The 72,089-nt window shown below is 47.3% G+C and overlaps 1 protein-coding gene across 2 annotated transcripts; it reads right to left on the bottom strand.

Moving 5' to 3' along the window:
- Positions 1-32,195: 32,195 nt before the first annotated feature.
- On the bottom strand, positions 32,196-65,909 carry LOC142573097 (uncharacterized). 2 transcript variants are annotated; one of them, XM_075682618.1, is made up of 7 exons: positions 65,114-65,909; positions 64,569-64,752; positions 60,013-60,048; positions 59,906-59,941; positions 45,071-45,127; positions 35,128-35,232; positions 32,197-33,903 (listed from the first exon to the last, which is right to left on the bottom strand). In XM_075682618.1, exons 1-7 carry the CDS (start codon positions 65,259-65,261, stop codon positions 33,627-33,629), a joined length of 843 nt encoding a protein of 280 aa, XP_075538733.1. In that variant the 5' UTR covers positions 65,262-65,909; the 3' UTR covers positions 32,197-33,626. The 2 variants fall into 2 exon arrangements, with proteins under 2 accessions (XP_075538734.1, XP_075538733.1); XM_075682619.1 differs by lacking the exon at positions 45,071-45,127 and having other exon boundaries at positions 32,196-33,903.
- Between the last annotated feature and the right edge of the window lie 6,180 nt (positions 65,910-72,089).

The following is a 72,089-nucleotide window of genomic DNA, read 5'->3' as shown; positions in this document are numbered from 1 at the left end:
ATATTTCAAAGTGCTGCCACAATGCAGAGACAGGAGATTGGTTGGTAAGTGTGACATTGAGGTCAGGTCCTTATGTGCATCGCTTTGTACACTGTAAAATAATTTACAACCTTAAATGTGAAAAAGGGCACAAATGTATCTATAACTCACACCCATAAGGTGTCAGTTATGAACACATTTACATCCTTTTTCACTTTTAAGGGTGTAAACTATTCATAGCGTATTGAAGGTAGGGTAGAAGGAAAAAAGTAAGGACAATGGACAACGACGGGGACGCATGAACCGGCTAAGCACATGTCGGACGGTCTACAAACATAACGTGCCACTTCGAAAGCCGTTACTCTTAAATGATCATGTAAGACATTGATAGCCTGAAGCCTAGAGTTCGTATTCACGAGAACGTTTTTACGCTAGAACTATTCGCAAGAGCAGGTGCCAGCCAATCAATATGTTCGACATACCATTAGCGAAGGTGGGTGGGCAATGGCAAACACCACTTACAGAAAAAAAGAAGCATTATGAATGCGATAGGTTTGGTGACTCATCGGCTTTTGTGAGCACCCAATTCGAGAAACCTAGAAGAATCTACAAGTCCCTATCTTCCAAGCATTGGTGCTGGTTAAGACGGTAAGGGTGAAATGCCGTCAACTAGAATCCTCCAAACTGATGACTTGGAAATTGATACCTGGGCGGCCACATCCCTCAAGATAACATGAGGGTTTGCAGCCATAAATGCTAGAACATCCGTGCGTAGGCTAGGACTCCAGGATGGAGTCCTCCTCCGCTATTTCTTGAAGCTGCTGGTTTGTTTCAGGTTTTCATAATTTCTGATGATAGTCGATGCATTTGGTCTGGCACCACACTTCCATAAGTGATATATATTTGTGGCCGTCCTCTTGTTGCGATTTGCAGCTCCCAAAGCAAGGAGCATGTTTACCTTCTGCTCATTACAGAGACATGAAACAAACTGAGAGACAGAGAAACAAAATGTACCTTTAAACCTTTGCTATGACTTCGTCAATTCGCTTTTGTGGTGATAGGTATTGTGGCAAAAAAGAAAGAAAAATAGCATCCGTGCACTTTACCTACACTAAGACAACAGCTATCACGCCTTGTTTTCAAATAACACCGAATTCGACATTGTTATGTCAGACGAAGCGCGGCAGATAAGGAACTAGCTCGATCACGATGTCTTTCTTTATTTCTTTATTTCGTTCTCGCTAACTCGGAAGGAGTCTATTCGAAGGCGCTGCTTTATGATGCAGGTAGCAGCGCACTCACCCGTTATTTTACACATTTCGCTGGGCTTATTTATCAGTTGGAAAAAACTTGTACCCAATTAATGCGCCGCTGAAAATACCGCAGTTTGATGTGCTTTGGTTGTGCCTACAACTGCCCACTGACACTTCATTAATTAGTATAGCGCGTCTCGAGTTAGATAATTAATTACAATTATCTAATTAAATATCACCATCGAAAGAATTACTGGCAGCTACTCCACTGTACTGGAAACAATATGCACTAGGTTTCGTCGGAGTAGCGCATTGCTCTTTCTTTAATATCTTGGCACATAATAACAAATTTGGAAACCCTGTATATGTTTATGACCTCTTCATGCATGCGATGATGTTTCCATCGCTAATTCGCGGGATCGAATCCCGGCCATGGTGGCCGCATTTCGATGGGGGCGAAACACGAAAACACTCGTGGGGTACTTAGATTCAGGTGCACGTTAAAGAACCCCTGGTGGTCTAAATTTCCGGAGCCCTCCACTACGGCGTGTTTCATAATCAGAAAGCGGTTTTTGCACGTAAAACCCCATAATTTATATTTTAATTTATTTTCCATCACTAATGAAAGTCGTAAATTATTAGAAGTGCTTTTTTTCGTGAGTCTTCAGTATTGCTTACTGAAAAGAGCAGCAACACTAAGACTCATATAATTCACATGCGCATTTCACATGCCGTTCATAAAAGACACTGCCGAAGGGGTTACGGAAGTCTACAGGGTTTTTTTTTTTTTTCAGGGTCAAAAACGTACGCGAAGCAATTTGAAGCGAGGTGAACATACAACAACACATTCATTCTCTAGGCTTAGACTATCCATACCCTTAGATATAATTGTTAATTTTCTACCTCCTTCTCTTTCAAAAATATAATAAATTTTATGCTGTGCATATATTTAAATATATTGTATGTGTGCAGGCTGTTTACTGTGAAAGCTTAAAACAACGTTGAAAAGAGAAAACAGACATGACGCAGCCGCCGCTGAGGCTTCTAATGAGCTTGACCTCCTATTGTCAGGATTTGCAGAAATAATGCGAATGTATGAATTAAAAGCAGTGAACATGCGCGCCAACAATGAAGCAGCAAGTTATTAGCCACAATAAAATTTTAAGTGAAAAGGTTTAGGCAACTCGAAATAAACTTGAGATGATGTGGGTCAGAAAACTCTGGCAACGACAGCTTATTGAGGGGTGGGGGGGGGGGGGGGGCGAGGAAGGCTTCGGCATTGCCGGCGGGGGGGAGGATGGGACTCTGCTCCGGAAATCTCCGGAGGGGGCTCTGTCCCCGGAGCCCCCCCTCCCATAGTCGGCGCCTATAAAACACAGTATAGCAATCGATACTTTTTTAGGTAATTGCAGCCCCGAAGGTACAATTTTTCGACGTTGTCTTTAGCTGGCCAGGATCCGTGTACGACAGTCGAATGTTCTACAACAGCGTGCGCGCGTTCTTTACGAGGCCAAACGAGTGCCTGGGCTCCTACTTGGCGATGCTACCTATGCAGGCATGCCTTTCCTGATGACCACGCTGGCTGAGTCCGAACGACCGAACAGCCCCGGAAGCTGCGCGTAATGTAATTACGCGCAGTTTCTTGTGTTTGACATTTTAGTTAAAGTAAGCCTAATATATAATTAAGCTTTCTTATGTCATTGTGCAAAATTTGGTTTTGTATTAATAGCCGCATGTATTTGATGCAATCAGTTTTTGCTGCACTCTATATAACCCACATCGCAATACAGTTTATTAGCTGCAGCAGCTTTCTTTGACGATTGCTCTGCTTATGATCCCAAGGTATAACTTTTGTCTCCAAGTAGCTATCATTAGTGCAAACTATGATATTGCTTTGCACAGGCATCAAGCGGCTCACGTCCGCACCCGGAACACTGTGGAGAGGACTTTGCGAAAGCGTCGCTGCCAGTGTTTATGCATGGCGCTTCAAGTCATGGCGGAGCGTTCTGCGGTCGTTACTACAGCCTATGCAGCCCTGCATACCCTGACAGTCCTGAGGCAGGACCACGAACCTTCATCTGTGGTGATCCTACAACACTTAAAGCAGCAGCAGCTTGATGTGGCGAATAGAACCGACACACTGCATGGATCGCAATGCCGAATGCGGCTTATCGCTCGAGCATTTCACTAAGCGCCATAAATGTGAATTTACACCTTGTTCCATCTAGATTGCAAATAAATGAGTACAGCTTGTGTACTGCGATTATGTACAAGAGAAGCAGGACCGTCATCGAAGTTCATGCACAATTACTGCTCTGGACGCTCACCTAGTATTTCCTTGGCATACATATTTTTGTACGTTTTGTGACTATCATTGCCGTGAAATATAATCAAATATTTTTTTTTCTGCCAGATATCTTTCTGCAAGTTGCTGGTTCGCCTCTAAATCAAGAAGCAGCACCTGGCGCTCCATGTCATCGCGCCACTTTTGCTGCTCCAGCGGCTGTTCCCGCAACCTGTCTTCAATTCTGTGTAGCTCCTGCTTCCGCTGTTCGTCCATCATGTGACGTTGTCGTTGCTGAAAGAGCTGTTGCCGACACAAGCGCAACCCTACAGAATGCAGTTCGCGCTCATCATCTTTCTGAAGCGCCTTCAGTCGGGCAGCTCCTTCTGGTGCGAGTTCCCGCTCTGATGCTGCTATGCGGCCGCGCGCTGGCCGCTATCTTGTACACGTTCGAAAAGCCGACGTTCGATTTCGCCTCACGTGATTGGACTAGATTGGCCTAGGCGACGATATCGGCGCAGCCTGGACAATCGCGCGAGGCGAAATCTAACGTCGGCTTTTCGAACGTGTAGAAGATAGCGGCCCCTTGTCTCAATTGCTGAAGTGTGTCAATGCCCCATCTGAACCTTCTCAACTTTCTTCTCCGGCAGGTGTTGGTCCTGTCCGTGGCGTGTCCCTTTCTTGAGATGATGGTGCTGGCACAGCTAGCTAGCGCAGGTGAAAAGGTGCTTGCAAAGGTGTCAGCCGTGGATGGCAACACGATATGGGGACTTGCCAGCACAGTAACTTCCCTAGAGCGGCAATGGTGCCTCAACTGGAATACCTACACACATAAAAGAAACAATCGCATTAGTGACTAAAAAGACAGTGCACTTGAAAGCTGATATTTATAAGCAATGACGATTCCACTGTTAGAACTTCTTACGAGTACAAATACACATACAACGACGCACATTATTAAGACCGCCACAACAGATCAGTCACACACGGAAATTGAAGGAGCTAATGACTGCAAACTGCAACCCAGGCGAGCAAGTAAAAAAAGTCTTATTCGTATGGTGTCTGCTGAGTGTATCAATCACAGAAATAAATAGAAAAAGCGTATTTCAGCCTAAACTTAGTGCTAACGTAACAGTAGGCCATAAAGGTTTACTACCGTATAGCGGAACCTGAGTATCCTGTAATTTGAAATAACAGTCGCTGCAACTTTTATTTATTTAATTTTATTTATAGACACTGTGATCTTTCACAAGATCTTAGCAGGGTAAGAACATACAGTTCAAGCAATCATGTCGACGCTTGAATTGAGCATGGCAAAAGAACAGAATGCATGAAAAAGGAGCAAATAAACTATGTGTGGTTGAGTCATGAATGCAGGTGTGCCTGAAAACGGGATAAAGAATTTATTGTAACGACTTCATCAGGAAGTTTATTCCAATCAACTATTCTTCTTGTAAAATAAGAGTATTTGAAGCAGTTGTTCTGCGGTGGTAACGCGATTACTGCTAGAGAGTGTTTATGACAAGTAGTATAACCAGGTAAAACTGTTCAGATGTTTGAGGTATCAATATGGTAGCGCCCATTCATTAGCTGAAAAAAGAATTTTAATCGAGAAACAGGATTTTGTTCTGTAATCGAAGAGAAGTTGTTACGTTTAAGGAGATCTGTTATAGAAGTTCGACCGTAAGAATTGTAGATAAATCGGACAGCTTCGTTTTGAATTTTCTAATTTTTCAATATCTGTTTTTGTGTAGGGGTCCTAAATGATTATTGCATATTCTAAAGTAGGACGAACTATTGCATTATATGCCAGGAGGCGGACAGCTGGTGTGGATAATTTTAGTGACCGTCTGAGGGTGAACAATTTGCGAAGACAATTACATTACAGTGTCAGTATGTTTTGACCAGGAAAGATTGTGAGATATGTGTATACCGAGATGTTTATAGCGAGATACCTCGGAGATATAAGTGTTCTCGGCAAAATAGTGGAATGGAAGGTTCTTTTTCGTTAGTGTTATTCTCATAAACACGGTTTTTTTCATATATCCATTTGCCGTTGATGGCACCATGAAACTATTTTGCCAAAGTCACTATTTAGCCTGATTTCATCTTGGGGTGAGTGAATTTCGTTGTACAGTATACATTCATCTACGTAAAGCTTAATTTTGACAGACAGGTTATGGTCAATGTCATTTATATAAAGCAAGAATAAAAGAGGACCCAGCACGGATCCCTGGGGAACTTATCTCTATTATGCTTAGGACATATGTTACTTACACCGACATACTGCCACAGATTTGGAGGACGCTTAAGCTTCGGCTTTAAGACCGCAACGCGATAGCATTCAAAGATCCCTGGCTGCTTCCCACGCTTCCCGGCAACTGCAGCTTATGTCGCCGTAATGTTTACCGGCAAACGCTGGCGGCCAATGCTATGAACAAAGGCGAGCTCTCTGGTAGAAACGCGGCCTTTTGCGTGGGCCGCGATGCGGCGGAGGCGAGCGCCATCTGGAGGTGTTGTATGGAACCTGGCGCGCCGCTTTATGTCCTTTGAGATCTGCGTGACCCAGCGCGCGCAAATCTCTTCTGTCTTTTGAGTTTCCGTGAAACAGAATTATGTTTTCGCGTGTATTCAAATTACAGTCCGACAATATCATTTCTGTAGGTTGTCTGTAAGTCGTACTTTACGATTTTTCTGATGTGTTTTACGTTGAGAAATTCAATTAGTTCAGTAATTTTTCTTGCGCTACATGGAGGGCCTGCGTAATTGGCTATGCGTGATTCGAAATAATTTTTGCTGAAACGAAGGTCGACGCTGGACACCAGATTGTCTGTGACACAGGGGCCCTTAACGCTGTCTCTGTGTATCTGTTTCTTTCTACGTCCTGGTTCAGTCGCACTTACATACTCGATCGTGGATCCTTAACGCATCGCGTTAAAAGGAGGCTCATTTCTACATAGATTCCAGCCTGCTGGATCAGCAAACTATTCATTTTTATTACTAGTCAGAGGCATCTCAGCTGTAGCATAAAATTTTAAATAACAGGAGGCAAAAGTTATCTGCATGATGGCTGCCACATGTCATTCACAGAAATCAGCTGCAAAGAACGCATATCGCCAGGAGCCGCATGCTGCTGGAGCAGCATGCGGCCGAGTTTTATGTCTGAAAGCACCAAAGCTGTACAATCTAAAAAAAGTTTACACCCTTTGGGGTGTATATCTGCCACACAACAATAATCGCCATCTGCCTTGCTTGCGTTTCCCTTCTTGAAAACGCCGGTTCCGCTGCTTTCCTGTCGGCAATGCTATGTCATGCTGATAACGCGCATGCCGTTCGTTACTGGGAGGTACCGGGCTCGCAGCATTAAAGAAATGAAATACAGACAAAACAGGTGACGTTCATTGTTGTGTGGCAAGATACGACTCAAAGGGTGTAAACTTTTCTTAAGAGTGTATACAGCGGCATGCCCGTTGCTTCTCGTAGAGCGAAGACTTCGGCAGCTGGCCATGGTACCACAGAGGTAGAGTCTTTAATAAAAAGGACGCGGAACTAGTGCCCCACAGGCAGGTGACGCAGTAAGTGTGGTCTTCGTACTTTGTCTTCTTCCTGAGTCATGGCAACGACTGTGTGACAGGCCTTCCAGATTAGCCGATTGAACGCATCATCTGGCATTTCTTTTAGACCGTGTCCCACTTTGTCAGACTCACTCGGCCATACCATCGTCTGGTTTTCGGCAAACGGCCAGCAGATCTTGTATGCAAGACAGGTAGGATCCCGTAGATGTTGGGGCACGTAAGGCTAGCTCCTTCCTCGCCGCGATCTTTCAACCATCATACTTATAGAACAGGGCGCGCATCATTTACATGCAAGTATGCCAGCTTCCGATTTCCTCTTCATGATTTTGGAACCACTTCCTTGCTACTCCTTCAAGATAAAATAGCATGTTGGTCAAATGACCCTACCATTCCATCGGTTCTTCTTACTCGCACATTCGTAGATCGCCAACGAATCTTCAATGTCGACATCATCAGTACCACAAAACCTGCCTATATATCTCTTGGCTGGGCAAGGACAACCGCTGACGTAGCCAATGTTGGCAGGAGCTGTCTCTTCTGTCATTGTGGAAAGTGTGAGGCGTCCGCCGCTGCTGAGCTTCGTTGTAGAGATTTGATACCACGCACTTCCACTAAAATGTGACGGAGATAAGATGAGGCTAAACCAAAGCGAAAATGTATTAAGGATCATATACAGAGAGAAGCTACAGCCGAGATGACAGAACAACAAATGAGCGATGATGATGACTGCCCTAAAGAGCCTTTCGTTTCCCACGGACTATGGGGGATTGGCAAGGTTAGGATGGTATTGGGAGGGTGCAGTTACTACTAAGCTTGGTAAAGTTGTCCGGAAGAAATGTATAAGAAATGCATTGTGGTGTCGTCTCCCTTCCGTCCTTAGAGTTTACGAAAATCCCCATGGAACAACTATTCACGGTTGAGCAAACATCCTTGTGGCAGTTTCCAAGAGATGAGGCTCCCAGCGAAATATTATTCATAATAGAAAACTTGAAACCAAGTTGTCTAAACCTTGATTCTAAAATATTTTTCTGTGAAAAAGAAACGCGGCGGCAAAATAAGAAAAAAATGCTCTAAAGTCTCATCTCCTCCATAGATGGGGAACACAGGAGAGGGCGTCAGACCAGCCTTGTGACGAAAAAGATTAAGACCGGCATCCTACAACGTAATCGTGCAAAAATTACTTCAGTTTTTCTGGTGTGAAATGAATTCTTGTGCCAAAGGAATAGGAGGTGCCGATATTCTTAAAAATTAGCTGTAGCAGGGTTCAAAAAGTCTTGAATAATTGCATATATCATGAATCAACCAATAGTTAGGAAAGCTGATATAGGAATTTATTATAGTTCAGGGCCAATGAGGGTTGCTCTCGCCAGGAGTGCTTTCTTGGGTGGTCGTCTTCATCCCCTTGGAGGCGCCTCCTTCAGTGTATTGGACTGGCTTGTAACAATCTGAGGGATGTTAGAAGCGATACGCTGGAAAATTTTCAAGTTTGTGTCAATTAAGATTCAAATTAAAACTCCTACAACCTTCTTTCTTGGACGGTTCAGAGGCGTCATATGAAGCGCGTAAAAAAGGTCCCTCGCGTTCCATTAAGGGCCAAGAACAGCAGAAATTTTATATTGTCACTTTGTAGTGACAGTGAAGAACACAGTAGCGAAAAAATTCACCGACGACAAAGATACTGCCTAATGCCAAATTTGAGCGCAGCTGCATACACGTTTTCATTTCGCAATATATTGACTAACTTGGACAATCTGCGTCCTGCAGCACGTTGCGAACAGAGCGAAGTGTTGCGCGACTGCCTCGCTAATCGTGCGATCCCATGAAGCAGCACGCGGATGACGAGTGGGCGCGATTCACAGCAGCTGCCGGCCGTACACAGACTTCCGCTCATGCAGCGCTTTGTTTCCATATATGATATCGGTGAACAGGGGTGCGATCGGAGATGGTTGTTCGGCGCGTTCGTTCGGTTACCGGCGCGCGCGATTGGCCTACTCCGCGCCGACGTCGCCAGCCGCGGGGCGCCGCCCCGTTTTTGGTGACGTCAAAATGACGACACGCTCCTGTCAATCATCCGCCCACCGAACATTTCGTCCGAACGCGACGGGAGTTGAGAAGTTTGGAGCGATCATACGGCTTCGCATGGCGCGTCTGGTGGATTGGATTGGATCCAACAGGCGGCCTTTTCGGCTGCGGAATGGCACGTTTGAATCCAATTCATAGTTTAATTCTAGAAAATGGCGCTTCCGTTGGAAACTTAGGTTGTTGCGCTGGCTTTTCTAGAGGAAGGAGGAGAGCGGGTGGCGGTGCGAAACGCGTTTGAAGAGATGGCAGAAAGTGAATTCCGGCGTCGTTTTTGTTTCTCGAAACAAATAATTCGTTGGTTGTACAGAGAAATCGACAAGACCATCGGTGCCAGCGAGCCACTGGGATGTTGTCGCTGCCTCTTGAAAAGTGCGCCACTCTTCCCGTCGTTTTTTTTTTCTTTTTCCTTCTCGCTGTGCGCGACACCACCTAGGGACGACGCAAAGAACCTAATAGTTATAAATTGCAGTAGTCACACGTACTACTATTTGAAAACGTGTTTGGGCTTGAGAAGAAAAAATACATTTTTTTAGATAAAGATTTCATTCAATTGGAAGACGAGAAACATTTGGCTTTGTAGTATACTGTTTGCAAGCAGACGACAAACGACGGAGATAAACTTCCGGGGAGGTCACCGCTTCCTGATTGGCTGCTCTCTCCGCCCCGCTGTCACAAATTTTGCATACTGCAACTTTGTGACGTTGCAGCAACTGAACAGAACGCGTATCGAACAAAATATCTCCGATCGCGCCCCAGGCGACGCGCGCAACTCTGGAGTCATCTCGTAGCCATCGTCGCAGCAAACCCGTCTTGCCCGGCCCTACGCGTTTCTTCTCACGCGCTTGCGGTAGCCTCCTACTCCGCTTTCCACCTCATGGTTCCGCTGCACCCTCCTCCGCTTTCCTCCTCGTGCTGTATTCGCTATTCGCTCGTTTCGCTGTATCCGCGTTCGCTCTTTCATTGTTCGCTGTGCTCGTACGCTCGGTTAAGAGGACACCGAGGGACGACGCCGACGCTCGCCGCAGGCACGGGCGCCTCAAGAGCTGCGCGCTAAAACTGTGATTCACGAAAATAACGCTTTATTGGGCAAACCTGGGCCCAGAAAAAACAGGCTACACTCAAAGCACAACGATAGCGGACAGCACAGTTGACGATCGTCGGAATCTGACCAGCGGGTCAATCACCGGTGCCTACCAGAAAGTACTACACAATTCGTGTCGTGCATACAATTTGATTACCAAAAGTGCGGCGAGAACGTGCACAACAGGTGAATCAACGATAACGTTTCAGTAAGTTCCAAATCATGCAGGTGGGTCATGCGCTGAGCGATAACCTTAAGTTAGCCGCCCGTACCCACAACCTTCGCGAAATGCGAAGGTTGTGGGTTCGGTTCCCACCTGCGGCAAGTTGTTTTTTCATCCACTTTAATTTCCATTAACTTATCGTTACTTTATTTCATTTATTAAGCACAAGTAATTTCCCCTATGTTGTCCTTGGTGTCAATGTTTGTTGGCTTCTCATGATATGACTTATAAAAATCGGGCCCCTCGGTTAAACCCCCTTTCTTCTCGTTTATTACATAACGAGGGTCTCGAATCCGGCAACATTGATGCCTTGAGGTAGCATATGTGGGTTTATTGACCAGTTGCCTTCACCCAAAAAGATCACGTTCTCGTGACGCCTGCGGCAAAAAGGACGTTCCACGTCCGCCGCCAAGGTCTGTGAGTGGTGGCGCTGGCTAACACTCCCAGGGTTCTACTAGGACACATAAATACCCCAGAAAGTGGATGGGGAAACGGCGCCGCGGTAGCTCAATTGGTAGAGCATCGCACGCGAAATGCAAAGGTTGTGGGTTCGGTTCCCACCTGCGGCAAGTTGTTTTTTCATCCACTTCAATTTCCATTAATTTTCCGTTACTTTATTTCATTTATTAAGCACAAGTAATTTCCCCTGTGTTGTCCTTGGTGTCAATGTTTGTTGGCTTCTCATGATATGACTTATAAAAATCGGGCCCCTCGGTTAAACTCCCTTTCTTCCCGCCCGTAGAAAGTTAGTCCTAGAAAAGGGATAAATCCATACACGTGTCAATGCCCCCTCTTAAAAAACATTGCCTGTATGCTACAAACACCAGTGCAAAACCGAAAACACACGTGGTAACAAAAAATTGCAAACAACGAACAACAACGAGAGTTCATTATCGCTGGTATAAAGGCTTAAGGCTTGCAACTTTGACTACATCACGTCGCTGACGGTGCCGTTGTGATTGTGTGATGCCATCTGGCATCACCTCATAGTCCACTGCGCTAATACGTCGGATGATCTTGTATGGTCGGAAACATCGTCGCAAAAGTTTCTCACTAACTCCTCGTCGACATATCGTGGTCCAAACCCAAACACTGTTGCCGAGCTGCTGTTCCAAGTGCCGTGGTCGAAGGTTGTGTTGTCGGCTATCCGTTCCTGCGCTGGTTCTTGATGCTCAGGCGGGCGCGTTGTCGCGCTTCTTGGACGCGCTGCAGATAGGCAGCGAATGCGAGATTCTCTTCGTCGGTGGCCTGCGGCACCAGGCTACGAGAGGCGTCGTCGGGTTTCTTCCGTAAACCAGCTTGAACAGCCTAAATCTGCGTTGTTTCTGGCATTGCCGTGTTGTAAGCGAAGGTTATGTACTGAAGGACGCCATCCCACGTCTTGTGCTCGATGTCGACGTACATCGCTAACTTGTCGGTGAGTTTCTTGTTCAGGGGTTCCGTTAAACCATTCGTCCGCGAGTATAGCTGGTTGTACTACGGTGACTTCTATGGCTATATTGCACGATGGCTTGGGTAAGCTCAAATGTAAAAGTCGTTCCTCTGTCGATAATAGGGGCTTCTGGCGCACCACGTCAGAGTAGGATGTAATCGAGGAATAATTTGGCTACTTCCTCCGCACTACCTTTGGGCCGGACGTTTGCTACAGCGTAGGGGTTAAGATAGTCGGTAGCCACGACGATCCACCTTTTTCTGGATGTTGACGCCAGAAAGAGCCCCAATGAGCCCATCCCGATCGGCTGAAATGGTCGGCAAGGGGTCTCTATCGACTGTAGAAATCCCGCTGGCCTTGTTGGTGGTGTCTTGCATCGCTGGTAGGCTCGGCACATCTTGACGTAATAGGCGATGTCGGCATTCGACCGTGGCCAGTAGTACTTCTCCTTAATGCTCGCGAGCGCAAGGAAAGACTCGAGATGTCCTGCCACTGAGTCACCACGAATGCCGTGGAGAATCGCTCGCCGCAGTGCAGAAGCCACGACCAGACGGTAGTTGGCGCAGACTGGCGAGAAGTGGTACTGGAGTGACGCGGATCGCTGACGATCATCGGGCACACTCAAGTCGTGGTCACTCAGAGAACTCCGGCGGTATCGCTTGGTCTTTGGATAGCATTATCGGGTTATACTTCAGGTCGATGATCGCGCAGTGTTCGTTCAGGAAGTCCATGCCGTATATAACGTCCCTTGAGCATTGCTGCGGCATAACAAATGTAGAAGGGTAAGTGTGGTGACGAACTTTAACTCTTGCGGCGCAGATTACTGTCAGCGTTATCAGGTGTCCTCCAGCTGTATGGATTTGAGAGCTGCCCATAGTCCGGATTTGACAGCCGTCCCACGGAGTAGTCGGCTCCTGTGTCCACTAGAGTGGAGACTCCGTGGCCTTCGAGAAGTACGTCGACGTCGGTGGTTCTTCGCCCTGCATTGCGGTTAGGCCGTCACGCCGGATTGCGGCTTCGTCCTGTTGTCCCGGTGCTGTGACCTCGCGTCGTCCGGCTTTCTTGAGGCCGCGTCCACTTAGCTTCGAGCCATCGCCTGGATGGCGGCGTTTCGTTGCGACATCGTCGAGGTGGTTCTTGCGACGTCGTCGTTGGCGGCCGTGGATGTTCGGTGTATTGACAAACAGTAACTGTACCTCCCATCGCTTACTACCTTTAGTTATCCCTATATAGTTATCCTATATATAGTTATCCCTGACCAGCCAAGGGCTAGTCCTGTGTGCGATCGGCGATGCGGCGACAGGTAGTGTCCTGGCAAATGCGAACGGGGACTTCGGGGTCTCTACTGCGTTGTGTAAATGTCACGTGATCGCTCACGAAGCTGTTGACGCGGTGCGTTCACGGCGATGCCTCGTAGTCCTATCTCCCGGTATGGGAGTGGGCGGTAGACTTGGTCCGCTTCCTTGCACTGATAGCAAAGCGGACGGTGGTCGGGAGCAGGCCAAACGTTGGTCTTCCTCGGGGTGTTGCGCGGGCAGACAGGCCTACAGGCAGGCGGGGGCGGTTGATTGGGATGGATCTACGGCGTTACCGGGCCCCGGCGCGGGCGCGGAAATGTAGCTCACGGCGGTCATTGCTTCAGGCTGATGCTGTGGCGATTCGTGATCGTAGGTCATTGCTTCAGGCTGATGCTGTGGCGATTCGTGATGGCACATCGGTTACTTCCAATCACCGCTTAATTTCTTCTTTCCAAATGCCGCTAATCGAGGCCACTCGAGGCTGTCAAGTAGGGAACATTTTACGCCGTTCTTCGCGCACGATGGCCCTGTTGGTTTCCCAGAGCTCGTCTGATCCCAGTGCTCAGTCTTCGTACTTAGGCGTAAGCACTTGGCGGCTTTATTGCCTACTGCGCATCTCTAGCGTTTTCTAGATGGCCGTAGCTTTCGTTGAAAATCCCGTAAATGCATCAGGCGGTTTGACAATTAATCGTGCGACGAGTTTTTTGTTTACTCCCCGCATGGAGAAACGAACGTTCTTCTCCTGAGGCATATTGGGTTCGGCATGGCGGAACAGACGGGTCATCTCTTCCGTGTGAATGGCAACGCTCTCGTTCGGGAGCTGCCCTGGAGCATCTAGCATAGCTTCTGCCCTATCGTTGGGCACGACGCTCGTAAAGGTCTGCGGGAAGCCGTTGCAAAAGAGATCACTTGTCGTTAGGGTCAACTCTAGGTTCTCAAGCCAGGTCCTCGCGAACTCTTGCAAGGAGAGGTATACACGACGCAACTTGCCCGGAGCGTTCCAGTTGTTGAACGTCGTGACCCTTCCATTTGTGTACGGCCAGCTTGCGGGGTTTCTGCTGAAGATCCGCGAAAGGTCGGTGGCTCCCTGAATTATGGCTCCCTGACAACTCGGCGGCTGCAGAGACGATCCGCTGCAGAGACAAGCGGATTTCCTTTCTTGATCGACCGTCTGACAGCGCTGAAATAGTGACGCTATGACGCGCTTTCTTTATTTTTTGTATTTTGTAGGATTTTTTTAACCGACCAACCCAACATACCGCTCTTTGTGCAGGTCTTGTATGCGTGCAATGCCTTCGTCTTCAACGGGATAACATCCCTCTCGCAAGGTAGATGCTCGGAGCTTCGCTGGGGCATTATCGCATCGACGCGCATGAACCCGGACAGCGATTACGCTACATCGTTCACGGAAAGCTGCATGGTACTGCTGCCAACGCGACGTGTGGAAGCCACCTTCTGCGCATCTTCGTCGAGCACAATGACCACGGTTTCCGCCCCCAACAAGGACCTGCTGCTGCTTCTAAATTGGAGCTCACCGAGGGACAGCTTCAGTGGGCACGGCAACACAGCCGTGACTATGTCACCCAACATACCGCTCTTTGTGCAGGTTAGTAATACGAAATACTGTTTCCGTAGTGACGACCTTTGTCTTATAGTGTTGCCGTGCCCACACACTGTGTTATGCAACTTTTCGGGGGGTCTATCGTTAGTGGGTTTGCTGCTTAAGCTGTCGGGCGCCGTAGAAGAAAATCCTGGACCGGTAACGGAAGCAATGTTTGCAAATGTAATGCAGAACCAGAAAGAGATCCTGTCGAAACTCATTGAGGTTCAGTCAAATCAGGCTAGCTCTGAAACGAGAACGCTTGAAATGCAAAAACGACTTCTTGCAATTGAATAGAAACTACAAAGCTTTGACGATACTCATCTCCGGCTCACAAACGTTGAAGCGCTTGTTGACAGGTGGGATGAAAGCGCGACAAGCCTTGTTAGACAGGTTAATGATTTGGACAACTGTTCTAGAAGAAATAATTTAATAATTAGAGGCATGCAAGAAGGCGTGCAGGAGAATGAAGTTGCACTGATGAAAAAAGTCACTGAAGAAGTTTTTAGAGACATTCTGAAGGTGCAAGTAAGCTCCATTGAAAGAATACACAGGCTCGGAAAGAAAACACCTGATAGAAACCGCCCAATTATCTTTCGGCTTGCGGACTTCAGCGAGAAAGTAAAGACTTTGAGCAATTGTACCATGCTTAAAGATACAGAGATAAGCATTAGCGAAGATTACTCCAAACGTGTAGTAGAAATTAGGAAGAAACTGTGGGACTCGTGTGCCGAGGAAAGAAAAGAAGGTCGTAGGGCCAAACTTGTCTTTGATAAACGGAAAATGAATAATATATTGTATGGATGGGATGAAGATAAAAACTTGAGGTACCAAATTTCGAGGGTAATTGAAACTCGCAACTGACTCCAGCAAGGTAAACAGGATGGCTTTAAGATTATAAACATAAATGCACGGACCATAACAAACAAAACCGATGCATTGGAAGTTGTGGTTTTGGAACATGAACCTGACGTTATTGTCATAACGGAGACATGGTCACATAGCAATATCAGAGACGCCGAAGTCGTGCGAATTGGTTACAAAGCATTTAGAAGGGATCGAGGAGCAAAAGGTGGAGGAGTAGCCATATTGGTTAAGCAAAGCATATTGTGTACTACCCTTGAACAATCGGGTAGTATCGAAGCTGTATCGATTAAAACTAAGCTTGCCGATAGAACAGTTTACATTGGAGGTGTATATAGGGCCCCAAATACTTCACCTGATGGAATGAACAGCGTAAGGGAATTCATGGAAAGAAATTTTCGAGAAGGAGACAATATCATTCTTCTGGGTGACTTCAATTTACCGGGAATTAATTGGAGCTCATACTCACCCGGAGAGGTAGACGCGGCTAGTTGCGAACAGCTTTTGGACTTGGCGTTCTCTTATGATTTAGAGCAAATTGTAGGAGAACCCACCGGAGTGTGTGGTACAACCTCATCTATTTTGAATATTATAGTAGTGTCGCATGGGTTGGTAGGGCTTTTCACGGATTGCCACGTAGAGGACGGAATATCAGACCACAATATTGCAATAGCTACTTTCAGTATGTCTCCATCCCCCTCACTCGGTAGCCCAAAGAAAAGAGTTTGGAATTTTCAATCCGCAGATGATGTGAGTGTCTTAGACTATCTCGAAAGCTCCTTTGATTCATTTGCCTACTTGTATCAATCGGATGTGATCATTGATGATTAGTGGAATTTCTTCTACAGTGTAGTGACTCATTGCATGGATAAATTTGTTCCTAAGAAGAATAAAAAATGCGGAAAGACAAATCCTTGGATGAACCGAAAAATCATTCAGGCAAAAAGGAAAATTAAAAGAAAACGGAAAGCATGTTCTCAAAATAAGTATACAGATGACGAAACTTCAATTAGGGAAATGAGGCAAGAATTGAAGCGGCTAATTAAGGAGGCTAAAGACCAATTTTACAATGTAACATTGACGAAGTTCCTCTCAGAAGCACCGGCTAAGTTTTGGCGATATGTAAATCCGCCCAATAAGCAGTGCTGTTCTAATCCCGAAATTAATTATGCTGAAAGGGCTGATCAAGTTAATCTTTTCTTTTTGTCGGTTTATACAAAGTATGATGAAGCAGTGCCTAGTGTATGTGAATTCTCTGCCCGCCCTCCCATTTCGAATATTAAGATAACTGATGAAGGTGTTCTAAACCTTTTACTCCATATAAAGACTAAAAAGAGCCCTGGACCAGACGATATTCCGAACGAATTCTTAGTGAGGTATGCTGAATGGGTGTCTAAGTTCCTTACAAAAATATTTAATTCCTCAGTATTGAATGGGTCTTTCCCTACCGCATGGAAACTAGCAAGAATAATACCAGTTCATAAAACTGGGAACACTTCAGACATTAGCAATTACCGACCAATTTCCCTCACAAGTACATGCTCTAAACTTCTGGAACATATCATATCCAAACACTTGTCACAATACCTTGAAATGCATAACTTGTTATCCTCTGTGCAGCATGGATTCCGTAAAGGACTATCTACGATCACTCAATTAGTTGAATTGGTTCATGTCACTTCACAAACGATAAATTCCCGCGGACAGGTGGACCTCATTTATTTGTATTTTGCCAAAGCATTCGATAAAGTTTCCCACTCCAAACTATTTTTCAAAATTAATACTGTGTTTAAGAATCCTAACCTCACAAAGTGGTTTACATCGTACTTACAGTGCCGTCAGCAGTATGTTCAAATAAACGCGCATAGGTCCAGTCTTCAACCGGTGTTATCCGGAGTACCTTAGGGAAGTGTCCTAGGTCCTCTTCTATTTCTTATTTTCATTAATGGCTTGACACATCACATTTCTGTTCCAATAAGACTATTCGCTGACGAATGTGTTGCTTATAATAATGTAGAATCTTCCAGTGACCAAATTAAATTGCAATGCAACCTTGATAACATTATGAAATGGTGTTCTGACTGGAAAATGGTTATAAATCCACATTAAGCATGTCTATTACAAGAAAAAAGAAGATCCTGCTATTTCCTTATAGTATACATGGCAACAAGCTTAAAAAGGTAGAGGAGCACAAATATTTGGGTTTATTATTTAGAAGTGACTTAAGCTGGAATAGGCATGTAGATGAAGTAAGTAAGAAGGCGAATAATGCGCTTTGGAGCCTAAGACGAAATTTACACACACCAACCTCTGAAGTTAAAAACTTGGCCTATAGAACACTGGTCAGACCAATCATTGAGTACGCGAAAATTGTCTGGGATCCTTACACAAAGAAAAACCGTAAGAAACTGGAAAGGATTCAGAGGTTAGCTTCTCGATTCATCTTCAACAAATATGGTCGACTTCACTCCCCTTCAACACTATGTCAGCTTGCAAATCCTCCCAATTTAGAATTAAGGACTAAGTATGATAGGCTGAAGTTCCTGTTCCTTATTATTCATAATGAATTAAAAATTAATAGGACGAACTATTTTGAAATTTCTAATAACGAATCTTCTAGACATCGCCACAGCATGTATATTCCCCCTCCGGTAACCCATAATGACACATTGAAATATAGCTTCTTTCCCAGAACGATAAAAGAGTGGAACATGCTTCCCGATTTCGTAGTTCAGTCTACCTCTTTATATAGTTTTCTGAGTAATCTGCATGCCATTATTTATTTCGAGAGCACGGTCCGTTAGTGATCTGACTTTCTGAATCATCTTGTTTTATGATTTTGTTATTATCTGTGTATGTTGTTCTTATTTTACATGCCGCAAGGTACATTGACTGGTTTTTTCTGCTTGCCCTATTACAATGTATATGTAATGTAATTTCTTTTTTGTACGTTGTATTCAGATGTATTGTACGCCCTGCCTGAATCAGATGTGTTGACATTGCTTGTTTTATTATTTTTCTCCACTCCTGTAACGGCCCTAAAGAAAGGGCTGACAGTATCAATAAAGAAAGAAAGAAGAAAGAAGAATGGCAAAGAAAATAAACTGCATCAATAGGTAATTAGTTGGAAACACTTCAGTCGGCCATATTTAAATGTGATACAACTTTCGTATTGGCACTTTCTTGGTGAAGCCAATATTTAAAACGTTAGCTAGATAATTAGTAATACTAATTAACTGACTTAGCAAAACGAAAAAATACTGCAGAATAGGTTGCGCGATTCTCAACAGCGCTGAGTTTATTTCAGCCCCTTAAAGGTTCGGTTGTTTTTAAAGCACTGATTACATCTAGCTCGGGCACTCTGTATACAGGATAAGTGTGAGTGAGTGAGTGACATAACTTTATTTCGGTCCAGAGAAGACGCAGGGGAGACCCCGCGCCACCCGGTTGTCCCACGTAGGGACCGCCAAGCCGAGCTTGACGGCCCGATCGCGGGCGCTCTGGACGGCCAGGGTTTGGTCGTTGACTTCGGGGCTGTCCAAGAGCGCAGCCCACCCATCCTCGCTGAAGGAGAAGCCGATGGCTTCGCACTCCCACAACACATGCTCCAATGTTGCTCATAGTCCACAGGCAGGGCAGTCCGCACTGGGATACCTTTCAGGGTATATCGCAGGGTGTTTTTTTTAGCTGCACGAAATCTTTTTAAACATTGTCCATGGCAGATAGCACAATTCGAACCCTTGATCTAAATTACTCGATGAGGCGGCCATTACTTCTACGAGATATCAAAACTATCAATTGAATAATAGTGTAATTTCCCGAATTCTATTTATTTATTTATTTATTTATTTATTTATTTATTTATTTATTTATTTATTCATACATAATGCAGCCTATTGTGGCTATTGTGGGAGTGGGATGAACAGCAAACATACAAACATTTATAAACAAGCTTGTGTGAACTGTTTTAGTCGTAGTGAACGGATGTTGCCCATTAATGAACTCCAGACTTCTATCGTTGATATAAAAAAGCTGCATTTAATGTAATCAGTGCGGGCAAAAGAAGGGTGAAATATTTAGAGCGTGGTGACTCCTCGTACGTGAGGGTTTGGAAAAACTCAAATAGAGGAGACACAAGAATTGCTTAAATTTGTGACGAAATTTTAGGCTTTCAAGATAGCGACGCTCTGCAAGAGGCGTCTATTTGGATCCGACTGCTGGTACGATCTGTTGGGAACTCGGCGCTGACGCCCGTGGTTGTACCTGGGTCGCAAGCCCCAAGGGTAGCGTTGGCCTGGCGGCCTGGGGTACAACTGCAAGCATCCGAAGGTCCCGGCAAAGCATGAGTCGACAGGTAACAACGAAACAACTTGTTTATTTTAACATCGCAAAGAGTTGGCGGTCAGGTTTGACCGAAGTAGAGAGACGGGAGAGCACTTCACTCAACGGAAGAAATCGGAGCCCTCCCTCTGGCGTCCGGGGGCAGCTGTTTTTATACTCTCGCAGTTGAGGGCAAGAAGGAACCCCTCAAAAGACGAGCACGTGAATGTACAATGGGCTAATGGTGACGCACACTGTCGTAGCGATGCCGTAGCACCATGTCGTGGCGCTGCGCACGATCTCGTAGCACCTGGTCGTGGCGCTGCGCAGCACACTGTCGTGGCGCTGCCGGTCGGACACAATGACTGTAACGAGAAGATGGTCCCTGCTTTGGCATCGCCTGTTTCGGGCACAATGACTGGAACGAGATCCCTGCTTTGGCATCGCCTGTTTCGGGCCCAATAACTGGAAGGAGATCCCTGCTTTGGCCTCGCCTGTTTCGGGCACAATGACTGGAACGAAATCCCTAGGCGGTCGCATCGCCGCAGACGCGCCTGGAAACACCTGGCGATGAGTGTTGCGGTGACGACGATCGGGCCAAAATGTCCGCCGCCCCGCCGCCGTCGCGCCGGCAAAACCACGTGTCGCAGGCGAAACGCAACAGACCGCCCCGCCGGGGAAAGGAGATCCCGATGGACAGGGGACTGCATCCGCTGTCCGGAGGGATGTCGCTCGATGATGCTCATAACCGAAGTCGGGCGTCCCTTGACGTTTCTTGAGCGCAGCGCACAGAGAAGGCCTCGTTCTCTCGTTCAGGTTCGCACGGGACACTGCAAAGTGACTTCGGGAGAGTTCACATTTTTGTTCTCGTTCCCGGCAAGCGTTAGAACTACGCTGAAAACTCAACCGCTCAGTCAGCAAGCACGGCACAACCCTCACTAAGCCCTGCCAGGCTCTTTCCCCTTTTTATACCACTGCCTAGTTCCTTACAGTAGTCTAGCATCACTCAGAACGCGTCCACAAATTGAAAAATTGCACTAGAAAGCATATCATCACTTTGAAACACTAAACAAAAGCAATATGTTAAAAAAAATCCTGCCTCAGGAAGAAAAACATCAGTAACAAACAATTTTGAGGCTGATTCCTACGTTAGGGGCTTCGACTTAAGCCATCGGCGTTACCGTTGAGACTCCCCTTTTTGTAACGCACCTCAAAGGAATATTGTTGTAAAGCGAGGCTCCAGCGCAGGAGGCGGCCATTTTTGGGAGAGATGGTCTGCAGCCATTGGAGAGGGCAGTGATCTGTCTCAATGATAAACCTCGAGCCGGCTAGATAGCATGACAATTTCTGAACGGCCCACACGAGACATGCACACTCTTTCTCGGTGGCGCTATACGCCTGCTCACGACTGGTCAACTTACGACTAGCATACAGGACGGGGTGTTCTACTTCTCCATTTTCCCGTTGGCACAGTACAACGCCCATGCCTCGCTCACTAGCATCGCACTGAACAATGAACCCTTTTGTATAGTCTGGCGATCGTAGCACAGGCTGGCTTGTTAGGGCACTCTTTAGGGCGCTAAAAGCTCTTTCCTTTGTCTCGTCCCAGACGACTGTTTGAGGCTCTGTCTTTCTTAGAGCATCCGTCAGGGGAGCCGCGATATCAGAGTACCTAGGGATGTACCTCTGATAGTAGCCGGCGACACCTAAGAACGACCGAATATCGGTCTTTGTGCGCGGTTGCGGAAAGTCTCGCACAGCGGGCACTTTTATTTCAGAGGGGCGGCGACGACCCTGACCAATCACGTGACCGAGGTAGACAACCTCGGCCTGTGCTAACTGGCACTTAGGAGCCTTTACTGTCAAGCCTGCTTCGCGCAGGCGGGTTAGCACTGCCCGCAAGTGTGTCATATGCTCAGACCAGGATGCGGAGAATATCGCTACGTCGTCTAGATACGGTAAAGCGAATTCTTGCTGGCCCCGCAACACTTTATCCATGAGGCTTGAAAAACAGTATGGCGCGTTCTTCAAACCAAAACTCAACACTTTAGGACGGAATGTTCCCATTGGTGAAATGAACGCCGCATACCTACTAGCCTCTTCTGTAAGTGGAACCTGCCAATAACCCCTGACAAGATCTAGGGTGGAAATAAACTGAGCGCTACTAACTTTCTCAAGGCGCTCCTCGATGTTAGGGATCGGATAAATTTGATCCTTAGTGATGGAATTAAGCCTGCGGTAGTCGACGCAAGGACGAGGTTCCTTGCCCGGTACCTCAACTAAAATCAAAGGGGAGGTATAATCACTCTCACCTGCCTCAATAACACCGAGCTGTAGCATTTTCTTTACCTCAGCCTCCATAATATCGCTCTGGCGGGGTGACACCCGATACGCCTTGGATCGTACTGGCTCTGTGGAGGTAAGTTCTATATCATGAGTAAGTACAGAAGTCCTACCAGGCCTCTCAGAGAACAGACCTTGAAACTCTTGTAATAGCTGGTGTAGTTCGGTTTTCTGCTCAGGCGACAGCGGTGCTTTACTGATAAGGTCACTAATGACTTGACCGGTGTCTTCCCTGTTCGTCACTGAGCCTAGTCCCGGAAGCTCGACCGGAAGCTCTTCAGGAACGTTTACCATCATGCACACCACTGCTTCCCTTTGTCTATAAGGTTTGAGCAGATTACAGTGGTAAACTTGCTGTGCTTTCCGCTTTCCTGGCAGACTTACCACGTAGTTAACGTCCGACAGTTTCTGAACAATTCGCGCTGGGCCCTCCCACTGCACGTCTAGTTTGTTGTTTAGCGATGTGCGCAATATCATGACCTCATCGCCAACCTCAAAACGACGGGCCCTGGCTGTCCGATCATAATAAACCTTGGCCCTCTGCTGGGCCTTTGTCATTGCTTCACCTGACAACTCCTGTGCCCTTCTTAAGCGTTCGAGGAGCTTAAGCACGTACTCCACCACGACTGGGTCGTCGCCCCTACCTTCCCATGATTCTCGAAGCCTGCGAAGCGGAGATCGAAGCGAGCGACCGTACACCAGTTCAGCTGGCGAAAACCCCGTAGCCGCATGCGGCGCGGTCCTTAAAGCAAACATCACCCCAGGCAGACACAGCTCCCAGTCAGTTTGATGTTCAAAACACAAGGCTCTCAACACGCGCTTCATGACGGAGTGGAGCTTCTCAACGGAATTCGACTGTGGGTGGTACACTGAGCTGTGTAGCAGCTTTACCCCACACCTTTCGAGAAAAGTTGTCGTCAAAGCGCTAGTAAACACTGTGCCCTGATCTGATTGAATTTCTGCAGGAAAACCAACTCGCGCAAATATGGACAGTAGTGCATTAACTATCTCAACTGAGCTGAGTTCTTTAAGCGGCACTGCTTCAGGGAACTTTGTCGCTGGGCAGATCACAGTCAAAATGTGTCTGTACCCCGTGGCTGTTACCGGCAGAGGTCCCACTGTATCAATAACGAGCCGTCTAAAAGGCTCCGTAATGATAGGTACCAATTTCAACGGCGCCCTCGATTTGTCCCCTGGTTTGCCCACCCGCTGACAAGTGTCACATGTCCTCACGAAATGGTCTGCGTCCCGAAAACACCCTGGCCAATAGTACTCTTGCAAGAGACGGTCCTTAGTTTTCTTAACTCCTAGGTGTCCGGACCACGAACCCCCATGTGACAAGCGCAACAGATCCTGACGATAGCATTGAGGCACGACCAGCTGATCGAACTCCACTCCTCGGCGGTCTAGATACTTCCGGTACAGGACTCCACCTCTTTCCACAAAACGCGCAGTTTTCCTGGCGATACCTTCTTTGACATTGCAGCGCACGTTTTCCAGGCTGCCATCCTTTTTTTGCTCGGCTATCAAAGCCGTCCGGCTGACTTTTAGCAACCTATCAAGTCCGTCTGACGTAGGCGCGATGAGCAAATCAGTAGATAGCTCTTCTAACTTTCCCGCGTCGGGATTTTCCTCTCCGGTATCTGGCGCCTTCAACGCTACAGACTCAATTTTATTCTGTTCGGGCGTGCTCTGAATATCAGCTTGCTGCGCCTCTGACCCTTTTTCGTTGTTTGATAACGTCGGCCCCGCAACTACCGCCTTTGCAGCGAGCTCCCGAACCTTCGATCTGGTTAAGGCCTGAACACTAGCTTCACCAAACAAAAGCCCCTTCTCGCGCAGGAGGTGATCGGACCTGTTTGAAAATAGGTACGGGTACTGGGGTGGCAGCATAGATGACACTGCCGCCTCCGTCTCAAGCGCTCCGAAAGGTCCTTCAATAAGCACTTTTGCTACCGGCAGACACACGCTATGAGCTTCCACGGCTTGCTTGATCCACGCGCACTCGCCCGTGAACATATGGGGTTCTACGTAAGACGGGTGAACTACATCCATCGTAGCTGCGGAATCGCGAAGCACTCGGCACTCTTTCCCGTTCACGAGGAGGTCTCGCATGTAAGGCTCGAGAAGCTTCATGTTCTCGTCAGTGCTGCCTATTGAAAAAAACACAACTTTTGGTGTTGTTTCCGGACACTGCGCCGAAAAGTGACCCGGCTTCTGGCACGTATAACACAAGCGCGCTCGCCTCATCTCGAACCGCTTTCTGCGTTTGGCTGCCGCCGTCTCTTTACGTTTGGTCGGACTGCTTTCGCTCGCATCCGCACTACGCGTGTCCCCTTTTAATCTCATGGGTGTGAACTTTGGCCTCTCAAACTTCGAGCCAAATTCACCCTTTTGACCGTCCTTAGCTCCGCGAGCTCGACGCGTCACAAACTCCTCGGCTAGCTCAGCGGCTCTAGCCACCGTACTCACGTCTGGCCTATCCAAGACCCAGTATCGCACGTTCTCCGGTAACCGACTATAAAACTGTTCTAGCCCGAAGCACTGCAGAACTTTATCGTGGTCACCAAACGCTTTCTCTTCTTTGAGCCACTCCTGCATGTTCGACATAAGCCTATACGCAAACTCTGTATATGACTCACTTTTGCCTTTCTCATTTTCCCGAAACTTCCGACGGAACGCTTCCGCAGACAGCCGGTACTTTTTTAGCAGACTCGATTTTACTTTGTCGAAATCCTCTGCTTCCTCTCTATCCAAGCGAGCGACTACGTCGGCCGCCTCGCCGGGTAACAAAGTGAGCAAGCGCTGTGGCCACGTTTCCCGAGAGAACCCCTGCTTCTCGCACGTTCGCTCAAAGTTAACCAGGAACAAACCAATGTCCTCTCCAAGCTTAAACGGCCGCATCAGGTCAGTCATTTTGAACAATACGCGTTCTCCTGCACCGTGTGCCTGACTTCCATTACGAGCGCGTTCCATCTCTATCTCGAGACGCTTCATTTCCAAAGCGTGTTGACGGTCACGCTCTTCTTTTTTCTCTTGTTGCTCTCGCTCTTTCTGTTCTTTACGTTCGCGCTCTTCTCTTTTTGCAGTCTCCCTCTCTTCAATAGTCTCAAGGCATTCCGACAGCTCGTCATCCTCAGCCTCTAACTCAAGAATAGCCTTTATCAGTTCTGGTTTTCTGAGTTTGTCTGAGACATCCAGACCCAACTCTCTTGCAAGCTCCAACAATTTCGGTTTGCGCAACGACTTCAAATCCATGGCTGCTCTGAATGCTGCTTTCTCTACTGCTTACTATTGTCTTGCCGCAAACTAACCCGGCAGCAACGACAACCACAATTACCAGCTCTGTTTCTGACACTAACAAAAAGCCTGGCAACGCTCAGAAGAAGAAAGTCCCGCACTCACCAAACCTCGCAGGCAGGAATTCCGCGCAGTCGTTCCGCTGCAGGCAACCAGTCGTCACACAGGGCTCGTTGCACTGCTCCCGGATCGTCGTTGAGCTGCTCAGCATACTGTCAACTGCATCTCTTTGCTGCTGGCCTCCGTTGTCGCGATCTCGCCGCTGGCAGACAGTTGTTTGAAGTCGTAGGCGATCTCACCGCTGGCAACCAGATATTTGGATCCGACTGCTGGTACGATCTGTTGGGAACTCGGCGCTGACGCCCGTGGTTGTACCTGGGTCGCAAGCCCCAAGGGTAGCGTTGGCCTGGCGGCCTGGGGTACAACTGCAAGCATCCGAAGGTCCCGGCAAAGCATGAGTCGACAGGTAACAACGAAACAACTTGTTTATTTTAACATCGCAAAGAGTTGGCGGTCAGGTTTGACCGAAGTAGAGAGACGGGAGAGCACTTCACTCAACGGAAGAAATCGGAGCCCTCCCTCTGGCGTCCGGGGGCAGCTGTTTTTATACTCTCGCAGTTGAGGGCAAGAAGGAACCCCTCAAAAGACGAGCACGTGAATGTACAATGGGCTAATGGTGACGCACACTGTCGTAGCGATGCCGTAGCACCATGTCGTGGCGCTGCGCACGATCTCGTAGCACCTGGTCGTGGCGCTGCGCAGCACACTGTCGTGGCGCTGCCGGTCGGACACAATGACTGTAACGAGAAGATGGTCCCTGCTTTGGCATCGCCTGTTTCGGGCACAATGACTGGAACGAGATCCCTGCTTTGGCATCGCCTGTTTCGGGCCCAATAACTGGAAGGAGATCCCTGCTTTGGCCTCGCCTGTTTCGGGCACAATGACTGGAACGAAATCCCTAGGCGGTCGCATCGCCGCAGACGCGCCTGGAAACACCTGGCGATGAGTGTTGCGGTGACGACGATCGGGCCAAAATGTCCGCCGCCCCGCCGCCGTCGCGCCGGCAAAACCACGTGTCGCAGGCGAAACGCAACACGTCACATCAAGTAGGGGAAGAGTTAGACGGCGAAAGTCTTGCCCTATCACCTACAAACAAAATGCACTGCCTTTTTTGCCCTGATACTAGTTCTTTGATGTCACAGTGTCTGTATGGATTCCATACAACGCAGCCATATTCGAGGATGGGCGAATGAGGGTTTTATATGTTACAAGTTTAGTTTCTTGAGGATGTAAGTAACCTAGTACTTTAAGGGCCTTCTTACAGGTGACATCAATGTGTTTCGACCATGATAAGTCGTGTGTTTGTAGGATACCTAATATTTAAATTCGAACACTCTACTTAAAGTAATATTATTGAAGGCACAGGCAAAGAAGCAAGGGCATGAGCTTCGTGTTAAGGACATGGAGACAGTTTTGGAAAAGTTGATATTCAATTGTCATTCTTTGGACCAGTTACAGAAGTCAGCGAAACAATTGTTAAGGACGACATGATCAGTTGGGAATTAATTGTATGACACAAACCGCAATCGTCAGCGAAAAGGCCTATTTTAACTGAGGTGCGTAGGTGCGATCATTAATATAAAGCAGGAATAAAAGAGGACCCAGTACTTAGCCTTGGAGAACCACTGATGAAACAGCCGTCAAAGGTGAGTTAAACATAGAGTTGAAATGTACATTTTGTGAGCACTGGGAAAGAAAGTCCGATATCCAGCCAACCAAGGATGCATCCTTTAGCATAGCTAACAGCTTGTGCATAAGTTTAGGGTGTGAGACACTGTTGAAGGTCTTTTCAAAGTCTATAAAAAAACCATCAATCTGGCCGCCTATGTCTAAAGACCTGCTAATGTCGTGAACGAATTCTGTCAGTTGGGTTGTAGTGCTGAGGCCACGTCTATAACCATGCTGGAAAGTAACATAAAGTTTTGGTAGTTTCAAGAAACTCCATAATATTGCTGCATTATCTTCGTTGTGTCCAAATACTACATTGACGCTCCCAACGAACCAGAATTTACTTGACGTTCACGTCGACGGTGACCATTTGACGGCGGTAATAGATGCTGGAGACCTTGTTCCATAATGAATTGTGTAACATCCGTCGTCTACTGAGGAAGGCTCTCACGCCTGCTACTACACGAGCCGTACGCGTGGCCGATGGCAGCTCTCTTGACGTCACTGGAATGTGCACTTCCCATATAAGTATCGCCGACCGCCACATTCCTGTTCTTTTTACAGTGCTGACCAATTCTCTCCGTGAGCTAATCCTCGGACTCGACTTTCTTACGGCGCATTCAGCTTTGGTCGACTGTTCTGCCGGTACCCTTTGCCTCGAACTTCCTCTACTCGCGCGTATTCATGCCGGACTGCCGAACAGCTTGAGCCCGACCGCCTTCGTCCGCCTGCCGCCCAAAGCCTTGACTGTCGTCGATTTCCTGTAATCTTTTTCTGTACCCGACGGTGATTACGTCGCCACACCTGTTACTGGTGTCCTTTTGATGCTCAATATCACATGCCCCACTCGGTCGTCACCGTCACCGATAATCGGACATGCCTCCACGTCGTCAATTTTGGCCTGACAAAGAAAGTTCTACCCCAAGGCATATCGGTTGCAAGGCTGCGTGGTATAGGAGATGATCACGTTGCGACGTTTGCAGTGGACGTCTGCTCAGCTTCTTCACCATCCTTCACAGGATGCCACTTTCCCTGACGCAGCATTTCGTCCCATGATTGCTGCGGACCTATTGCCTGAGCAAGCAGCAGCTCTGTATCGCCTTTTGGCTTCCTACTACGACATCTTCGACCTCAACAAACCCCAATTGAGCCAGACTTAAATTGTCATCATCATCATCATCATCATCAGCCTGGTTACGCCCACTGAAGGGCAAAGGTCTCACCCATACTTCTCCAACTACCCCAGTCATGTGCTAATTGTGGCCATGTTGTCCCTGCAAACTTCTTAATCTCATCCGTCCGCCTAACTTTCTGCCGCCCCCTGCTACGCTTCCCTTCCCTTGGAATCCAGTCCATAACCCTTAATGACCGTCGGTTATCTCCCCTCCTCATTACATGTCCTGCCCATTCCCCCCCACCCCCCATTTCATTTTCTTGATTTCAACTAAGATGTCATTAGCTCGCGTTTGTTCCCTCACCCAATTGTTAAGCATCAGATAAATACTGGTGGTGCCTATTCATCGCCTGCCATATCAAGTTTCGGCTCCAGAAAGTAAGGTTATTCAAGATGAGGGGAACACTGTTGAACCTTCGTGGAGCCCTTGGGCGTCACCCGTGGTGCTTGTTAAAAAGAAAGATGGCACATGACGTTTCTGCGTAGATTATCGTCATCTAAACCACATTACCAAGAAAGACGTGTACACCTTGCCTCGCGTTGACGACGTCCTCGATTGTCTCCACAGCGCCGACAACTTTTCATCGAGACCTTCGGTCTGGTTATTGGCAAATTTCTTTGGATGAAGAGGACCAAGAGCGCGTGGTGGTCTATATTAATTAATTCAATGTTATCCCATTCGGTCTACGCAACGCCCCTGCAACGTTCGAACGTATGGTGGACTCTGATTCAAGGGTTCAAATGGCCAACATGCCTGTGCTACCTAAACGACGTTCTCGTATTTTCACCTACATTTGAGACACACCTTGAGCGCTTATCAGCTGTTCTCCAAGTGTTCCGCGAGGCTGGGCTCCAACCAAGTTCATCGAAGTGTCACTTCGGTCGTCGGCAGATTATAGTGATGGGCCACCTCCTCGCCGCTTCTGGTATTAAACCTGCTGGACCTGGAGAAAATTCGTGCTGTCACGTGTTTTCCTGTACCTTAGTCTGTCAAAGACGTCCGAAGGTATGTCCGACTCTGCTCCTACTTCCGACGCTTCGTTAAAGACTCCACAGCGATTGCCCGACCCCTTACTGCTCTTCTAAAGAAGGACGTGCCGTTTACGCGCTCAAACTGCCGCGTTTGCCCACCTCACCAACATTCTCAACACGCCACCTATACTGGCCGACTTCGACGCGTCCACTCCTACAGAGGTGCGTACCGATGCCAGTGGTCGCGGCATCGGAGCAGTGTTAGCCAAGCGCCAACAGGGTCAATATCGTGTTATCGCCTACGTTTGCCGCCTCCTCACAGCAGCGGAGCGCAACTATTCGATTACAGGTAGTGAATGCCTGGCTCTCGTCTGGGCGGTTTCCAAATTCCACCCGTACTTGTATTGCACGCACTTCTCTGTAATCACGGACCACCTCGCGCTCTGCTGGCTTTCCTCACTCAAGGATCCTACCGGCTGGCTTGGTCACTGAGCTCTGCGGCTGCAAGAATATTCCTATGCAGTTAGCGTACAAGTCGGGCCGATTACATTAAGGGGCAGACTGTTTATCATGCTATCCAGTGGACGAACCACCCGCCGACCCTGACCCCGATGCCGACGCTTGCGTTTTCTCCGTTTCTTAGCTGCTACACGATACCGACGAGCAACGCCGTGATGCCAACTTGCGCGACATCATTGATGGCTTGGAATCTTCGCCTTCTGATTCGTCCCTTCACCTTTTTGTTCTCCAGGATGGTGTATTAAACCGCCACAATGTACACCCCGACGGTCCTACCTTACTCCTCGTCATTCCCAACCACCTCCGGTCAGCTGTTCTCCAAGAACTTCACAATTTACCAACGGCAGCTCACCTTGGCGTTTCTCGCACTTGCGACCGGATTCGCCGACGCTTATTTTGGCCAGGCCTTGTTCGCTCCATCCGGAAATACGTTGCGGCGTGTGAGAAATGCCAGCGCCGAAAAACACCATAGACGCTCCCTGCCGAGTGCCTTCAACCGTTTGACATTCCTTCGGAGTCGTTCTTTCGCGTTGGCTTCGACTTACTTGGCCCTTTCCCTCTAACCACGTCTGGCAGTAAGTGGGTCGCTGTGGCGACAGATTACTCCACGCGCTAGGCCATCACCAGAGCTCTTCCAACAATCTGTGCCACCGATGTCGCCAATTTTCTTTTACGCGAACTGATTGTGCCCCATGGTGCTCCACACCAACTGCTCACTGACCATGGTCGGATATTTCTTTATAAACTCATCGCCGACATCCTGCAGCCCTGCTCACCCAAGAACGAGCTCACTACGTCTTACCATCCCCTGCCTTATGGTCTCACGGAGCACCTGGATCGTACCATAACAGACATTCTTGCAAAGTATGTTTCGTCCGACCATACTGATTCGGACTTTGCCCTACCCTATGTGACTTTTGCATATAATTCTTCGCGTCACGACATTGCCGGTTATTCCCCGTTCGTTCTATTGTTCGGCCGAGAACCCACATTACCACAGGACGCATCTCTTCTATCCGCCGCAGTACAGACGAGCGGGTCTCATCACCTGGGCATCCCAAACACGAGAAATTGCCCGCGCTCGCCTCATGACCTCCCAAGAGAAGCAACGGTGTTTGTACGATCGGCAACACAAAGACGTCCACTTTTCGCCTGTATCTCTGGTACTCATGTGGTCCTCGACTCGTTACGTTGGCCTGTCAGAAAAACTCCTGTCTCGGTACACAGACCCACATCGAGTGCTACGTACCGTGAATCCAGTTACGTACGAAATCGCCCCAGTCGGTACCAGTGCCTCATCTGCCTCGAATTCCACTGACGTGCATGTCGCACGCCTCAAACCATGTTACTCTCCTGTTATCACCGATATTTAGACGCACCTGGACGGTGTTTCTGCCGCCGAGGATTGTGATGCGTGCAGATTGCGTGTTTCGTGTGGACGATGCACGCGGGAGCCCCGACGAAGACGACAAACGCTCTCTGACTCTCGAGCTGTTGGTTGAACTGGCCAGTGCTGCAGTTATCCTAGAGAAATATACTTTGTAAATAGTCTCCAGGTCTTAATCCTTCGTTCGCGCAACAATATGTTTAACGATAAAGTGGTTCGAGTGATTTACACAAATATGCTGTTATGGAGATGGGCCTATAGGTAGATAACAATTGAACTTTACCTGATTTAAATAAGGGGAGAATTGAAGCAAGTTTCCACGAGCGAGAGAAGCAGGGTGGCGGTTGAGAGAGATTTTCTGAATTTTTAGATATCTGCTGTACCAAAGAGAGTAACGAACAAGCAAAATAGTCGGGATACCGCAAGGACCACGAATTCTTGGTGTCTAGGTGTAAGGTTAAGCAGGAGACAGTGACACATCGTAGATTGAAAGGTATGGTTCAGAATCAAGAACAGAGATTACCGAGTTATCAGCCGTAAATACAGAGCGAAAGTAAGTTGTAAAAGAAGAAGGTATTGTCTGGGTATCAGAAACTGCAACATTGTTAATTATGAACGTGTCCGACGATGACCCAGGTAGTAGGATAGCTTTCCAAAATTGACGGGGATTAGTCTTCATTAATTTTGGCAAGGTTACCTTGTAATAAAATTCTTTTGCAGCAACCATTTTAGAACAAAGTTCCTTTTTAGCGCTATGGAACTGCATGAGTTTTGTTGAGTCGCCAGGGCGGTTTGATCGACATAACCTGGCCACACGACGTGATAAATGGCGAAAGGTCCCTAGTCACCCAAGGAATTTCGGAGTTTGTTTTCTTTTTAACTTTCTTACTTTTTAATTCACTTTTCAATTAATTACTTTACGCCACATATTTAAATCTACGAATTATAGCCGCTGAGATTGCACGGCGTATCCAATTGGAACGAATTCTCTGAACAGCACAAGTTCCGAGATACTAATTTTCAAGGTGTCCGACAAATTGCATTGGCGTTCCAGTTAATTCTTTTTGGGAACCGCTGTTTTATGCATTGAAGCACAAAACTAACTGGAACACCAATGCATTTCGACGGACACAAAAAAGCGAACACGCTGTCCCTGTTTCTGTGGCAGCGCTGACGTATGGTATCCGCCGCCATAGCAAGAACGGCGCGAGCCAGTCTATTATGCCACCGTGACAGGTTTACTTTCTTGGTACCGAGACCCAAACTGGTTTTTCAAAACAACCATAAATAAATCTTCAGCATCAATTAAGCATCAGTACATTTCAATTAAGCATCAGTTCATCAATCATGCATCACTTTCATTTAAAAATGACAACTCGAAAATTCCATGTTAGTATTCTAATGCTGCAGCGCACCTGAAATGAAGCATGCAACTCTGAAAACAGCTGCTGTTTGGAGCGTTGCTGCGGGCACCGGTATTCGGTTCAGTTATTTATACAATATTATCAGGTTAGCAGTCACTCACTTCGAGCACAATACTTTGGCACAGTCTTTATGCAGCCAGCTGTCGCAAATGTCAGCAGAAAATCAATTCAAGCAACGTGTCCCGTGTGCATACTCAGACGAGCACTATAAATGTTGCGTGCTGACAGGTTGATTACATTTTCTGGTTAAGAACAGCAGCGAAGGTGCATTTGTTTATGTAAAGGTTAAACGCATGCATATACAAAAAGAAACACGAATTCCTTACAACTTCAGCCAACTAAAGTTAGCGTTATGATGTTGTCTAACATACTCAGAGTCACCATCTAGAAAAAAGCGAGACTTAGGTTTGTTTTGTATGCTACGGCACTTCTGAGTAGTTCTGGGGATCGGCTTTAGCCTTCAAGCAACATCACAGACAGTCGTCGCACGCATCACTCAGTGTTCGCGCAGGAACGAGAAATAATAAAAACTAATCATATTTACTGATGTTCCAGGCATCGTGAAATACACGTGTTAAGTCCACGTCATCACTTCACAATAGCATGAAAGCAGGGAGAGACGTATTAGAACACAACAAACACTCCAGAGCACATTCATCATGGTTCCACACAGGCATGCCACTTGCGACGCTGACGCCATCTCTGGTCGCACCCCGATGACAAATGCAGTGCCTTTGGCACATGAAAACGCAACCAAACACTGTGTTCGCCAGACAGTTTTTCACTCCTCACACGCCATGTTCCACCAAGATGGCGCTGATGCGGTGCAGCACCTGCGGCAGCGCGACGTCGTCGAGGCGACGCAACCGGGCCGCGATCGACATTCCGTGGTAGTGGCATTCGTCGCCGGAACCGTCCGGTCGCGACCGTGCCGACGAGGACGACCGGTTCATGGCCACCAGCTGGCCGATGCAGGCGTCCAGGCTTTTCTGCAGCGAGGCTTCTTCACCACCGCGCAGCGTGCTGTCGTCGTCGTCATCGTCTACGTCTCGTCGCCGCCCCCTCCTGGAAACGAGCACATCGCAGGTTACCCGTTGCAGCCAAACGCGAATGCCGAATATGTGAGCGCCTCAAAAGTCAGAGGAAAGTTGCCGTCTATACTTCGCCGCCTTTTCGTTCGTAAGTGGTGTTTGCTAGTGGTCGCCTGCATTGGCTAATAATATGGGATTGCCTGACGTGTGGTCTACAGGCTCCGAAATTGCACGCTCTGGCAAGCAAGCGCCATCTTCATGCTTTCCTCTTGCAAACCATTCTAGCCACAGTGTTTTTTTTAAATAAGGGCCTAATTATTAGTTATTAATTATTTATTATATTTATTAATTAAATTATCTATTTATAATTATTAGTGCTATTATTTCTCACAATATTTAAAAAATCTTGCTCTTCGCGCTTGCACTGCAATTCAGGAGGAAGTAGGAAGATTTTTGTCTGCATCGTTCAATAATGCCGTTGATATCTTTTTATAGTTCACGTTTTCCAAGAAAAAGTGGTAAGCCACTGTCGTATGCAAATTAAAACCGCAGCTGTGTTTATTGCTTCTTCCAAGCAGCTCGTAAAATTCATCAGCTGTATTTCACCGTGATAACTGATTTTTCGCGGCGCAGCTGTTTTAATACCAATAGCATGGCAGTGTAACTACGTTCTCAAAGTGACTGGTGGCTTCAAATGGCGAAATTTCTAGCTGGCTTTCACTGAAACCATTATATAAAACTTTTAAGTATTATTCGAAACGAGCAAGTTGACTTTGAAACTATCACAGTAACTTTCTTATCCCATGGAAGCACTAAAATGAATGCAAAAGTTGCTTTTCAACCTTTTTTCTTGAAAGCGTTCCACTTATTAAGCCGTATTCCAAGAGATTGAAACAATGGGCAGAACGTTAATTTAATATTCAAACAAGCGGGATTTTGAACAGTTTGCTTTAATCAAATTTTTGTTTTGTTGTGGAGTATTTTTGGCCATGCGATGCCAATTATTTGACCTCGTTTGCGGAGAAGTATCCGCGTGTTTGTCCGCATTCCTCTGATCATATAAGTATAGGAGCTGGTCAATTTGTTCCCTCCATATTGTCCGCAATTATATAATCAGTCCGGCCATATTGCACATATACGTTACGAAGGAAACAAGCATCGTTAGGGGGCAGCCAGCATCCAACATTATAAATAACTTCATGCTTTAGACTAGCTGGATTCTTGAGCAATGTTTCACGCGTTTATGCAGTTCCCTTACCGATTTGAAGCGCTTCCGGGTTCTGGAGAAGAGGGATGATCCATCCGATGCAAATCCACAGTGTCTGCGTCATGGTTGTTTTCTAGTGTCACCCCAGCAGGCGCCCTGTTGTCAGAACGAGCGTCGGAAAGTCATTGGGTAGCTCATGGAAATATAAATCGACTACATTCGTGGCGACATGACAAAGACCTGGCTATCCAAAAACAAAAGATAGTGTTTACCCAAGAGCTAACTTCCAGCCAGTGTCACTGACAGAAACCAAATTTTTGGACGCTGATTTGAACGGACATCAGCGCGAACCGATAAGAACGCGGGGTTCCACAGATATATTCACAGATATATGACTGGTTGGGAGCAACTCAATAAATAACATAGAAATTCCAACCAAATTTCTGCTCTCACCCTGCTCACCTCAGTACTATCTCACCCCTGCTCGTTGAGCAGGGGTGAGATAGTACTGATATGCGTTTCTTTTTTTAACACTTTGCAAAGGCGCGCGGACACTTTTCGCAGTCGTTGAGAGTAAACGGCAGGAAGTATTCCTGGCGCACGACAGATGTTACCCGACGTCGTGCACAATTGATTTTTTTTTTTTTTTTGCGTGGTGCATGAAGGCATCCGAGGTGAACAATTTGCTCACTTGAACTACATCGAGCCGGCTGTACAATTTACACTGGAACGCGATAAAACCGGCAACTACACGACGATAACTACACTTTAATTCTAATCACCCCACCTGCCCCAACTTTTCTGTAGTCCGAAGCCTCGTCAAAAGAGCCGAAACAACTTGCTCGCCCCCACACCTTCAGAACGAAGAACACAGTAATCCTTGACCTGAGCAATAGCGGTTATACTACTGCAAAAACAAGCATCTTCCAGTGTGAAACCCTGGTGCGTGCGTGCGTGCGTGTGTGTGTGTGCGTGTGTGTGCGTGCGTGTGTGTGCGTGCGTGTGTGTGCGTGCGTGCGTGCGTGTGCGTGTGTGTGTGTGTGCGTGTGTGTGCGTGTGTGTGTGTGCGTGTGTGTGTGCGTGTGTGTGCTTGCGTGCGTGCGTGTGCGTGCGTGCGTGCGTGCGTGCGCGCGTGCGTGCGTGCGCGTGTGCGTGCGTGCGTGCGCGTGCGTGTGCATGCGTGTGTGCGCGTGCGTGCGCGTGCGTGCGTGCGTGTGCGTGCGTGCGTGCGCGTGCGTGTGCGTGCGTGTGCGTGTGTGTGTGTGCGTGTGTGTGCGCGTGCGTGCGCGTCTGTGTGCGTGTGTGTGCGTGTGCGCGTGTGTGTGCGCGTGTGTGTGCGTGCGTGTGCGCGTGTGCGTGTGTGCGCGTGTGTGTGCGTGCGCGTGCGTGCGTGCGCGTGCGCGTGCGTGCGCGTGCGTGCGCGTGCGTGCGCGTGCGTGCGCGTGTGTGCGTGTGCGTGTGTGTGCGTGTGTGTGTGTGTGTGTGTTCCCACTGGATCGCATTAAGGACGCTGGCACTCGCTGGGAGTCATGGGACACCGGTGAAATGGCTGGGTAAGAGCTTTGCTGCAACGGACGAAACGCTGGTTTCACTGGTATGACGCTGGGGCGCACAGATAAATGCTGTAAACGCGCTGGTTCTCGCTGCAGTTCGCTGGCTAGTACTGGAAGCTGAGCTGATTTCGTTAGCGCGGCATTTGTTCCAGTACGCAAGGAGTATTGACGCAGTTGACTATTATATGCTTGATACAATTTTATCGGGAGATAATAGTTTCCTGTCCTACACAACGGTATAGTTTTATATGTGTTAATTTCGTGTCGCAGCCTGGAAAAAAAGTTGCGCGAGCTGCTCCGTTTATGCGTGCATATACGTGACGCTGCAAGGTCAATTTTGTTTTCTGCATTTTCGTTTTGGCTGCGCGGATAGCTATGTTCTTGAACAAAAATATTACAAATAACGACTCGTTTCGTAGTACTATGCATTCATTTATCTTTTATTCACATGGCGTCAGGATGGGCTCATTGCTCAGCAGTAGTCCATGTTTACATTTCGTGCACGCTCACCGCACTTGTGATGTCAGTGTCCGTGAGGCGTTCCTGTAATGGATTTAGATTTGCTTATAATAGATGACTCCCGTCTTGGTTCAGGAAGTCTAACGAGGAAAAATCACTCTATAGGTCAGCTTTCGCACCAGTGTTTTTAAGTAAACCATTGTTTTCATGCCTCCAGTGTCAGCACAAGAAGCGATGACCACCGATGTGACACCTTATAAGCATACGTATATAAGGCGCAATAACCAACGCTTCTGTGATAGAGATGTGTGACTACAGAGGCGCGTAGATAAGAACGCATTGTTGACCTAAGAAAATGCTTCATTTCGCTTGCGCAAAGAACAAGAAAGGTTATCGAAATCGGCAGTGACGGCCCATGCAGCGTCCCGAGTCGGCGGTTCACTTAAGACGTTTTTTGAAGTTAAAATATGCAACGCATTAGAAAATCAGTGTTCTGGCACTTGAAGTCCTACCATTTAGTATGGACAACTTTTTCTTTCTGATGGAGGCGTAAGTTTTAGTTGTGGGACGATAACGTAACTGCCATGTAGGTGCGAGACATGTCTGAGAAACTGAAACATGGTAAATTATTCGCAAATGACTACATTCGGGCGTGGCGTACTGCTAAAGTACTAGGCTGTTGCTATTGTTATATATATATATATATATATATATATATATATATATATATATATATATATATATATATATATATATATATAAACAGATCATTGTAGACATGACAGATCATATATATAGTTAATGGATATTGTGCTAAAAGACTTGCACGAACTGGCCTTGCCCTATCTTGATGATGTAGCAATTTTTTCGGACAGCTGGGAACAACACGTATCCCACCTCAAACAGGTGTTCTCACGGTTGAGGGAAGCCGGCTTAACGATGAAAGCGGAAAACTGTACATTTGGTTGTTCACAGGTTACTTATCTGGGCCATGTTGTCGGCCAAGGCACGAGACGGCCGGCCGAGCTGAAATTAGCTACGATTAGAGAATTTTCTCAGCCACGCACGAAAACAGACCTTCATTCATTTTTGGGACTTGTGGGGTACTATCAACGGTACATTCCGAATTAATCGCAAATGGCAAGTCCATTAACGGACGCCCTCCGAAAGGGAGCACCGAGTAGCGTACACTGGGATAAGGAGTAAGAGAACGCTTTCCAAAGTTTGAAAACGCTATTGGTTTCTCGGCCTGTACTTTGCGCGCCAGACTATACAAAGGAATTCAAAGTTCGATGCGACGCAAGCGACAGAGGCATGGGCGTGGTACTTAGTCAGGTCGGCGACGATAACGAGGAGCATCCTATCCTCTATGCCAGCCGTAAACTAAATGTGAGAGAGGAAGCCTGCAGCGCTTCAGAGAAGGAATGCGCTTGTTTAGTTTGGGCCGCCCAGAAATTGTCGTGTTACTTGTACGGAGCGAAGTTCATCTTCGAGACCGACCACTGTCCTCTGACGTGGCTCAATCAAATGTCACAGAAAAATGGCCGCTTGCTCCGATGGCCTCACTCTGCAAGAGTACAACTTCTCCGTTAGATAAAGAAAGGGAAAGTTGCACAGCATTGCGGGTGGTTTGAGCAGGCTAATTTGAATTCTGCGTTTGAGGGTTCCGCCTAAATTTTAGGGTTACTAGTGTTAATTTTGTTAAGTCAAGAAGATCCCCTCTCATTTAGCTGGATTCCCACCATGATTGCTGAATTTGTCAGCACGAAATTGCTTCAGAAATTGGCATAGCGAAATGCAGCATTTTTTGTTTGTGCACTTATGTTTTCTTTGAATCCTAGCGGGTCTAAAGTAAGAGCCAAGGTACGTCATCTAGGCGCAGAGCCGTGTTGTGGGGTTCGTTTTGCAGTTGCCTGTCCCTGTTGGACGTTTTGGGGCGGTGACTTCCTTACGCAAGTAGTCGCTGCGAGCCAAGACATCACTACCTGGCCACCAGCCGTTCTCTTCCTGCCCAGCAGTTATCAGCGCTGGACAGACGAGATTTTCCGAGGCATGGAGGCGCTGTTAAGAACGGCCAGCGGAAGTGCAAGTTTTGCCAGCCACTTGCTACAGGGGCGGCAACTTTCCTTGGCGTTATGCTCTAGCCTCGTCGAAATTGTGACTGAATGAGTTCGACGAAGCAGGCTTTGTGCCGCAACACGACACCGCCAACCGGGTCGGCCGCGAGTGGGGGAGTGCCGCGGGAACGTCGACCAAGGCCTCTTCCCACGCGCTGTCGAAGACGCAAGACAATGGGCACGAGGCCGCGCTGTGGGGCTCAGCGCCGAGTTCTACGAAGTCCGTGTGACGTCGGTTCCGGACCATGAACCTGTGTGTGTGCGTGTGTGTGCGTGTGTGTGTGCGTGTGCGCGCGTGTGCGCGCGTGTGTGCGCGTGCGTGTGCGCGCGCGTGTGTGCGTCTGTGCGTGTGCGGGCGCGTGTGTGCGTGTGTGTGCGAGCGCGCGTGTGTGCGTGTGTGTGCGTGTGTGTGCGTGTGCGTGTGCGCGTGTGCGTGTGTGTGTGTGTGTGTGCGTGTGCGTGTGCGTGTGCGTGTGTGTGTGTGTCATGTTAGACTGATGTACTCTCTCAAGCAGTCATTTTAGACTGACGTACTTTCTCTCGCAATCATGCTACACTGATGAACTGCATGTAAATACTGTAAATAAACCCATATTCCTCGTTCTCGATGAGAAGCAGTCCTTCCCTTCATCAACGTCCTCAGCGTGGAAAAGTTGGACGACGGCATGGGCCAGCTACCTTCTAATTCATGCCGGACTCCAATCTTGACAACGTGGTTACGAGCGATGGGATTGAGCCCCCAATCCTGACAAGATATACGTCTCGCACAGACATGGTAGATGCGCTATCGCCCAGCCAATAAAACTCACGCCTGTACTACAAAGAAAAATTTGCTGTCCGTATTCAGTAGCATGCTCGGAAGTTCCACAGCCTCAATTTTCACTTGCGATTGGTATTTTAACTTCAAAAAAAGTCCTAAATGAACCGCCGACCCGGGACGCTGTATGAGCTGTTACTGCCGATTTCGATATCCCTTTCTTATTCTTCACGCGAGGGATATGCAATGTTTTCTTAGTTCAGTGATGCCTTTCATCAACACGTCTGTCTAGTCATATATCTTCGTCAGAGAAGCGCAGGCTTGTGCTGGGAGCCTTCGGCGACAGCACATATGCGTGTTTATGACGCGTCACATCGGCGGTCATCGCTTCTTGTGCTGGCACTGTAGACATGAAAAAAGTGTTTATTTAAGAACACCGATGCGAAGCCTGAAATATTGAGTGATTTATCCTTGTTAGACTTCTTGATTCCTCAGCCTAGACACGCCGATAGCGTGCAGAGGGACTCGGCCGATACAATAGGCCTAAGCTTCGGTGGGGACCAATCTTGGCGTGGATACCTGGAGCAAGCTAAAATGTGTGTATTTTTTAGTAGAATAGGAAAAGTGGAAGCGGACGAATCACCTAAGCTTTGTTATCGGTGCGATAATATCAGTCAGCGGTAGGCCTCGAACTCGGGCTCCTTTCGCACGCGTCTGAACGACTTCTGCATTCCATGTCCATTCCACAACACTGCGACAACGGCGACAACTCCCAGTCATATGTTACGTCCGAACTACTAAAAAACGCGGCATCCTCTGCGTTTGCGTGGTTTCGTTCAAGCATTTAGCTATCTGCTCAGTCAAAAGGGAAAATGCAAAAAACGAAAGTGATCTTCAGTGCCAAATGTGCATGAATAAACAATGCAGCTCACGCACCTTTATTCCAAGCTGCGACACCAAATAGAGTTTTATGACTCAAAGATATAGCGTTATTTAAGACAAGACACTCGTATCAAGCCATGAAGCTGTATAAAGCATTTAATATTCAGCACGCTCGTCCTTGCGTACTGGATCCAGCGCGGCACAAACACAATCGGCGCAATTTCCAGTGCGAACCAGCGAACTGTAGAACCAGCGAACTGTACAGCACAAACCAGTGCGACCAGTGGAACCAGCGTCTCTTCCAGTATGATCCAGCGTTCTCCCTGGTTGTCCGAGTGAGTCCCAGCGAGCGCCAGCGTGCCCAGTGCGATCCAGTGCCAAAAAACGCGCTGGTTTCACATTGGAAGCCACTGGAAGACGCTGGTTTTTGCAATATGGTACGGTGCTATTTATCACAGATATAAAAAATTGCACACAGACAGGCACTGCTTTCGCCATTTACATATCGCCCGCCTCTCTGGAACTGTGCACAGAAAAGGTACAGGAAAAAATATATGGGGTTTTCCGTGCCAAAACCACTTTCTAGTTAAGAGGCACGCCATAGTGGAGGAAATTTTGACCACCTGGGTTTCTTTAACATGCACCTATATCTAAGTACACGGGTGTCTTCGCATTTCGCCCCCATCGAAATGCCACCTCGTGTAGAGCAGCCCAACACCATAGCCACTGAGCAGCCACGGCGGGTCAAAAGGTACAGGAAAGAAGAGAGCACTGCGATGCACTTGAACATTCGGCGGACTGAGAGAGAGAGAGAGAGAGAGAGAGAGAGGAAAGGCAGGGAGGGTAACTGGAGGGGAAGATTCGGTTTGCTACCCTACGCTGGGGAAAGAGGGGAGGGGAAGGTAAAGTGATAACAAAGTAAAGATAAAGAAAGAAAGGAGCACAGACATATAATCACAGTCGGTCACTGTCGCCGCATACTGTCACCGCACAGCACAGTAGCACTTGCAGCACTATGAACATCTGTTCATGCTACAGCTGCTCGTCCAATTCTGTTGCCCTTAAAAATTGCAACAGTGCCCTCGTCGCCCTCTGCTGCGATGGCTTGTGATGGCGGCATTTTAAAATAAGTTCCTCTGTTAGAGGTCTTCGGTCAAAGCGCGCTATCGCGTTTGCGAGCGATCGCTTCCGTAAATTATAGCGAGGACTGTCACAGAGAAGGTGTTGCGTCTTCTCCTTACCACAGGGCGGACTGAGAATGTTCTGCTTAACATCACTTTGGGTCGCATAAACAGACGCAAGGAGGAAGAACACACACATACTTTTTATGTATGTCCTTACTTGGCATGTCTATTTTTGGGCCCATAAACAATGTTTACCATGTCAAATGCTTAGTGTGAACTCGCAAGGAACGCAGACATTGTGAGATCTCAGTTGCCTGATCTTTTGAAGCAGTCAAACAGATGTCAGAAAAAGGTCGGTGAACGTCCGGTGATGCCGAGAATAAAACGGGCACGCGTTTACGCAGCGTCAGTCGCTTGATTTTCGCTGGCGAGCTTCCTTTTCAATATACTAGAATTGCTGTGGCTTCAACGTGCAAGGACATGCATTATCACGGTTTCAACTAAGGCCGGATCCAAGATGCCTCGTCTCTGCTTCGGCCCATCCAAATCGCATGTCGGAGCAATATGTTCAGTTAATACTGGCGTTCGCTATCGAGCACGATCCGGACTGCAATTTCCGGCCGCGATCCACTCTCCCATAGTTTTCGCAAAGGAGCCAATCGCGACCGAGTAATTCGATTCCGATCGGACTCGACTGCGATCGACTGTGCCCCGTGTGGCACACACATAAGAATAGGTCCAACTGCGCCGGCAGGCGCAGCGTTCGAGACCTTATTTTGCACGCTATCGAGTTTACGAATCGGATTTAGCTGACACATACGCACAAATACAGTCGCTATACAGTATCACAACGTGATTAGTGAAGTGCCCGTACTCACCGGTACTGCTGGTTTGAGTTGTCCAACTTCTGGCGAAGTTACTTGGCTGTGTACGGTACTTAGCTGGCAGGCTATCGTGCGTTCAGGGCTCGCGTCATTTCCTCGTAAATGCGCGCATTATGCGCGTTCGAACGCAGCGCGGCAGGATTGTCGTCTCAGATACGTATCACCGACTCTGTTGTTGAAACAGAACAGTTGACATCTTTGGGGAGACGTTTCGGCCGTCACCTTCGTTGCAGCCGAGCCGCGTTCGTCCAACCACATGGGTGCCGCCATTTTGTCTGTTAGCCTCGTTAATCTGAGCTAACTGAGGTGGCCAACCTCAGTTTGTAGTGACCATGGTTAGTGGAATAACCGCAGTTCGACTTTCCGTCCAACTGGGTGTAACTTCGGTTAGCCGGAACTGAGGTGCGCCTTAACTGTGGCTAGCACGCCCGCGTAACTAGGGTATTACACGTCAAGAGAGACGAAAGATTACACCCTTGCTCGCACTACAAAGACATTACACCCTTGTAGCACTACAAAGGCTGACAAATGGAGGCACTGACCAATCTTTTCTGCATCCAGTCTCAGCACTGTTTATTCTGAAGGCCGGAAGGCAAACTAAAACAGCAAATCCAGTTTGCTACTAGTGTGGGCAAGAGAGAGACAGAGAAATATGAAAGCAATAGATAATGGAGACAGAGCCACCCACATACGCATGCTGTCATCCACATAAGTTAACACCAGTCCGTAATAAACATTTCTACAAGCCTGGCGTCCTAAAGTGTAGCAATCCCTTCGTCCCTCTCTGCTGCGACAATTGACGAGGTAGGCTTGGTTTGAAGACAACAGTAATTTTGTCTGACTCTTCCAGTGTGCGTACGTTCGAAGATATGGATCATCAAAACTGACAATATGTCATTCCCATGTACTGACCTATGCGAGTTTCGATACAAAGACAAATATACCGTGCGACGTAGCTTATTGCAGCTGGAAGGTCAAGGAATACTTGCTTTGCCAGTCGAGGGCAGGAGTTTTGCTGTTACCAGCTCTGCCCAGCATCTAGAGGTGGAGTGCTTACGGGATCAGTTACATCACCAGTTCATAATTGTGTCATAGCTCGCGCCTCAAAATGCGAAATATTAGCGTTCTGAGTGCCAAAGTTCATTGTTAGTAAAATTTAACAGAGGCCCTCTAGAAAAATCGCAGAACACAGTCTTCTAATACGATCTTCAATTTCTCATATACGATAATCGGGAAAGTTAGAAGATTAATAACAAGCTTTTCCTAATCATGTGTTGGCTGACTTGTTCGCGAAAAGCACGTCACCCAAAACACACGCCTGAATAACATGTGCAAACAGCATTTGCATACCAATATTGCTGATACCATAACTCAGGAAGCCCTGTACATATATAAATATTCAAATATGTTTTTTGTGCTCTGAAGGTACGAAAAGCTGGTACAAAGAAGCTGCTCTTTAGGCAGCTTGGCAAAGCGCTCACTCACCGACGTACCACTTATCCCGTCTTGTGCAGACTATGATGTTTCTAGTTGACACAAGTTGGATCGATTCGTTTTGCTATTCCTAGCTTCATGAAACGTACTGCTACTCCGTAAGTGCCAAGGATAGACAATTAAAGAATCACTGTTAAATAGTCGCTCCAACATACAACCCATGTGAAGACGTTGCTGGCCAAAAAGCAGAAGACTGAAGCACTTCATATGATCTGCAGCGAGAGGGACAAAAAATTGTTCGGAAACAACAATTGACAATGGAAGTGAATAGCCCGAACAAATGAGCGAAGGAGGGAGAGCGCGATAGGGATAGGACGAAAGTTTTGCTTTTCGAATCCGACGACCGACCATCGACACCGCTCACCGACGAGCCACGAAAACGACCCAAAGAGTCAAATAGTGTTATTTGCTTTAAAAATAAGGTGTTGCTAGCTACTAAGGACGGTTAGTGGAGCACGGCGGGTTCAATAAAAAATTGAAGTTTGAAAAAAATCCTTGTCTGTAAAAACATAAACAATACAAAGGACTGGTTATTGTAAGCAGGTCAAATATGGTCGCTATATACCGGAGGTCCCCTTAAGAGAAACAATAATAGCTTTTCTGTTTCGTTTACATGAACTGGGGGAGGCTTTGGCTCGACCAGGACTACAATCGCATTTTTGGTACTGTTAGGTATTCGTCGCAGAGCCTGCGCAAATGCTCTGTGGCCTGCTAAGTGACTTACGTCTCAATTGCAAGGCTTGGGTCGCCATCTTGAGAAGTCTCTGCATCAACTGGAACCCTGCAATGAAGATGTATACAGTGTGTAATTAAAGCTATATCGCGAGAATTGATGTTGGAGCTCTGCCGGCATGAATGTGCTCCACTGCGGACGTGAAAGCGCGGCATGAACACACTACGTCTTTGCACTAGCCAAAAGTATGGGGTTCTAGCTTAAACACGCTCAAGAAGCGTTCAACTTCGTCTTATTTTTCAGCTGGATCCATCAAGTATTGCCTTTCACTATGACCGGGAAGCATAAACACATTTGGATATAAGCAAGAAAGGTAGTTGCAAAGAATCTAATCCCAGGTGAACGCGAAAATAACCTGATGTCTCATACTCAGCTACCCTTCCTCTATAAGAAGGAAACGCAGACCAATATATTTCCATTTTTTCCATCAAAACAAACCATCACACTTTTGAAAAATATAAAACCCCATTTGACATAACGCAGTGTCTTAGTTGCTTCCTTAAGGCTACATTTCAAGGATGCACCAAGCAGTACAAGGGTCTTTTTCTTCTTCTATCACAACATTTCCCAACAACTCTTTCCGGATTAATCTGCGTTATTGATGGGGCGGACACGTATAGTTCATACACCCGAAGAACAACATGCGTACGAGGAGCACCGGAGCGAACAGCGAGGAGAATGTAAACGGCGCCGGCGTGAAACGACCACCGAAGAAGAACGTTCCCGCGAAGCTGAACGAAAACGACAATCGCGAGCCTCGGTACATCCGAACAAGCAAACGACGCCAGACTCGCAAACGCAAAAATGATAACCATTCCCCTTTGTGAAGATGAAACGGTAGCGAAAGCACTTTGCTTTTCGTTTGAGAGCTTTCACTGTCATCAGTTTTTGCTGCCATTCCATCTTCACAGAGTGGAATGGTTGTTATTTTTCAACTCGGCTATCACCAACAGTCGTACAATGGTTTCTCTCCATATTCCTTCGTCAGCTCATCTATCCAGCCAAACAAGGCCGCAGTATCAAGATTCCGTATCTGCCATTGTATCACATTATAGCCAGCTAAACATGGCGTCCTCCGGCGACTTCAAGCTTGAGTACCGCAGCGTGAGCAAGCTGTTGTGCACAGATAGGTCTACAGCCAATGAAATTAACAGCAGAATAATAAATATCTATTACCGGTAGTTAATGTCCTTTGCATGCTGCAGTAACTGGTTCAACGAGTTTAGCAGTGCAATAAAGCAGCGTGTGAATGCGCAATACGACTCAAAGTCACTGCTTCCGTGTGCCGGCCAGCCCTAGTACGCACGGGCTCTCCCATGCTTCCGAAACACGCCGGCAAGCTCTCGACGCGCCCCTCATTGCGTGCTGTACTACTGCAGAAAATAAAGTTGCTGTTGCAAAGAGAAGTTCGCTTTTCACCTCTTTCGAGTAGGCGAGGTGCCTTTGCACGCAGAGGCACCATTCCAGGCCTAACAGTGCGCGTAATCTTCCAACGTGTCGCGTGCGTCTGGTTGATCGTTGCATATTCGCGGCCATTATCATAAGCTCATTTTATTCTTGTTAACAGCCCTTTCGATCGAGTTATTTTACATTTCTTTATATTTTAAAGGTTGATGCCATGGTGCCAGATAAACCACGTTTAAAAATCGTACCGCAAAAATTTTAGGAGCACGAAAGCTAGCAGAATGTGTTTCCTCGGAGCTTCAGTTACCTGAATTGAGATGTGCGCTGGTGCGGCACACCTCATGACACATGGAAACAGCTCTGATTGTTGTCGCCTGATCGAGTGTGGTAAGCGGTCGCGTAGAGGTAGAGCATCCGCCTCACGTGCAAGAGGACCGCGGTTGGAATCCTGGTGCAGCGCAATTTTCCACCGGATAAAAAAAATCCGCGTGTTGATAAAATTGCATAAACAGGCCTGGAGTGCGACCTGATACCGGTGGCCTGAACCGGTATTGGCCAGCCTGGTGCAGTACTTCGCCACAACCTCCTATATGAATACGACAATCAAACCCCGGCCCACAGTCCCCAGCAGCTCCGAAGCAACTAATCACGGCGGCGGTCAGACCTGTGACGCAGCAGAGGGTTCTAAGAATCCCTGGGTCCGAACAGGCCGCCATTGGAATCTGAGCCTGGCAACGTTTAACGCTAGAACGTTATATAGTGCGACGAGACTAGCAGTGCTATTGGAGGCATTAAAGGGCAGTAAATGGGATACAATAGGGCTCAGTGAAGTTAGGAGGACACAAGAAGTATGTAGAATGCTAAAAAGCGGGCACGTCCTGTGCTACTGGGCCTTAGCGGAGAGGCGAGAACTAGGAGTCGCAGTCCTGATTTATAAGGATATAGCTGGTAACATACAGGAACTCTATGGCATTAACGGGAGGGTGGCAGGTCTTGTTGTGAAACTTAATAAGAGGTACAAATTGATGGTCGTAGAAGTTTACGACCCTACATCCAGTCATGATGACCACGAAGTTGAAAGCTTCTATGAAGACGTGGAATCGGCAACGGGTAAAGTCAAAACAAAATACACTATACTGATGCGCGACTTCAATGCCAAGGTAGCCAAGAAGCAGGACCGAGACAAGTCGGTAGGGCAATATGGCATAGACTTTAGGAATAGCAGGGGAGAGTTATTAGTAGATTTTGCAGAACAGAATAATATGCGGGTAACGAATGCCTTCTTCCGCAAGCGGGATAGCCGAAAGTGGACGTGGAGGAGGCCGAAGGGCGAGACTAGAAATGAAATAGACCTTATACTCTGCGCTAACCCTGGCATCATACAATATGTGGACATGTTCGGCAAGGCGCGCTGCAGTAACCATAGGATGGTAAGAACTCGAATTAGCCTAGACTTCAGGATGCAGCGGAAGAAACTGGTACATAAGAAGCCGATCAATGAGTTAGCGGTAAGAGGGAAAATAGAGAAATTCCGATCAAGCTACAGAACAGGTACTCGGCTTTAACTCAGGAAGAGGACCTTCGTGTTCAAGTAATGAACGACAATCTTATGGGCATCATTAAGGAGTGTGCAATAGAAGTCGGTGGTAACTCCGTTAGACAGGATACCAGTAAGCTATCGGAGGAGACGAAACATCTGATCAAGAAACGCCAATGTATGAAAGCCTCTAACCCTGCAGCTAAATAGAACCGGCGGAACTTTCAAAGTTAATCAACAAGCATCAGACAGCTAACGTAAGGAAGTATAATATGGATAGAATTGAACATGCTCTCAAGAACGGAGGAAGCCTAAAAGCAGTGAAGAAGAAACTAGGAATTGGCAAGAATCAGATGCATGCGTTAAGAGACAAAACCGGCAATATCATACTAATATGGATGAGATTCTTCAAGTGGCTGAGGAGTTCTATAGAGATTGATACAGTGTCTGTGGCACCCACGACGACAATGGAAGAGAGAATGGTCTGGGGGAATTTGAAATCCCAGAAGTAACGCCTGAAGAAGTAAAGAAAGCCTTGGGAACTATGCAAAGGGGGAAAGCAGCTGGAGAGGATCAGGTAACCGCAGATTTGTTGAAGGATGGTGGGCGGATTGTTCTAGAAAAATTGGCCACGCTGTATACGCAATGCCACATGACCTCGAGCGTACCGGAATCTTGGAAGAACGCTAACATAATCCTTATCCATAAGAAAGGGGACGCCATTGACTTGAGAAATTATAGACCGATCAGCTTACTGTCCGTTGCCTACAAAGTATTTACTAAGGTAATCGCAAATAGAATCACGAACACCTTAGACTTATGTCAACCAAAGGACCATGCAGGATTCCGTAAATGCTACTCAACAATAGACCATATTCACACTATCAATCAGGTTATAGAGAAATGTGCGGAATATAACCAACCCTTACACACAGCTTTCACTGATTACGAGAAAGCGTTTGATTCAGTCGAAACCTCAGCAGTCATGCAGGCATTACGGAATCAGGGTGTAGACGAGCCGTATGTAAAATACTGAAACATTTCTATAGCGGCTCCACAAACACCGTAGTCCTCCATAAAGAAAGCAACAAAATCCCAATAATGAAAGGCGTCAGGCAGGGAGATACGATCTCTTCAATGCTATTCACAGCGTGTTTACACGAGCTATTCAGAGACCTGGACGGGGAAGAATTAGGAATAAGAGTTAATGGAGAATTCCTTAGTAACTTGCGATTCGCTGATGATATTGCCTTGCTTAGTAACTCAGGGGACGAATTGCAATGCATGCTCACTGACCTGGAGAGGCAAAGCAGAAGGGTGGGTCTAAAAATTATACTGCGGAAAACTAAAGTATTGTTTAACAGTTTCGGCAGAGAACAACAGTTTAGGATAGGTAGCGAGGCACTGGAAGTGGTAAGGGAATGCATCTACTTAGGACAGGTAGTGACCGCAGATCCGGATCATGAGACTGAAATAATCAGAAGAATAAAAATGGGCTGGGGTGCGTTTGGCAGGCATTCTCAGATCATGAACAGCGGGTTGTCATTATCCCTCAATAGAAAAGTGCATAACAGCTGTGTCTTGCCAGAACTCACGTACGGGGCAGAAACCTGGAGGCTTACGAAAAAGATTATTCTTGAATTGAGGACGACACAACGAGCTATGGAAAGAAGAATGATGGGTGTAACGTTATGGGATAATAAAAGAGTAGATTGGGTGAGGGAACAAACGCGAGTTAATGGCATCTTAGTTGAAATCAAGAAAAAGAAATGGGGGGCATGGGCAGGACATGTAATGTGGAGGGAAGATAACCGATGGTCTTCAAGGGTTACGGACTGGATTGCAAGGGAAGGGAAGCGTAACAGGGGGCGGCAGAAAGTTAGGTGGGCGGATAACATTGAGAAGTTTGCAGGGACAACATGGCTCCAATTAGTACACAACCGGGATAGTTGGAGAAGTAGGGGAGACGCCTTTGCCCTGCAGTGGGCGTAACCAGGCTGATGATGATGATGACGATCAAGTGATACCTTAATAAAGTTCAAGGCTAGACATACAATAATAACACGTTACATGCATACGTTACGCATCGACAATGTTGAGACTTGACTCGCTTCCTATTCATATCACGGACACAGCTGCGGGAGCGCCTGTAGGCCCGACGCCGTTTGATATTGCGGCTATATCGACGCTATAAGCTTAGTAACGACACTCTCAGAAGTTTCCCAATCCAATCAACTTGTTCACACCTCTCGGGAAAGCGCGAAAACTTGCCACTTGTCGTCAACAGCACGTTCGCCGTGCACCCTCCAGCGCAATACCACATACCAGCATGGCGCCGGACGATAGACGGCGCTGTGATCGCAAAATGGCGGCGCTCTCAATAAAACGGCCTATAGTAGTGCCCAAGTGTATTCCATTTTGCTACTCGTGTAAATTTTCTGCAACAACACAATCGTGAACTCGTTGTGTTTTTGAATGTTTGAAATCTTTTACTCTCGGTTACAGCAGAATTAGCTCTGTGTTTAGCTTGTTATGCTATGCGCCACGAGGTGGCTGTACTGTGCCGGCCTCTCAGGCTCACTCTAAAGCCCCTTCATCAGAGAGGAAGTAGTGCAGAGGTACTTTAACTTGCGCCTCTGGCTACCTGTCGAAACGTCCAGGTCACCTGCGTTTACCGAAGTACTGGACACGCTCGAGCACTGCGACAGAGCGTTCGCAACGCACGTTGCTTGGATAGCTGTCGCTGGGGATCGACGGCCAGGCGGCTAGTGGAGGTTGGAGAGACTTTGTGCACTGCCTCCGGAACACCAGAAGTAGAGGGCGCGACGACACATCATGACGCAGAGCCAGTGAAGGCGGGGGTTAGCCCCGATCGCTCGGCGAACGTGTTGAGGACAAAAAGCATAGGAAGCAGAGTGTTATGATCGGCCTGGTATTCAGCCTCTCAAGTCTGGAAAATATTTCATTTCGCTTTCCCTTATCGAGGCAATTGCCCTCCTCCACGAGAAAACGCCGCCCTTCGCACCTGACACGTCCTGAGTTGACACCGGCAACCAGCACGCCGCAAAAAGAAGGCCATTAGCGTAGCAACTTGACAAGAGGACAAAAGACTGTGGGAACACTAAAGCACTGGCGCCTACATGGGCGGAACCACACCCGATGACAACAACCATGCAAGAAACCATGAGAGGTGGACGATCTGTCCTGTAGAGCCACGCTTAGCCCCCCCCCCTTCCCACTTTCTTCGACATGGACCTGTCTGCCGACCTGTCACCTGAGAGAGATAACTAGAGCTGTGATGAGTGGGCTCTCATTTTATAACCTCTCATCATATATTCACGTGAAGTGAACACCAAATTTTCTATGAAACAGACTGTGATACGTTTTAGGCCAGCATTAAGCAACATTTTCATCAGCTTTCTTCCTTTAGAGTAAAATATTGCAGTAAGTTTTCTGAGAACCGCAGCCTATCGCACGCTTTGCAGTGTCACGGTTGACGTCTAGCACCCCGTGCAAAATGGCTTCTCGACCACCATGCCTCATCGAAACGAAGTGTGACTTCCTAATTCACCATGGTTGTCTCGAGTGTACGCCGGTCTGGCGGAAGCCCCGCAATGTTTACAGGCCCTTTTGTGTGTGTGCGACTTTAGAGGGACCCTTTCCTCGAAGTGTCAAGCTCTACAGGAGAACTTCCGCGAACCAGCCACACGCAAAAGAAAAGAATAAGTGTCTACAATCCCGGACCTGCGGCTTGGTATATACGGAGGCGGGACGCTCTTTCCTTGCAGCAGGCTTGGTATTCTTTTCTAAATCTCTAACATTTATTTCAAAGTTATTCTCAAACTTAGTTTATCTACGGAGGCGGGACGCCTATCCACAAACCAGACTTTGTGGCTGTCACGTGTCGTCGACGGGAGCAAGATCCCTCCCACGATTTCAGAGATCCTATTTAAGGGGCTCCGAAATGTACTTTTTAACACCTCATCTTTCACCAACCTTTGAATGAACCATGCAAGTTTCAAACTAGAAATTGTCTCGTCCTTGCCTGGTCGCCATGGTCTACCGGATGCCTACAGCCCGCCGACAAAGCCACGCTACCGAATAGTAACGTCGGTCGAGCTTCGTTAAACAGGCGTCGCTACAACTCGGCAGCAGTACGATACGCTACCCTGGAGTACGCAACAGCAGGCGAATGAGAAATTGCTTTCCGTGAGCCAGTGATGAAATTCATTTGCAGTAGAATTAACTTTCAGTAGACCCATAATATGCAACGTTGAGGGGGAACGCCGTGGCTTGAGAGGAGAGTAATGTTTAACTACTCGTATCTGCTTTATTATAGAGCCCTTACTCAACATTCTTCTGAGAATGTATTGCTTGGTAGATCTAGGTCTAGCCGTACGACAAACAAAAGCTTCCGGGACCCTTTAAGTTGAAATTCCTACCCTAAAGTGATTCGTTAGAATGCCAATTAATAAAACTTGAATTCGAGCTTATGCACTTCGATTTCTTTGATGCTGCATACAACGATTCGGCGCGCGTCATGTGCAATACTATTGGCGTATTCGTTCGCCTTTATGCACTGGACGCTTTTTCTTTGTTCGTGAAATACTTATTGCTCGGAATATATTCGAATTGCAGAAATAGGTGAATTGTTAAACAGAGAAATGCTAAACTTTGCTATGGGATGGCGCGTGGTACAAAAGAACCCGAAGAAAGGTGAGACGTAGATTTTATTCCAATGTGACGCAGCTCATGCCTTCTCCTAGCAATGAATAGGGGATATTCAATGTGCATAATGATTTAGCAATACCGGATGCATCCCGCATCTTTCCTACAGCGTAGTGGCGAGGCGGTTGTGCTTTGATATTCAGCGCTCATCGCGGTGAGGGTATTCAGGGCATTCAAGAGCAAGAATCGCCTTCATCGTCCAGCAATTAATGAACAGTGAACTCCATCGTGCTGTCTCCACTCGACGAAGCAACCATGACTATCTCTCTGGACAGCATTCTAAAGCGGAGTGCTTCATTGAAACGAAAGCCTTGGTCGAGCCTCTTTTATCCGCTATGGACGCTTCTGACCTGAGCAAAGTGCCCTGAAAACTTGCTCATTCGATCTCGAATTTTGGTATCGAGACTATGAAATTACCTCACATTGGAATATATGCCTGAGGCTCGTTTCGTTCGCAACAAAATGCTTCGCATGTGCGTCACGTTATCGCAGCTCGGATACTACACGGTCGTTTGTCAAAACTGATCGGAAACTCAACGCCCGCAACTAATGGGCACCGTGGTTTCTCAGTTCATGCTTAGTTCTCTATTCAAGTGTACGAAGTGAAATTGGGCATGCGCTTCACGTGCATTGTTGAATGTCAAGAGAGAGAGAGAGAGAGAGAGAAAGAGAGAGTAAAGCTTATACAAAAGAGCACTCGAGCGTAGATAGCTCTTCCGCTCTGCAGTGGGTGGTCCCCGGAGTCCAGCGGCCTTAGCTGCCCTTCTCGCTCGCTTCACCAGGTTGAGCTAGTCCGTCGAGTCTGATCTGGACAGCGCTGCCTCCCAATGCCGTGTGGTGGGGTGTGTTATAGGTGTGAGCTGTGGTGTGCTTGTGCAAGCCCATACCACGTGGTAAAGCATTGCGCATGGATCGCAGTGCGGACATTTAAAGGAATACAGCGCAGGGTCTATGGCGTGGTAGAGACTCACGTGAGGACTCAAGTGTTTGGAGTTTTCGCCATATTACGGCTTCCTCTCGCGTCACAGCATTACGAAGCGACGGTAGTATTTTTCGTGAAAAGCGATAGTGTTGTAGGATGTGCGCGTAGGTTAATGCTATGGGCTTGAGGTGGAACTGCTCGGCACGACCCTCTCGCGGCTCCCGGTGTGCATGCACTCGGGCGTAGGCGTGTGCCTGCTGATTGCCGCGTAAAGACTCATGCCCCGGAGTCCACACGATTTGTACGTATGGCGGGAACTGGTGCGCTCCAATCAGAATGCGATGTGTGCGGCCCTGGAAATCCTGGCCCTAGAAAAATTTCTGCATGCCGTCTGAGAGTACGTCTGACACTCCCAGTGCGGCCTCGTGCTGATGGCTAACGCTATGGCTAGTTCCTCTGCCTCTGCAATGCTCGCTCTGGAAACCGACGACGCATTTATTTCGGTCCCATGATACGCTGGTGACACATGCAGAGCTTCTTGATGCGCTGGCTGCGTCTACGTATAAGACACTGGGGTGGTTCTCATACTTGCTCGCGAGCGCCTGCGCTCGGGCATGTCGCCGTCCGATGTGGAAGATCGGGTGCATGTTTCTGGGTATTGGTGAGACGTGCATAGTTTCCTATATTCGTGTTGGGATTTTTGTAAGTGCGCTGGTCTTCCGTACGGAATATCCAAGACGTTTCAAGGCGCAGTGTCCCGCTATTGTGCGTTGTACACTTTCCTTCTGGTTTAAGAGGTGGGCCTCTATAATTTCCTGTTCGTTGTTGTATACCCCTGTCTTCTCGAGGCGAAAAGTAGCCGCTGCAGTTCGGAATCCGAGCGCTTGCTTACACGCCTTGCGCATCAGCCGGTCGAGTGCCTCCACTTCCACATTGCTGAAATTTAAATATGCGACCGAGTACGCCACGCGGCTCCCAACCAGAGCCTGCACTAGTTAGCTCAAGTCCTGTTCCTTGAGTCCCCTCTTCCTGCCGGTAATTCGTGGCATCATGCCCAAGACATGCGTGGTCGTCTATTGTAACTTCTGTATGGCGTATCCTCCGTTCCCGTCCTTTTATAAGTGTAAGCCGAGGACACGAAGTCTGTCCACCTTGGAGATTTCTCTAGGAACTATTCGCAGGTGGATGTTTGGTGCCTGGCTTGTTGATCGTCCGCGCGAGCTCTTCTCGATTAAGAGGAGCTCCGACTGCTCTAGCGCGCATTGCAGCCTGCATGTCACCGCGTATCTTGCTACGACGTCCGCTGCCTCCTGCAATGCCTCTTGCTGTTCTCCAATGGACCCTCCGACCTTCCATATCGTGATGTCTGCATACAAGGCATGTCTGATCTCCGGTATTTTCTCGAGTTGGACTCGGAATTTCATCATGGCCACGTTGAAAAGTGTCGGCGACAGCACTGCTCCTTGTGGCGTCCCTCTATTATGTGTCTACTCGCTGTGACCGCACACTTCCAAGCCCTATTTGGCCATACGATCTGTGAGGAAAGCCCTCACGTAGTTGTAAGTTAGTCGGCTGCAATTCGTGTCACTGAGATTTGCTAGTATTTCTTCGTGCCGCAAGTTGTCAAAGCCCCCTTTAGGTCTAGTGCAAGAATTGCTTTCGGGCAGCCCCACGGCTTTCCTGCATTCAGCATTTCCTTTTTGAGCTGCAGAAGCACGTCTCGTGTTGACAAGTTGGGCCAAAAACCAAATATCGTGTTCGGCATCAGTTGATGTTCTTCGATATGCGTCTGTTTCCTATCTAAGATAACGAGTTACATCAGTTTGCCGAGTAAAGAGGTGAGCGAAATGAGTCTTTGGTTCTCCAGGCAGGGCATTTTCCCGTCTTTAGTATCAACGTAATCTCAGCATGCTTAAATTCCGGGGGCAAGGTTCCTCTGATCCAGTGTATATTGAATAGTTCCAAGTATTGCCTGCACGGTTGCATCGTCCAGGTTACGTAGCAACTTGATGGAGATTCCCTCCTTGCCCGGAGTGGTGTTTCGAGTGAGTCTCGCGATCGCTCGCGTCAGCTTGGAACGCGTTATGTCCCGGTCGAGCTCACTGCTTTCCAATCTGGCGCAGTTAGTCGCAGGCAGTGCACCGAGTATTGGCTTCCCAATGTATTTACTTTGTAGGGCACACAACAGCTGATCGTCTGTGCCTCCGAAGTTGTGTATTACTCGGCTCATCGTGGGATTGCTTTCTCTCTTGCTCTGGTTCGGATCTAGTAGATGTCTGAGTATGGCCCACGTCTTCGCAGTGCTCAGCGTTCCTTGGAAGGAGTTACAGAACTGGTCCCAGTTCTGTCGTGCAAGTTGCTCTGCGTAACGCTCTGCCTCGTCCGTTGGCTTCGCGATGCGAATTTTTAGCTTACGATTGTGACGCTGGTTTGGCCATCTTTTCAGCAGACTGTGACGCGCTTCCTAGATGTGCAAGAGGCGCGGTTCCACTGCCGGATTGTCCGTGGTAAGTGCAATCTCCTTGGAGTGTTTGGCCCCCAATTCCGGGAGTTCTTTATCCCAGCCCTCCAGATCACTTATGGCTTGAGCATCTTGCATTTCTCTTTGACTCCGGAACTTTGCCCAGTCCGTGATTTTGCTGGAGCGTATCTTCCTTCTTGGGAAGCTTCCTGCGTCTACTGCGATGCTAAGTATGAAGTGGTCGCTTCCTAGTGTTACGTTTCGCCTACAACGCGCGGTATAGCCGGCGCGGATGCAACGGACGCCGGGGCTTCGTTCAAAGCGGCGGACATTTTGGCCCGTTCGGCGCCGCCGATACGCCTCCCCGCCAAGCGCGTCCAGGCATGTTCCAATGCCACGTGTCTTCGTGTGCGCATGTGTGTGTGTGTGCATGTTGGTGCCCACGCTTGTCAAAGCGCGGCAGCCGGGGAGAGGAGCTCCCCCAACTGTGAAGCGAGGAGGTCTGACCGGCGCCGGCCCGGCGGATGCGTCACCTTCTAGTCTCAACGTGCCCGAGCACCGCCATCACGTGGCCTCATCCCGAGGCGTTCCTTCTTGCCCTCAACTGCGAGAGTATAAAAGCAGCTGCTCCCAGACGCCGAGAGAGGCTCCGATTTCTTCTGTTAAGTAACGTGCTCTCCCGTCTCTCCACTTCGGTCGACCTGACCGCCCGCTCTTTTGCGATGCTAGAATAAACAAGTTGTTCTGTTAGCAGTCGACTCATGCTTTGCCAGGACCTTCGGATGCTTCCAGTTGTGGCCCAGGCCGCCAGGCCAACTCTACCCTTGGGGCTTGCGACCCAGCTGCAACAACGGGCGTCAGCACTGAGATTCCAACACTAGCATCTCGTCAGTGTTTTCCCACTCGACGTTCCGAAGTGTGGACGCGAGCGCAAGATCGGGACACGTGTCGCGGGTCGTGCTGTTGCCTATTATTGTCGAATTTGTCGGCTCCGTCTCTATCGTAAGTCGGCGACGTTGAATGACGTTGTATAAGGCTGTTCCTTTTCTGGTGTGTCTGACGTACCCCACGCCACCTGCGCTGCGCTGAAGTCGCCTAGTACAGTACGAGGAGGCCGTTTTGACCAGCTAACTGCCTGGCTTGCTGCAGCAAGTTGTCTAGGGGTCCCGGCGTTTCTTTCGGCGTGCTGTAGCTTGCTTCCGTGTGCTGTTTTCTTTCGCTTGCTACAGCACACATCAAATGTCCGAACGATGGCAAGCTATAGCCCCATCGCCACCTTATACCGCCACGCAAATGCGTTTGCGCATCGACGCACGTTTTTCTTGCACGCGTTCTCGGACACTGAGCAATTCTCGCACTGGTTTTGCGCTTCCGGTGTTGGCGGTAGTGGCCTTCATTCTTTACAGACGGTCTCTCCCGTTATTTTAACTTTTTTTCGCATTTTATACGTTATGTATTATTTTTAACGCTTTACCCCAGATAACGAATGCTTGCAGACGCCGCGGCTGGTGCATCCGCGCAACAATATGAGGAATCCTGCGAACGCGCAGCTGGCGGCCCAGCTTAGCGTCTGGGTACCAAAGCTGAACATCGAGACCATAAATTAAATTTCAAAGGAAAGTACGGGAAGCGCAAGCGCAAGCGATGCAAAATGAAGATGCGTGGTGAAGCAGAGGCAGCTTTGGGAGAGAGTGCCCCACAGGTCTTGTTTATGTCGACCGGCAATCTGTTGCAACGATGAATCAGCAATATCAAACGAATAACCACTCTGGCTTTTCATTTCCGTCTTTCTTTTTCGCTGAGCAAAACTTGTTTTCGATAGCTTCGCTGAACTTTCATGTCCTAACTTTTCACCGGATAAACGGCACTAATAAATGATGCGACTGCAATTGCGAAAGCCCTCCCTTCGTGGTTCAGTATCAGCCAAAGTGGCAATTTTCCTGGACGCCGTTTTCTCTTCTAAGCTTTCTTGGTGTTTATAAGGTCTGGGAAAAATATCCGAGTGATATGTGTGCTGCGACAGCCGGCGACGTGTTTATGTGCGGCTCGAAAAGCATACGCCAAACTTGAAAAACCACAAAAATGCTCGATCTTCATGTTTTCGTTGTGAATAACCCTAAAAACAATTGTTGCTGTACTTTTATAAAATAGTTGCGCTTCTATGTTTAAAAAAAATACGTGCAGTCGTAGGTTAAGCGGACCTTCTGCGAACAATATTTCTTGCATGTGCAAGTTAGCGTTGCTCTACAGCTAAAATTCAAATGAGAGCTAACGTGCTGGAACACGATACAGCAAGAATGTTTTCGGGGGTTCTTATACACGTTGCAGTAAACTACCAGAGACGATGGAGACATATCTCAAGTTAAATGATAATTTTACGAGCTAACGACAGCTTCTTGTACGCAAGGTCACACAAGCCAGCCACTGTATCGCACGCGGGTTTTATTTATATTCTCCCCCTTTTTGTGATCATTGTTGACAATACAGCGCTAACTTGTCGGCGTTGCCATGAATCACTTTCTCCACGCACAGCCGTGCGAAACAGTGAAAGGTCACCACTGCAGAAATGCAAAAGCAGCAGTTTTTGCTGTAGCTATGCTGTGGCGGTGGTAGTAGTGATGTAGGGGCAGATGAGGTTGGCCTATCATGCTTAGCCAGCCATTTTTCGGCCTGAGCACCTCATACACTTCTAACAAAGCTATCTTATTAAACATCGCCCAACTCCGCGTCTCGAAGAAAGGCTAGCAACAGTCGAAGCGAAGTAGTCTTCCTGACTACTGTGGGCCCTTCAGGGAACATTACATCTTCACAGTTCGCGTATGTAAGACCTTCGTTTTGCAAACTGTGAAGAAACGCACTTCTTTTCTTGTCAAACTGCGGGCATAACCAGGCAGGGTATTGTCACCGAACTCGCCACATTAAGCACAAAGCGGGGAAGAAGATCGTCCAGTCTTAAAACAACCAAGCCTAGGTGTAAACGGTCTTTTTTTTTTCTGATGCGATACAGATATCGCTAGCTATGCTGTCCCGCCGAGTTCCATATTGAGATACCGTAGGTAAGATGGCGGATGGCACAAGTTGCAACTACGATGGTAGCGCTTGACATTTTGAATATTCCAAATTTTTGCAGCATAACGCTTCCTACAGCGGCTCCGGAAGCGGACGGAGGATGGTGGGGGGGGGGGGGGGAGGGGAGCAACCCCAGACGTGTGATTGCAAAGAAATACTGTCCCTTCCCCCGCCTCATGCCCTTAGGGCCGACCCCTTCTAAAACAGTAAACGAAGTATAGGTTTCACATTAATAAAAATTGTTTGCGTCGACGAGTAGAACCCCGGCTCCTGCCCCTACGTTCAAGCACACTTCCGCAGCTCCTAGGTTCACAACAACATAACATATTTTTATTACTGACGTTGGGCCATGCTATTGAATGGCTTCACTGGCCATTCAATGTCCGATCATTCAATATTGTGGTCGTTCAATTGCGATTTCCGAACAGATCAACAAGCCCTTTGACATGCATAGCACGTGCAAATACGTTGCGAATGCTTTGTCCGTAATTCGTACCTGGAATTTTGCTCCTAGTGTTTACTCTTTCTATGCAGGATGGGCATGGAGGATGAGGTTCCATGGGTAAATATCGCAAGAAACCAGTGATCCTGCCAATATTAATGAATAGGCACTGTTGAAATTAATACTGTTTGAGAATCTAAAGTGCCTACTTCACATGCAGCCACTGCAATAAACGATGTTACTTTGATTACATGAATACTCACTCTTGCGCGTCCGTGCACTCGAAGAAGTATTCAGTCCTGCAAGATGTAAACGAAACAAATAAACAAACTGACAATCTTGTTTCAAGTCATTTGAGCGTGTGACTTACGGTTCTGTCTTTGGCTTGATCATTGGGTCCATTTGGCTGCACAGAAAAGACAAGGAAGACGAGCTTACTTCATGGGAATAACGTGCTAGCTTGTTTAGCCTGCATGTTCACTCGCGGGTTAAAAATTAAAAGAAAGAGATAATTTTTCTTACGTTGTTCCTTTAATATTACCTAATAAAGTATAATAAAGAAATGTAAGGTATATAACGTTACATCGAACTTCTACATTAAATGAGATGGTGACTGTATTCACCGAATATGAATGTAACCTTCTTTCTCTTAATACGGCTTATTAATTTAATAGAAGGTAACTGGGTCGCACACGCTGGAACTCTCTTATTTATCGGTCCTTAGGGTCCAAGTTACTTTAAAAAATGCAGTGCAGGTTGTGTCTGTGGATAGTGACATTTAGAATTACTTTTACCACTATCACTCGGAGAGCGCAGAAGAGTATTAGTCAACTCCATAGCTTCCAAAATTTACGACCGCTATGTAAGTTGCCTCGAACATCGTGTCTGTGCACCCGAGTACCTCAAGCGTACACACACATCACTCCAAACTGAAGGCACCGCAAAAAAATTAGCAGCCGTCGCAATCACTCCTCTGTGTTCCCTTTGTGAAGTACACATCTCTGGCATTTTTTTTTCTGGTTCATCTGAAAGGGCGGAGAGCTAGAAGTTTTACCATGTGACGGACAATAAAAACCGCCACTTAACATGAATTCGACCGCTGGCAGGGGCACAAAGTCATACGAGTTACTGAACAGTGCACAGTGGCGTTCAACTGAAGAACAACCTCTGCAGCCTAACCTGCCACTCATGTAAGCGGCACGGAACGATCGAACGCTTCTTTTACTTGCGCATGTTCAAGAACAGAGAACTGGAAAATTTACCACGTGGCTGACAGTCTGATCCGCCACTTAATATGGATTCGCCAGCTTGCAGGGACACAAAGTCACAACCGTTACTGAGCAGTGCACCACAGTTTCGTTCTAGTGGAGGACAATATCGACAGCCCAACGTGCTACTCCTGTAGCTACGAGGAAACCATCGAGCACCTATTGTGTATCTGTCATCACTACGACGTCCCAAAGCCTCTCTCTCCGGACAACTTTAAATCTAATGGACTCGAGACCATTCTCTGAGTTAAAGATGGCCGGATCGTGGCCTCATCTGTCAATGGCAAAAAAGGCGTATCGGCCTCAGAGAGCGCTTTTAGCGCTCCTGTGCATCCTCTCACGTGCGCTCAGTCCTCCATCTCTTCACCTATTCCTATATCTCTTCCCTTTCCCCTTATTCCCAGTGTAGGGTAGCAAATTAGACGCTCGTCTAGCTGACTTTCCCGCCTTTCCGCTCCTTGATTGCCCTCCCTCTCGGGTATAGCTTAAGTAAACATTAGTTTACTTGTATTACTTGGGTTGCTAGACCCTATGAAAAGGTACAGTGCATTGGAGCGTGTTAAATGGACAATAGAGGCAAATATTAAGCCAACATTGACTGTTCAAATGCCATTCAAGAAACCTCGCAGCGCTTATTTCGTGCCAAGAAAACATCAATTTAGGAGAAAATCGCGTCTGAAGGGTCCGAATAACTGTGTTGCAATTATAACATCCCGCCATGAAACCCGGCAGCGGTGACGTTGCATGCGCCATCACCGCCATGTAGCGCCGTCGGTGCGTGAAACGGCGCCCGAAAGACAGCGCTACGGTTTCTTGCGCAAAACGCGAACCCGAGGTCATGGCGAAACCGCACTAAGACAGCGCGTTGAATTCGCCGCTGCGGCTACTCTTGCTCAATTGGCGTGTAGTTTTCGGGCATGGACGTGGCATATTCTGCTGCTTGCAGATTTTATGAGTTTCGCGATCCAGGAAACACAACGCAGCACTATGACGAAACTACTAAAACGCGAAAGCGCCGGGCGGAGCAGGGGCGAGCGAAAAACGATACCTTTCGACCGCCCGCGTGATTGCCTAGGGTAACGGTCATGAGTTCCTTTTCCTGAGAATTGAATAGAACTGGAGAAGTAGCATGTTCTTAGAACTTATAAAGCAATGCAATGATCTTTTTCCTACGAGTAGTTGAGTACTGGGTGACCGAATTATAACGGGTGCCTACGTCATCAGGCTTGTACTTGAATATCCCGAATGAGTTACAAATTGTGACTTCAACTTCTCAATAACTAAAACTTTGTTCGGGATAATATTGAAGGCTCAGACGTTCTCCAGCCTTATTCTCTCACTTTAGTTGGACTTACTAGTTGCCTTTAATGGCACTTTAAGAGGAAGCTCTAGCTCGGCCCGAACTCCGATGCCGCCGGTTCAAATACAAGTAAAACGCAGAAACGTTTTCTGAGATAAGCACTGGGCTGATTAACCACATTTTCTCGCATTTGAGAGTAAAACTTAAATGCTCGTGGCTGTTGGAAGCAGAATATTGACTTTGGCTTGAATTTCTTTAAAATTTCAAAAATTGGTAAGCTCAAAAAAGAGAAGCACGAAGATTAAAATTCGTAGCTCTTGACAAAGAACAGATATCGCAGTTCTGTAAACGTCATCCGTTAGAGCATCTAAAGCGGTCAAAAGTTATATATTATATATTAAGTTGATTTGGTACACTGTTCATAAGGGTAGCGCGGAAGTGCTACTCGCATGTTAGTTGTCTATTGGACAGCCATGTATAGTACATTAATTTTGCCCCCTTTAGATGTAGTATTAGATGCCATTTACGGAATTGTGATATCCTTTTTCATTGCTGAGTTACAGAGTTCTAACCTTTATAGTTTTGTTTCCTGTAAGTTGGTGATTTTCGACAATTTTTATAAAACAAATGCCGGCCTCAATAAAAAATTCGCTGCCTATAATCACTACATTTATTTTTTTCTTTCAAATTGAACAAATCTCATCTAATTTGGTGCAGTGGTTGCCGAGGAAAACGATTTCTTCTTTCCCATGTATTTAGATAGGATCCCCCGAGTTAAAGCTTCCTCTTAACGCCGTCATTGACTCGGACCTGCTGGGTGTCTTTTACTTATTTATTTATTTATTTTATTTTATTTTATTTATTTAGTTTTGCATTGCGCCCAAGCCGAAGTGCCACCGACGCGACTGGAAATGGAGACCGACCTTTCGTCCTCAGCATCAAGGCGCCATGGCCGCTGCCTGATTGATATCGCCCTCTTGTTAACTCACTATAGTACGATACCGCAACAGCAGACGTGCGTAGTTAACATGAGTCAATTACGTGCATAATCACGCGAATACGCGTGCTCATATTCAACGCGTAGCTACGTGCAAGACCGTCGCCTAATCAGTTTCGAGAGCGTCATGAATGAGCCCGATTATTTTTGGACATATTATAAGGTTCTATGCACCTCACGTTAAAGAACAACTTCAGCAAGTAACCTTTTTGCATACGTATAAATTTATTACCATAGCACGGCTGCTACAACGCTAGGTAGGGTGTTCGATCGCGGCTAAGGTCTAGCTGTTTCATACTGCAACAACACTACTGCACTGGAGAACATTAAAACATCCGCAGAACACACCAAGAATGTCTTTGTATACGCAAACCGCTATCATCGGTACAGCAGAGTACATGAGTATTTTCCGGTTTTTTTTATTCTTTTTCTATTCCTTCCTTCCTAAAAAGTAGGCAGGCTTTCTGCCTATCTCAGTGGCAATTGCCAGACTGCTCCTTCCCCCATTTTCCACTTTCTGTGTGTATGTGTTTTGATATCAAATGAAAATAAATAATAATAAGGCAGTTGGTTGCCCATTCATATTGTTTGATCGCAAAGACGTAACCACCACCTGGCAGCTGTACGATGACCCATGCACTCCTATACTTAAATATGAAGGGCTTGGAAGCTAGATCCATCAGTCCGAGAAATGCGGTATATTTGCCACGACACCCAGGCTTTCACGCGGCACTCTCAACGTACTGGGAAGCATCGCAGCCCTTTGTTGCCTGCGCAGAGACGTAGCATACCCGGACTCCAACAGAAACATTGTTCGCCCCATGCATTGGAGAAAAATTCGAAGTTGATGAGTGCGGTCGGTGTCGCGAAGATATATCGAAATATCATTGGTCGTCTTATACGCTTAGCCTCTACCTTACCACTTAATATACTAGCTAATTTTACTTTTTTTGGTATTCAACTTAGTAACAAGGGTTCAAGAACGCCCCTTTCAACCTGTTTTTCAGAAAACGGCAGGTAAACATATTTGGAGTTTGTAACGTTCGCCTCGTGAACAACCAGTCGGCACTGCACTAAGAAAGCTGCGCCTCAACCGCATACATCAACGTGCATCAAGATGTATATATGCTTTCACACAGTGAAGCTGATTCTTCAGTGTTCGCATGTACCAACTAAGGAGCGACATTATTGTCCCTTTTTACGAGTTAATTACTCAAAGAGGATCAGGCAGCATCGCTCACGTATCGACTAGATATCTAGCTTATGTGCACAAAAAAAACCGACTGTATCTATCTCTACATCTAGAGCCTTCGCCTCGGAAACTTGAAGCAAGGACAATGTTGACGACCCCCGGAATTTACCATAGCGGGCCGTGCTGCTTGGCGTCCCTGAGCATCCGATCCAGCGTCTTGTAGTACTGCCACTTAGTGTTCGGAATGGGAATGCCCATTTTGTCGTACACCCGGCGACCGCTGCGCTTCATCTGAACGCGTATCTTGATGTAGCGGTCGCGTGCGTTCCTCCACTTGTTCTTCGCCTGCCATCCTGCACGAGAAAACTAGAATCAGAGCTGTGCGCGGAACACACAGGGCCCGAGAACTGTTAAGAAGTTTACGCCACGACACGCGCATAAGGTGATATATTAAATTTTATTTACGGATATGACTCGAATTTTGACGACATTCACGGAACTTCAATCACTGCAATCTTACGAAGCAGCGAATGTGTGCTTCCTTACCTCCTGCACAGCGAAATCGCAATTTCCACAGGAAGTGCACGTCTATGTCGTCCACATCTGAGAATCATTATTGCACAAATTCGTGCTGATGAATTTAAAACTTCTGATGCATATTTCGTGTACTGAACGCACAGGATGTACATCAGATTTGCATACATTAAAACTCACCTGTTAGTCCGAACTGCTGTCCTATTTTCACCCACTGGCGGTCCTTGAGGGTCGAGTCTTTGTACTCCGGTTGATTGGTGTCATACAGGTACGGGCGCTGCTGCACTAGCTCCAGGAAGCGGTCCCAGGAGAACTCCTCCATCAACATGAAGGCCGAGTAGGTGCCGAATACAACCACGAGTCACAAAACCGAACAAGCCCAGAAGAAAACCATCCACGGAGCGGATGTATCACGAAGTACTGACGCAACATTAAACAGCGGCGTGATAACGCCCAACGCTGTCTATTGCGCGCTTGCAACTTCAAACCCTTCTCTCGCGACTGTAAACAACACCCCGTCAACGGCCCGTGCCCCACGGGAACAAACGGGAGGGCGGCGCGCTAGGCCAGGAGGGCGGCGCGTACGAGCTGTGTCTGGCAGGCACGATTTCTCTTCGTCCCTAACAAATTTAGCTGAGAGTTAACAGCTGCGAGCCGCAGCCTACAACGCTGACCTTAGGTGGCGTGGCAATGCTGCAATGACACACTGCAATGCTGATGGCTGAAGCAGTTGGCTTCTGCCACTCGGCTCAAACGACGAACAGTAGCCAGGCGCGCGTGCAAAATGGCGGCCAACGACCCGCGTTTTTCCACGTCTCCCTCCCGCTTCGCGGTTACTGCGGCGCGGACGGGGAGGCTCCGTCTTCCGTTCGGCGGCAGATGCGGTGACGTCAGCGTCACCGAGGCTACCGCGCTGCCGTGCCGCGGCGGCTGCGGCTGCTGCGGCGGCATTCCGTCCGCTCGGCGCATTCGTTCTCTCCTTGCTGGCGTTGGCGCTACGGCGTCGAGTCGGCTGTGCGGCGGAGCTCGCAAGAGCATAGGGGCGTTGCAGTCGCGCTGCCGGCGTTTGTCCGAGAATTCGCGGGCGCCGTTTTCCTTGAAGTAGATAAAACAGCGCCGCGTTATAAATGCTAGAGCGGGCCTATCGCTGCCGTTTCGCTAAAACGTATCATCCACCCGTGGTAACAGCAAGGCGAGTTGCACGATGGCCAAGTATATCTTGCACTGTGCGAGCGGTCGTGGATTTGCACGGAGAGTGTCGCATAAGGTCAGCGCAAGTTTCATCTACGCCCTGCTGAGCACCTCCGAAAACGGTCAAAATTCAATAAAGCATTGGGATTACGGTGAGGCAACGCGTATGAAGTGCATCAATTTTAGTGTAACTATATCTATTCAAGGAAAACACGGGGAAGGCGGGAGGTGTAAATAAAAGAAGGTAAAAGCGGGAGCCAACCTTTCGACAAGTGGCCTTGTATTTTGCAAGGTCAAAGTAAAAGCAGGGGCCACCGTTCCGACAAGTGGACTTGTCGTTTTCAAGGCCTTAAAGAGACAAGTCCACTTATCGAAACATTAAATTGTGGAAGCAGCATTTTGATTTATCGCTACACTGTTTGTACAGAAGTTGCCGATAACTGGCACATGTGAACAGTCGAGGGATAAATTTTACAGCTCCGTAAACTTGCCAGAAGAACAAACATCCCATTTATACAATTTCCTTCTGGAAAACGGTCGAATAGGAAGATTTTAGTCAGCAGCTTACGCGAACTATTTACATTGCATACTGTAGGTTTTTCAAAAGTACTAGTCAAATGGTATGGGTGCAATTTGGAGCGGCGACAAACATCGTCTACCCATTTAGGTGTTCCAATATTTGCAATGCACACGGACTCAAGGTGGCGCGCGAGGTGGTTAATTATGGCCGCCACAGAGATTATCAGGATCGCCGACTACGCCTCCTTGTCGTAGCACGCCGAGCTTATTTTCATCAGCAGCAGAAAAAGGTAGCGATGACGCTACATTTTTGCAAAGCAGGCGTCTTTAGCAGACATGATGAATCACCTTGAACTCTAAGGAGAAAAAAGAAAGGAGCCGATGCTAAAAAAAAGACAATTTCTGAACGCCGGCTATCTCATTTGTCACGGCGTCCGTCAAAGCATCAGCGCTGAAGCTGTTACCATTCAAGGACCGTTTGTACAGACGTCGCACGTTCAAGGCAATCGCAGCATTATTCAGTCGCGCCGCGCGCTATCGGCACGTCTTGCCACGCCTTGCGCGCCCCGCGTAGATACATAAATGTCATCCTTGAACACAATTCACGCCCTGCGTAAGTATAAATGGCTACCGTGCACATCCAACATGGCATGCTTACTCGTTGCTCGGTACACGGGCGCTTTTGCATTTTGTCCCCACCGAAATGCGGCCGACGTGGCCGGGATCAGAAAAAATTTGAGTAGTTACTTCCATTGCTCAAAGAAGGAGTGGTGCAGCATAGTTCTTCAGGCGCATAGATTGGAAGAGCGTTAACTACCGCGCTAAAGCGTAAGACCGGAAGAATACTTCAAAACACAGTCCCGAGAACGTACTCAGCGCCGCATATGACCTGTTAAAACTATCGACCGCTTCTAGGAATTATTAAGTCATTCATTTTTCGCTGGTACTCGAAAACCAGACACAACCGCCTAACGGGCCTGCGAATAATCAAATGTTGCGGTAGTGTTCCGACAATCATATATGTATATAACGTCACAGATTATAGGTGCGGCCTCGTTAGCTTGACTTTTCATGCCGCTTGAACGCTCACAAGTTTCATGCTTGTGCTTTCGTGACCGCTGTCGATAACTACGATTTTGCTTACTAATGCCGCTCCAAAAGAAGTCCTTGACCCCGGCAAAGCGCACGATACAAACCTTCATTGGTTCCTTCACACGCTTGCCCATCGGGAGCTTCACCACCCACTACTTTCTAGACACATGTCTGTCGGAATGAAATGAAGACTTATTTATTTATTTATTTTACCCTCAGGGTTTGCACATTACAGAGGGGAAGGGCATATTACAGACGAAAATTGGAAAAACAGTTGATACAATCACGATAAGAAGCATGAACAGTCACCAGCTTAATACAAAAATGAACTGAAACAGACGCATCCAAGATAAAGCAGAGTAATTTGAACATCTAAAACTAAAATAACAATAAGCAAAAAACAGGACAAATTCAATACAAATAATTAAACAACATTAAGCATGTTATTCAAGAAATCCTTAGAGCACGTTGTATCCGTGATAGCTGTAGCTGCTCCTGGCAGCTGATTCCATTCGGAGGTGGTTCTAGGTAAAAACGCATGTGAATAGGTTACAGTTCTACAACGAGGAACATCAACTTTTTGGAGGTGGTCAATTCTAGATGAAATGAAAGGAGGAGATTTAATGAACTGATTGCGGCGATGATTGTTGTGATAGTAAATTTTATGAAAAGTTCTTCCCTCGCTGCCCGATTGGTGCTTTGAGGCACAACACATCCTGTTGCTCTTAAATTGTTTTGTTTTCGTGGCATAAATACAAGCTGTCAACACATTATGTTATAAATCTAGGCCTAAAGTAACAAATATAGGCGTACCCCAAGGTTCTATTCTTGGCCCACTTCATTTCATAATTTACAAATGATTTGCCAACTTCGCTTGCTACTTCCGATTGCTTATCAGTGTTGACAATTGTTGTGTCAGCTGCGTAAGTTTACTCAGATGACACAACAATTGTCACACTGATAAATGCCTCCAATCTCTGCCACACAAACTAAATAATGACCTGGCAAGCTTGGTGGCTTGGTGCTTCCACAATAAATTGCAAATTAGTCCCACGAAGTTCGTTGTCTTTCACTCTCACCAATGTGTACATAATTATATTCCGCCAGTATCTTTAGATCAAATTGCAATTGAAGCAGACGGAAACGCAACGTTTTTGGGAATTCAACTAGACCGTCACTTGAAGTTTCACTCGCATGTTGCTCACCTGCGAAGAAAAACGGCTTACGGCATACGTCTTTTAATTCAATCTCGTGATATATTTTCTCAGCCTTCATTACTTTCGGTATACTACGCTTTTATTCATCATTATCATCATCAGCAGCCTGGTTATGCCCACTGTAGGGCAAAGGCCTCTGCCGTACTTCTCCAAATACCCCGGTCGTGTACTAATTGTGACCATGTTGTCCTTGCAAACTTCTTAATCTCATCCGGCCACCTAACTTTCTGCCGCCCCCTGCTACGCTTCCCTTCCCTTGGAATCCAGTCAGTAACCCTTGATGACCTTCGATTATCTTCCCTCCTCATTGCATGTCCTGCCCATGCCCCCCCCCTTTCTTTTTCTTGATTTCAACTAAGATGTCATTAACACGCGTTTGTTCCCTCACCCAATCTGCTCTTTTCTTATCCCTTAACGTTACACCCATCATTCTTCTTTCCCTAGCTCGTTGCGTCGTCCTCAATTTAAGAAGAACCCTTTTCGTAAGCCTCCAGGTTTCTGCCCCATACGTGAGTACTGGTACGACACAGCTGTTATACACTTTTCTCTTGAGGGGTAGTGGCAACCTGCTGTTCATGATTTGAGAATGCCTGCCAAACGCACCCCAGCCCATTCTATTCTGATTATTTCAGTCTCATGATCCGGATCCGTGGTCACTACCTGTCCTAAGTAGATGTATTCCCTTACCACTTCCAGTGTCTCGCTACCTAGCGTAAACTGCTGTTCTCTTCCGAGACTATTAAACATTATTTTAGTTTTCTGTAGATTAATTTTTGTACCGACCCTTCTGCTTTGCCTCTCCAGGTCAGTGAGCATGCATTGCAATTGGTCCCCTGGGTTACTAAGCAAGGCAATATCATCAGCGAATCGCAAGTTACTAAGGCATTCTGCATTAACTCTTATCCCCAATTCTTCCCAATGCAGGTCTCAGAATATCTCCTGCAAACATGCTGTGAATAGCATTGGAGAGATCGTATCTTCCTGCCTGACGGCTTTCTTTATTGGGATTTTGTTGCTTTCTTTACGGAGGACTACGGTAGCTGTGGAGCCGCTATAGATATCTTTCAGTATTTTTACATACGGCTCATCTACACCCTGATTCCGTAATGCCTCCCTGACTGCTGAGGTTTCGACATAATCCAACGCTTTCTCGTAATCAATGAAAGCTATATATAAGTGTTGGTTATATTCCGCAGTTTCTCTCAGCCTGAATGATAGTGTGAATATGGTATATTCTTGAGTAGCCTTTACGGAATCCTGCCTGGTCCTTTGGTTGACAGAAGTCTAAGGTGTTCGTGATTCTATTTGCGATTACCTTAGTAAATACTTTGTTAGCAACGGGCAGTAAGCTGATCGGTCTATAATTTTTCAAGTCTTTGGCGCCCCTTTCTTATGGATTAGGATTATGTTAGCGTTCTTCCAAGATTCCGGTACGCTCGAAGTCATGAGTCATTGCGTATACAGGGTGGCCAGTTTTTCTAGAACAATCTGCGCACCATCCTTCAACAAATTTGCTGTTACCTGATCGTCTCCAGCCGCCTTCCCCCTTTGCATAGCTCCCAAGGCTTTCTTTACTTCTTCCGGCGTTACTTGTGGGATTTCATATTCCACTAGGCTCTTTCAAGTTCCTCTAGACTCCGCTTTTATTCATTCCCATATTAATTACTGTAGCACATCTTGGGGCAATACCTGCAGCAGCCACCTTGTCTCCCTTCAAACTTTACAAAATCAATCCATTAGAATACTTACGCGTAGTCCCTATCGCAGTGACACGAAAGCACTCTAACATGCCAACAACATCCTAACGGTTGATAACACTTTCAAATACAAGCTAGGTATATTATTATTCAAGTAAATCAACAATGAGCTTCCTCTGTTAATCATCCCTCAATCCAACTTAGTGAACACTAATTTGACAAGGTTTGCACACCATCAGAATTTAATTTTACCCTCTGTTCTTGCCAACTATCGCGAACAAACGGCAGACTTCACCGGAATCCGTCTCTGAAATGGTATACTACCGGCAATCAAAACCACTCAATCTATTGGTAAATTCAAAAAAGAACTGAAAACTTTCTTCACACCCAAGCCATATTCTGCATAATTGTGGTTATTTCTTATTGTTGCCCCGCTCCCTATCCTACCTACCTGTCCACAAACTTTTCTTGATGAAGCATCTCATCAGGGGTTCTATTACAGTGCTGAAAATAGATGCGACTTTCTCATGCGTTCTTTCCTAACGTTTCATTTTAGTATTTTTACCCTGTAACCATCCGACAACTGCTTTGGCGTATTGAATTACCTTTGCTTTTACGCTGTCTAACTGTTGTTTTGGTTCCTTTGTTTGCTGCTCTTTGTTTCTTTTTTTTGTCTGCGATGTATTTTATTGTTTGATTTTGCTACTGGTGTTTGCTGCTTTAGTTTTTCTACATTCACTACCACAGGAGGTCCCGATTCAGTCTCTGACAATGGGACCGCCTTCTGTATACACATTTTTTCGTCATTCATTATATATGTTGCTAAATAATACCACTACTGACACTGACTCTGACTCAGAAACGCAACCGCTCAAACGGAGCCGTGCGGAGACACTGTGCGGATATTCCCTGGAGCATTTTTCCTACTGACCACTTCGTGGCCCGACCGTCTGTGTGTATTAGGCATAGGTAGCTTCATGATTGCGATTCAAGGCTTTCTTTTTATTTCGCTGAGTTACATTGTTGCTAAAATTTGTAAGTTTCCGTCTGTTCTATCTCCGAATTCTTTTGTCCTTTCCTCTTCTTCTTTTATCTCCTTTTGAAGCAGGCGGGCGTTGGATCTCTTTCAGGGAAGAATTGCTAGCCTGTTTCGCTTTGTGTTTGCGTATGTGAGGTGCTTATCTACGTTTACATGATTAATATATATAATTCGACAATGTTTGCAAAGTAAGCTTGATTTGTTTACAAATAATTTGCATGAAACAGTAGAGCTTACCTTTCTTTCCCTAATGAACGCTATGCTTTCCCTTTGACACGAAAAAAGCAATTTTTTCCGTTCTCAGGAGTGAGTTACGGTCAGCGAAATGTTTTAGTACTGCACCTGCTTCGTGCAAGAAATCGACCGCCACCGCAACCACGTTCCAGAGCTTTCGTGCAAGA

The sequence above is a fragment of the Dermacentor variabilis genome, chromosome 2, assembly GCF_050947875.1.
Source record: "Dermacentor variabilis isolate Ectoservices chromosome 2, ASM5094787v1, whole genome shotgun sequence".
In the NCBI taxonomy this organism is placed as follows: domain Eukaryota; kingdom Metazoa; phylum Arthropoda; class Arachnida; order Ixodida; family Ixodidae; genus Dermacentor; species Dermacentor variabilis.
Note: the sequence above shows the minus strand (reverse complement) of the source record. Positions and strands in the feature narration are given on the sequence as shown.

What these genes read in the sequence shown, in the direction of transcription:
- LOC142573097 (XM_075682618.1), bottom strand. Translation starts at nt 65,261, where the DNA reads ATGTTGATGGAGGAGTTCTCCTGGGACCGCTTCCTGGAGCTAGTGCAG. An exon ending in ACAGCAGTTCGGACTAACAG is followed by an intron (nt 64,753 to 65,113) that starts GTGAGTTTTAAT and finishes TTTCTCGTGCAG; the next exon opens with GATGGCAGGCGAAGAACAAG. An exon ending in GAGTGCACGGACGCGCAAGA is followed by an intron (nt 45,128 to 59,905) that starts GTGAGTATTCAT and finishes TCTTCATTGCAG; the next exon opens with GGTTCCAGTTGATGCAGAGA.